The 72,089-nt window shown below is 43.8% G+C and overlaps 1 long non-coding RNA gene across 3 annotated transcripts; it reads left to right on the top strand.

The window, feature by feature from the left end:
• The first annotated feature begins 1,870 nt into the window (after positions 1-1,870).
• Positions 1,871-55,623, top strand: LOC147711294 (uncharacterized). 3 transcript variants are annotated; one of them, XR_015295915.1, is made up of 5 exons: positions 1,895-2,051; positions 2,153-2,230; positions 2,345-2,438; positions 2,889-2,999; positions 3,449-3,632. It is a non-coding gene; the product is annotated as an uncharacterized LOC147711294 (long non-coding RNA). The 3 variants fall into 3 exon arrangements; XR_015295914.1 differs by lacking the exons at positions 2,889-2,999; positions 3,449-3,632 and adding an exon at positions 53,179-55,623 and having other exon boundaries at positions 1,871-2,051; XR_015295916.1 differs by lacking the exon at positions 2,889-2,999.
• The last annotated feature ends 16,466 nt before the right edge of the window (positions 55,624-72,089 follow it).

A 72,089-nucleotide genomic window follows, 5' to 3' on the forward strand; every position in this document is an offset into this window, starting at 1 on the left:
GATATTGCAAGCTTTACACCCACGCTCCAGATGGCGATATTGAAATACTCCCCTAAATATAGGGATATGAAATGTAACGTGCTAAAGTGCTACGATTCTGACATTGTCTCCCAATTCATCCAAAAACCTCCAAACAGCTATGAATTTCTTTGTTTAACAGACCCTCCTGCCTAAGCTTCAACAAACCTCCTTGACCTTTGTATTTTGTTTACCCATTTAGGAAAAGATTGTACTTCTACAGATCTCCAATTATGGATAATTAAGGAACGAGCCACTATAGAGCAAATTGCTATATATGTTTCTTCTGCATTGGTCAAATCTGTCCTCACTTTAGAGATACCAAAAAGAGCTATTTCTGCCTCGGGGTCAATCTTCGTTTTTGATTGCTTGACTTATTGAAGAAAAGATCTTACACCAAGAAGCTTTGAGCTTTGGGCACGTAAAAAATATGTGTAGCCAGTCTCTTTCACCTTGGGTCTGACATCGAAAACATTTGTTGTCTACTTCCGCATAGCGTTTATTAAAAAAATGTCGGGGTATAATAGGCCAGTCACCTGGACAAGAAGGCCAGCCTTTTAAAGTCGCCTGCTCTTAAGGCCTTGCTTCCTACCTAGTCTATTACCTGCTGTTCCTGGTGAGAGAAGGAGCAATTAGTATCCTGGGTTACCTTACCAAGAAATTCTTCGAACATGGGGAGTGTCTTGCATTTGTTCAGTAGAGAGTACCCGTATCCTACCCCCTTTAATTTTGCTTTATATAAAGCATTAACATAATTGATTGGCGCCCCACTTGATGTTAAATTGTATTTTTTAATGAAGTTCACAATCTGCAAAAACTTCAAAAACCTGGGCTTATTTTGGTTGCCAAATCTAGTTTGGACATATTGCCAAGTAATTACTGTCTTAGCATACAAGAAATGTGTAATTTCTCCAAAACCACTGTCCTTCCATCTTTCAGTGGGTTAGAATGAATTTGGAGACCAAAGATTTTACATTCCTCTAATTTCAAAAAGGTAAACTCCTTAGAATCAGCTTGTTTAAAAAAGAGGGCAATCTATTAGAGTAATCATTAATCGGCTTATACCAAGACTTTTTTGGTTGTTTGGCTGTTTTTAAAAAAACGTGGGAGTTCAGAGCCGGATTCCCGAATCATCTTTTTCACAAAAAATATATCTGACAAACCCTTGAGTTCCAGTAGACTTGCTGTCATATCAAGCACAGCTGCCTCATAGTGGGATCGAATATTAGGTAAAGCTAGACCCCCTTGATTTATTTCCAACTAAAGAATGGACATTTTCACCCTGGAGGCCTTCTTATTCCACAGAAATTCCTTAAACAATGTGTCCATTTCTTAAAAATATTTGGAATTAATTTTCAAAGGAACATATATGAGGAGAAATAATAATAGGGAAATAATAGACATTTTTAAAAGTCCTACACAGCCAATCAAGGTTAAAGGTAAAAGGGTCCACTTGTCTAGCAGGGCTTTATTTTATTTTGCCTAGCTATATAGTTCAGACTATTTAGTTTTTCTAGTTGATTAGAAACGTAGCTACCCAGATGTCTTATCGGCTCTACTTTTCGTGCCTGAGTTTTTAAATTGCAGGGTAAAAAATAGCAATTAATATTTAGTATTAAAATTTTAGTTTTGTGCTGGTTTATTTTATATCTAGTGTGGAAAGATTATAGCTAGATGCTGATATTAGTGTAGCTCGGTTCATTACTGTCCGGTCTAGAGCACAAATCAAATTGCTCGATACATTTCTAGCTCTAAGCTTATCCAATAGCGTCCCTTAGGGAGTTTCCTCCAATTCAGGCAGCCTATCACAGTGGGGACCACATGAGAATCCGTTCTGACGCCTAACTCATGAGACACACCTGTGGTTACAACCGGAGTAGTACCCGACCTCACAATAGGTCCGTGCACGTTTCCTGATTATATTTAAGACACAACAACATCTTGCTCGGTTCATATGGTTTGAATCCAAGTTTATCCCTGGCCTGCGGCTGCCCGGCGAGAGGGTTACACGATCGAAATATACCACTTTTCAGGTAACGCGTGCGCATTTAGTTCTCCCATAACAAAAATATTGCCAAACATCAATTGACACACGAGACACGTAATCTAATATAGTTGATGTCTTCTTTAATAGGAGATTATCTTCAGCACACCGTAGTCGATTACCGAATCCATTGGTCCTGACGCCACCGCTTATACATGACCGTATTTTGTAAGTAGCCATTGTTGCCATCTAACATTGCTTAGAGTCACATATAGGACTTTCCGTTTAGGAGCTAGAACTCATTGGAAAAACCTTTTGTCTCCTATATGTTATCGACTCCAGGACCTGCTCATATCGGCATGTAATCATAGAATATTATTGTTTTCAAGTACCCGATTTATCCCTACGTCTTCAATCCGGGAGACATTTCTATTCAGTAAGTGGCTTCATTATACTTACCCTATTTTGAGAAAGAACTGTAGGACTCTTTAACCGATAAGGCAACAAGTAATCAGCATCTAATGATATTATGCAGCAACTCCTCTTATACGCACATACTCATGAACCAGTATTAGTTGAAGTTTTGTCTTCAGAGAGTTACTAAAGATACCATGTTACTTCAGCATGATACAGACAGACAGGATGCCCTGCTACCAAAGACATTGTATATAGAAACAGTTAGATCGTACGTATAAAGTAGCCAATCGATGATAGTGTACTTGCACGCATTATCCTGCATATATACGCTATCTTAGATTCAGATGTGTTAGCAAATATTCATCAGCTTCTTGTATAAAAAGTGATTGAACCGCCTTTCTGTTCTATTTTCTTATCCTGAACATGGGTCCATTTATATGAGACTAATATGAGGTTCTGTTATCCCCAGCGTTGCAATCCAATACCGCGTGCTTTTAAATACCCGTAGATCCAGTTATAAGAGTATAGACACCTTTGAAGCTACAGTACATCATCATCGATACTCAGCATAACTTACATGGTACGAGCATCCACTACCTTGTAATATCAATACCCTAGATGTCTAAAGGTGACACGTCTACTTTGAATTCTTTATAGTTAGTTTGGGGCTAAACGTATATGTGAATATGTATAAACTTTATAAAGAACTATTTATTGTTATGATGGAAATAGGACATTCCAAATTTATGTATATAATTTGTATATAAGAATATATATTTCTAATGTATATATATATATATATATTTGTCAGAATCTCAATTGAGGTTGTTTTTGTGTTTTTCATTCACTGTGAGAAGGTAAATAATATTGTAAATATGTTTATGTGACTTGGCGACTTTTCACTGTTTAGATAATTTAGATTGCAGGAAGAGATATATCAATTTCTATGTTATTGAATACCTTTAGCTTTAATTATTTAATATGTAACCACCCGAAAATGTATCATTTATATATATATTATCTTTTTAGTGCAATAGACGGCTACCTGATGAAGGCGTGTATGCTGAAACGCGCGTAGTAGACATCTAGCGCACTGCCTGCCTCAACTTTACGTCTATCGTAATGGATTTATGTACATTTATGTTGGTTGATGACATCATTTCCATGTAGTTACTATCATGAAATCTATATGCACATTTGATTTTTTGATCTACCAAACAAATCATAAATAATACACAAAATAAGAAAATAAATTTGTTTTGATACTTAACTATGTGTGTACGTATCGCCTTTAACAGGATGGTTTATCTATGAGATTATAGTATTTTATCACATAGAGAGGTATTCTTATTAAATAGGCTATGGTTTATATCAGCATCTAGCTATAATCTTTAAACACTAGTTCTATTCCCTATGTTATAGCTAGCTGTTGCTATAGGGGTCCCTTGTTTCCTAAAGAGTTAAAAGGTTTACTTTATATCCCCATATTTGTTAAAATTTACTAAACTCTTCTAGCACATGTACCAAATTTTGTTTGTCTGGGCATAAATACAAAATTATGTCAAAATGTTTAATTTGGCCACCCCTTCAATTGGGGCTTTAATTTGGGGGGGTTCCATGGATTTTTATAGCCGAGGGCTCGATAAAAAAAGTAAACAATATAGGCGACATCGGACAACCTTGTTGGATGCTACGATTTATATTAACTACCCCTATTGAATCTCCATTTACTATAACCCGAGCTTGATCGCCTTGGTAAATAATTTTCATCATAGTTATAATTTGCTCCGGAATGCCAAATTTCCCCAAACCCCCAAAAATGTATCCCAATTAACCAAGTCAAACTCCTTTTCGGCGTTGACCATTGAAATGAGGGTAGCAATTGTATTACTGTATTCCAGGGTCTGAATTAAAAACGTAGTATTAGTGGACATAGTACTCCCCGCAACTAACCTAGTCTTGTCACAGTGGATAAGGACCTGAGCAGTGGGGGTAAAGCGGTTAGCCCCAAACTTTCGTTAGTATTTTAAAATCTGCATTGAGAAGACTCATCGGCCTGCATGAGTTATTATTCTTGTTATCTTTCCCCTTTTTTACAAAGATATCCAAAATAGATTCCTTGAAACTTGGGGGAACGCTGCCTCCCTGTTTGATGTTATTGAACAATTTCACCAAGAAAGGAGTCAAATCCTTGGAGAAGGTTTTATAAAATTTGATTGGGAGCCCATCAGCTCCACAGGCTTTTGCCCCGGCAATTGATTTTACTATGTCTATAATTTCTTGTTCGGATATGTCATGCTGAAGTTGTTCCACTAATGTTCATGTGAGAGTAGGAAGGTTTACGTCCTTAAAATACTTAGAGATTTGATCAACTCCTACCTCATATCTAGTGGTGTACAACTGTCAATAGTGCTCTAAAAAACATGGGATTTACCGTCTTTATCGAATATAGAGGCTCTAGTCTTGGGATCACTAATTTCAGAGATCAGGGCCGCTTCCTGTTTGTTTTTGGTGGTACCGGCTAGCATTTTTCCAACCATTTGGCTCTCCTCATACACTTGCTGTTGATATGTTCTGGAGCTGGCTATCTCTTCAATTATAAAAAAACTCCTTCAGCTCATACTTTGCCCTTTCTAGCTGAGCTCTAACATCCCCCAATCCCACAGAATGTGTGTCTCTGCTAGGAGTTGCATTTGCTACTGCCTGTTGGACTTTATTGATTTTGTCTCGCCTTAGTTTGTTCTGGGCGGCTGAAAACACTATCATCTGCCCTCGAAGGACTGCCTTGAACCCACCACAGACTGAAAAAATGTCTGCTGTGTTCTCATTTCTGTAAAAAAACTCTGACCTGGAGGACGGGCACAGTGAAAGGGAGAAAGGTGTCCGTGGCAGAATGCGGAAAGCAGAGCTGAAATCAAAACCGCTCTGAATTGCTGACGGATGGGTGGACTTTCGGAGACAGTGACGCCTGCAGAGACTATATGCTGACATCGCGAGCACTGAGGCAGAGGCTGAATAAGATATGCTTGAGCCAGGGAGCGGATAAATCTTGCAATCAGCATGCTGCAGAGGCTTGGTGAGTGCGGAGGCTGAAAGCCGAGAGATGCAGCGCTCATCTGTTAGCAGTGCAAAGTGAAACACAAGGTAGCTCTCACCCGGACATGTAAGCTGAGACACAAGTTTGAGCAGCAAACTCCTGCTGGCAGAAAGATCTCAGCTAGTAATTGAAAGTTGGGAGAGAGTCTTGCCCTGATTAAAAGACTACTAAAGTAGGTGGCTGTGGTGTGAAGCAGCAGTAGAGGAGGAGAGGAGCAGAGAAGTGGGGACAGCAGGGTGGTGGAAAAGACGTTGTGCCTGTCGTTTAGTAATCCAGCAAATCTGGGAGAAGTGATGAATCATCAGGCAGTGCAAAGATTGGAAGATTCTTAATTTAAAAAAAGGAAAAGGTGGGGAGACACTTGAGGCAGGTTAATGCGGTAGCCAAGGTGGATACAGCGAAAGGAATGAAGGATAAAAAGTGATTAGTACAAGCAAGAGTAGCTTTATTAGCAGCAAAAGCTACATGTGATCCAAACCGGTCCGAACTTAACTCTACCTCTGAGAGCACTACAGAAGAACAGCTTGAGGTACAACCTGAGGCAGTATCAGTCCAGCCCTTAACTCACAGGTGTGACCCCACCCATGCAACCACTGAATCCTATGAGGCCACGAAGGAACTGACTAATGAATCCATGCCAGGATGTAATAGGGCAGAATCAAAGATTTGTAAGGACTTTCCTTCGTACGCCAAAAAGAGCATGCCGACACAGAGCCCTATGGTCATAAGTAAAGCTTTACCAGCAACTCCAGAGGATGATACTACAACTAATCTCCTCGAGAGGCTAGGTATTTCTCCACCTCCAGAGGATTCTCCTCTAGCTGCAACACCTGCCGCCACAATCAATCTTGAGGAGGGAAATTCTCCACCTTTCCCTGCAGATTCACGTGCCACACTTGATCCACAGCCTTGTTCTGAGCTAGTATATACTATGTCTAAGATGGAGGACATCTCAAGACAACAGTTAGAGAGTTGGCAGAAGCTTCAGGAGATATCTAGTGCTTCAACAGAGAAGTGCTTGGAACTATCAAGAAAGGGGGATAATAATCCACACGAAAAGCTTGAGGTACCCTCCGCTGGGCGTAATCTACAACAGATAGAAATGAAAACGTTGTTCAACCTAATAATGGAGGAAATCAGGGAGATGAGAAAATCCAAGGCACCGAAACAGCTACTCTTCACCTTCGACTGTAAAAGATTGAAGAATCAATTTCAGGTATACCCGCAAGGCTTAAAGAAGCAGAATCTAGGATAGCCCATTTAGAGGACCAGATGAGCTCTACTGTCCAGAAAATCAGTGAAGGGACAGCAGATAAGATTGCCATGGAGATAAAACTGGACGAATTGGAAAACCACTCATGCCGTTCGAATTTACGAATCGTGAGAGTGTCTGAGGGGAGTGAAGGCACCAACACCCTTCGTTGGGTAAAAGTATTTATCAAACAAAAGGTTCTTCTGGACTTCTCTGGTGATCTAACATTAACCAGGGCTCACTGGGTTCCGGCTCATCCTATCCCAAATTCCAAGTACCCTCGTACTATTGTAGTTAACTTCTCTGACTATAGAATAAAAGAAAGGGTGTTGACAAAAACAATCCAGCAGAGAAAGATTGACATCGACGATGGTAATAAATGCCGGATTTTCTCAGATATGTCAGTAGGGGCAGCAGGAAGACGCAAAGAATTTGTTAAACTACTTTTTTTATTTAAAGCACAAGGGGCCCAGATATCTATTGCTCAACAGTCGCAGCTAAAGGTGCTTGTAAAGGGAAAGTTTCATCTGCTCTCGTGGGTGGAGGAAGCCCAGGAGCTTCTGAGAGAGACCACTGTGTCAAGCTAAACAAATGTTGAATATGTATTGTATTGACGGTGCCGAATTGAAATATTTTAATGTTTAAATTATGTTCTCCTTTCCACTGGATGTCACTCCCTTTGGGTTGGGGGGGTTAGACCACCAAGGGAGCAGGACCAGGGCACCCTCTTAAAGTAGGTAGTGAAACGTGGCTTGCGGGCCTGTGGGCATCACCACATGTCTGGGGCAGGATCTTGGTGTGAGGGTAGAGGGAGGTGGCGGGAGTGGGGAGAGGGGAGTATAGGTGTTGCAGTAAAATGAGCAGTAGCAGGGACTCTCTGGAAAAGATTGTTAGGAGTGTGGAATTTGTTGCATATTTTGTATACCTGATAGACACTGTAAAAAAAATGCTAAACAAGTGTTGTATTATCTAAATTAATGTTAACAGGATTCTAAATAAGCAAAAGTATGGTGCATTAATTAGGTGGTTAGAGTCTTTTTCACCCCAGGTACTATTTCTGCAGGAAATGCATCTAAAAACCAATTTCCCAAAGCTATTCCTCCCTAGATCGTATTCTCATGCCTTTTTTGCCTCAGCTGGGTTGACTAAAAGAGGAGTAGCTGTCTTTCTTGGGAATTTGGCCAAATTCAGAGAGAACCCCAAGGAAGGTGGATCTGGACTGAGGCCAAATTAAATGGTACAATATTACATTTTATTAATTAGTATGGTCCAATTGTAGATGACATCACAGCCCTACTTAAAATCAGTGAGATACGTAGGGGGGGCACCGGGAAAGATAATTTTGGGTGGGGGTTTTAATTTGATTCAGGATATCAAGAAAGACACCTCCAATAAAAATAAAGAGCTGAAACTGAAAACTAAAAATGTTCTACAGGTACTAGGACAGGAACATCTTTTGATAGACCCCTGGTGTAACTCCAATCCAACTAATCAGGAATTCACGCGCTACTCTAATCAATTTTATGTGGCTTCCTGTATTGATTATTTTCTTTTATCTCAAATCCTGGTTTACACAGGTTTCAAAATAGGGATAAATCCTTTTTCCGACCACTCGCTCATTAAACTCGAAGTTGAGATCGAGGAGTGCCGGAGGCAGCGATCCAGGTGGCAGATGGATCGCCTCCTCCTGCAGGACCCTCAATGGGTGACTCATACCAATCTTATACGTTTATTATTATTTGTTTGCCAAAACTAAAATCTCCCTAAAGTCTATTTAGGTAGGCACTGTTACATGGTGACCAGCCGAAATGCTAAAATAGAGACACCAGACTTTTTAATCTTAAAAAGATGTTTATACAGCTCGGCTTTTCTAGATCACAAATGCAACTTTTCTGCCCCTTTTAAAAACCTCAATTACAGATTTTCTGCTTTCTCAGTGACTTCTCATCAAGTAAGGACATATTTTATTGATATATTTTAGTATGATATGAAAATAGATTGAAATTGTTGTAAAGTACTTTGATTGTTTTTTATTTTTAAGTATAAGACACACATAAGGTTCAGATTTCCTGAAGGAGTCCTCATAAATTAAATTGCCCTGCAATTGATGTTGAAACGTGCTGGATGATTATGTACTGAGGAGAGTACTGGAAAAATCTTTCTTGAGGCTGGATTTATCTAATAGATCAGAGAAGGTTATAACTCCCTCATTGGTGATTAATCTCCTAATTTTCGAATACTAGTCCTGTGCCAGTCAGATAAGTAAGCCCTTCCAAAGATAGCAGGGAGGTTATCATTGTTGAGAATGGGGGAGTAGTGATTAAATCTGCCTATCCCAAAGCATCTACGGATGCTTCGAAAGACCTTAAACGAGTTAAGTAAAGTCTTAAATCTCACCCGTTTGAAGTAACCAAAGGTAGTCTCTCGTAACAGGCAACCCCAGTGCTGCTCCCCAACCAAAAGTTGGAAGGGGGAGGGCAGCTCTGCAGTATAAATAGCAGGATGTTCTTTTACCAGTTCAGAGCTGTACTGCTTAGCCACGGTCCAATAATACAGAGTGATGTTGGGAAAGGACCAGCCTCCTCAGTCTTTTGGCAAGCATAGCTGTCTGAGTGCCCTCCTGGGTTGAGAGTATGCCCAAATAAATTGTGTAAATATTTGCTGGAATTTCAAAAGGTTGGCTTTACTGAATTCTGAAGGTATTGTACGGAAGAAGTATAGAAGTTTGGGAAAATAAGTCATTTTTATTGCCTTACATCTGCCAATGAGGGTTAGGTGTAGATTATTTATTTGCTTCAGTGCTTTCATGGTGTGTGTAGCGAGCGGGACTAGGTTGTCGGAAACAATTTCGTCCAGGCTAGAAGAAATAGAGACTCCTAAATATTTGGCCTTAGGAACCACCCTATGGTCATCCCAAGAGATTTGACTGTTTGTTATTATCTGGATTTGTTTTTGTTTAGGGCATAGCCAGAAAATGTCCCAAATTTGTTTGCCTCTATTTCCAAGCCCGCTATGGCTTTTGAAGGATCAGGCGAGGTAATGGCCAGGTCGTCCGCGTAGGCCAAAATTTTGGTACTACAGCCTAGGAACCTAACCGGGGGGATGTGTGATTACTTTCGATCTGCTTAATAAAAGGGTCCAAATAAAGGGCAAACAGCAAAGGGGAGCAGGGACAGGGAGATTTCAAATTGCCCGGTTAATTGACCATTTACGGAAACACAGGCCGAAGGTTTCAAATAGAGGGCTTGTACAGCCTGTATAAGCTTTGGCCCAAAGCCCATCCTGTTCATCACAGCCCACAGGTATCTCCAGGAGAACGGGTCAAAGGCCTTTTCAGCGTCCAAGAGTGTTAGTGATTTCGGGTCCCCGGCCGCCTGTGCGGCGTCAAAAAGAGTAATGGCTCGCCTGACATGTTCTGTTGTGCCTTTTTTCGGGATAAACCTGTGTTGCTACTCTGATACTAGGGATTCCACCACTGAAGAGATTCTATTTGCCAACACTTTAGAAAAGACCTTAGAGTCACAATTGATGAGTGTTATGGGTCTATATGAGCTCATTTCCAGCGGTGAATTGTCTTTTTTGGGGAATATTGCTATTCTAGCATTGGAACAGGAAGGTGGAGGCAAAATCCCCTTAAAAATAGATGTAACTACCTCACTAAAAATCGTTTTGATTTGAGGGGCAAAGATCTTATAAAATTCTACAGAGATGCCATCCAAGCCAGCGGCTTTCCCTTCGGGGAGAGAGTTGAGAGATTCCAGTATCTCTTCCCAAGTAGGAGTTAGGTCTAATAGGTCACTATTGTCGGAGGTGAGTGTTTGGAGGTTGATCTCATTTAGGTAGCTGGAGATATCTCTTTCAATTGTATCAATTGGACCTTTGTTCTCCTCAGTGTATAATTTAGAATAAAAATCCTGGAAGCCCTTACGAATCAAATCGAAATCTTTTGTCTCTTCTCCTGATTGGAGTTTGATTGTGTTTATCTCGCTGCTAGAGACCTGTTGCTGGGTCCTGACAGCCAGCTGGTGCCCTATGCAGTCGCTACATTCGTAAATTTTCTGCCGTGTGCCAGCCCATTTTGCAGCAGTTTTTTCGGAGAAAATCTGACCAGGACTACCTCCTCTTGGACTGCCTCGATGTTTAACCCTGCTTGGATAGCTTGAACTAGTTTAGTTTCAGCTGTCTTAAGCTTCTCCTGAAGATTACTTATCAGAAGCTTCTCTTTTTTTGTTTTTACAAGCTGAAAATCCAAGTTTCGCGCCCCTGATGCCTGCTTTCAATGTGTCCCAGACGACCGTTAAGGGAGCTGACCCTATATTTATTTCTAAAAATTCTTGTATCCACCCCGGCATGTGTGTCTGATATGTCAAATCCTGTAGAAGGGCTTTCTCAAAACTCCAGGTGGAGGCCGCTCTAGGTTTACCCAGCCCCTTGATACTAAGGATGAGAGGGTTGTGGTCAGACCTAAAGCATGGGGCTAACTCAATGGAGCTATTGTTGATGAGTGAGGATGAAATAAAAAAAATAGTCTAGATTTGACAAGGGTATGGTGAGGAGCAGAAAAAAGTGTAGCAGGGATGAGAAGTGTTTAGGCTAGCCCAAGAGTCTCTTAGGCCATGTGTTGCAGCTAGGTTGGTCAGGGCCTGAAAAACCAGGGGCTTTCTACCCTTATACTTCCAGTTGTTATCGGTCGCCCAGTTACCGGGTAAGTGTAGGTTAAGGTCACCACAAAGAATTATAGGAGTGGGCCAGTGCACTAGTTCCCCTGACACTAGGTTAATAACTCCAGGATCGTCCGTATTACTACCATAAATTGAGCACAGTGTAAAGGGGGGACTATTAGGGAGAAGGCATTCGGTTATCACCCATCTGCCGAGAGAGTCAGATTTGACCCAAGGAGTATTGAGAGAGAGTCTTCTTTCAGCCCGGAGGCCCACCCCCCTGGTTTTAGAGCCCTGGGTGGTTGCCCCCAGGACTTTGAGCCCCAGGGAGTCAAGTAAGTGCTTCTGTGAGCCTTCACTGTGTGTTTCCTGCAGGCAATAGATGTCCCCCCTCAAAGATCGAAGCCCCTGCGCAACACTTTTTCTTTTGGAGTGATCATTAAGCCCACAGATATTTGCACAACTTAGTGTGCCTGAGTTAGCCATTTAAAAAAGAGAGAAACAGTAGTCCGTTGTCATGAAATGTAATTTCTGATTGTGTAAGCACAATGACTAAAAAGTGAATTGCTACAATTTTCTGTGCCCGTCTTTCCAATAAGAGTGCGTGCCCCCCTCCCCCCCCTTCTTTGAGGATTCAGGTGAGCCCTGAATGATGGCAATCTCCATGAGCCCCGGCCATCTGCCACGCCAGAATAAGAGAGAAAACCCATGCTAAATTCCTTCTCTAAGTGGCAGAAGCCCTCGTGTTTTTTTTACTGTGTGTAGAGCGACAGAGGAGAAATAAAGGGATAAAGATAAAGATGCAACCGTGTGTGTGAAAATAATAAAAGAAATAAAAACAATCTAAAGAAAACACGTGGCAGAGTCAGGCAGTGTCAATTAAAGTTTGGCTCTTCTTGCTCAGGATGATCATCTCTTACTTCTTTTGGACTTTAGCTCGTCCAGGTATTCCCCTGCTTTTATTTCGGAGATGAAAATTTTAGTTGTACCGTTGAGGATGACCTTAAGCCTGGCGGGATTCATGAGGTAAACGTCCGCTCCTTGTTGCTGAAAAGGTGAGATTCGTTGTCTTAGGCGCCACCTAAGTTCAACTGTCTAATTACAGAAATCTGTCTTGGCAAAAAAAGTTATTCTGTTGGCGCCTTTTTGGGAGTTGAAATGGGCCTTGTCATAGATCATCTCTCTAAGAAGGAAATTTCTGAAATAAACCAGAAATACCCTTGGATGTCCTCCAGCCAGATTACCACTATTGTGTTGTCGCTTTAGATGGAAAGGGAAGCGATGCGCCCTCTGTACCTCGTGGTCCCAATCCCAGCCTGACTCGTCTGGAAAGGAGTCTTGAAGCAGCTTAACGATGAAGCGTCTTGGATCATCCCCCTCCTTCCCTTCAGGTATACCAAGCAGGCATAGATTATTCCGGCTATGGCAATTTTCCTGATCCTCCAGCTTTGTCATCCGGTCGATCATGCAGGCTGTATTGGACTCCCCTATTGCTTGGTAGTCAGGCATTCTGTCTCCAGGTGTTCAGTTCGTGCCTCCACCATGGTGGCACGGTCACTGATATCAGAGCAAGTTTTGTTCAGGCGCCTTAGCCCACCCTGTAGTTTCTTAGCGGCATTTTTGGCTGCACGGTTGTCTGCCCAGACTTCTTCGTGGAACTCCTTGATGGGAGCTAGTATGGAAGCTAAGGAGGGTTCAGAGGAATTGGCCTGCAGGTTCTTTAAACTTCAACACTGGGTCGAGTTGTGGTCGTCCTCGTCAGGTGGGTACGACATTTGAGAGTCAGAGTAGTCCCACTTCAGCTGACTGCGGCGCTTGCTCTTACTGCTAGGCTTTTTAGGTCGCTGAACCGTGCCATTGTCCTTGTGTGAGACCGCTGTCCCCTTCACTGGCGCCCTCAGACACATCATTGGAGGACATAGGGGTGCTGTCTGAGATGGAGTAGAAGTGTTCCAATCCTGTCTCGGGTGTCCAGGGAATTTGTGAGCTGGAGGGCACCACCAAGTTTTGAATGACATTGTTAATCCCTTCCACCTGAGTCACTGATCGCCCGTGGGTTGGGAGCGAGAGGTGAAGTCTCAGGTCAGGAGTCCTTGCGACCATCGCCCAATGCATGAGGTAAAGTAGGCTCGCTGGGCGACTGAGCTGGCAGAGAGGCCTGAGAGAGAGTATCCTTATCCCAAGTGTGCACTGTAGGTTCAACAGAAACATTGTCTGTGGTTTCTTCTGGGCTGAAGGTAGGCCCTCCACTAAAGCTCTCTTCCGTGGCACTCCCCTCTTGCTGTGAGGCTGCTTTGGACCCCCCTGTTTACGAGAGTCCGATCAGAGATGCCTGGGCTTTAGAGTTGGGATTTAGAGTGGGATTGTGGTAAGTCTTCTTAGTACCCAAAAATATTTTTGCTGGAGGGGGATGAGCTAAATCTGGGTTTTTTAAGTCTCTAGGCACAATCCCTCCCCCGGCTTACTCAATGGTTTGCCCAACAGTTTTGGCAGAGAACTAACCTCAAGTCTGTGATTAGCAGCTCCTCCCGAAGTGGCAGCACCAACAGCCGCAATGGCTGAATATTTGGAATCCTTGGAGTAATTTGAAGTTACAGGTGTCTTTATTTTGGAGCCTCTTCGCGCCCCCCCTGGCACTCATGATGATCCTGCGCTGGTCATTGAGTGATGTCCGGCTGAAGTAAATTCCGCCTGCCATTGGGAAATCAGCGGGAGTAAGAGCGGCTGGGAAGATAATTGCTGCTGCAATGAAGAGCAGGGCGACTCGTGCCTGCGGGCCAGCAAAGGTTACGGTGAGTATCAGCAAAGCCTCACGAACTGAAGGACTGGGTTCTTTGGACCCAGCGGTGCCAGGGCACAACACCTGAAACCTTCGTGGGTAACCTGCTCCGGCGTACAAATCACAGAGACACGGGACACTTCCTTCGGCGTCAAAGAGTCAAGGTTTATTTACTGCAGGGAACACAGAAGTCACAAGAAGTACATCGAGTGTAGTTCGGGGAGACTGCTTCAAATTGTATTTGTGGATCGCTCCTTTTATACAGTTTCTACCCATAGGATAACATGATACACAATAGTTTACAACCTGGTTCCCACAAGTCGCTCTCAGAGGGGTCGCTTAGATCACTTTGAAACACACAAGATCCGGAACATAAGTGCGGAAACATTTGGCGGTTCCCAACTGTAAAAACCCATCTTCCCACCATTAGCAAATTCCAATCAGCAGTAAAGTAGATCGAAATAGGAACGAAGACAGGTGCAGAGGAAGACGGAGACAGTGGGGAGATCGGAAAGGGTGTAAAAGGGGAGTGTCGAGAAGCACGAGATACAGGCATCAAAGGGACGTGCCTAATGAGATGCACAACTGAGACAATAAGCCCGTGCGGCAAGATGAGCCTCGAGCGGCGCCATCTGCCTTACAGTAGCATCCCCCTCGTCATAAAGACACTTTCAAAGAACATGTGTCTTCCGCAAATATCTTGGGAGTCCCAGGGTCGCGAAGCGGACAGCGTCCGTTCGCTGGCTACTTGAGGGCAAGAGACAAAATGGATGCCGTATCTAAGATGGAACCCGTGGGTACAGATGACAAACCCACATAACAAACGAATGGTTTAAGTTAGCACAGCGAAACTGCGCACACTTGCTAAACTCGTCATTTGCGGTTCATAGATACTAGACTCGACCATATTCGTGTGAGTCGAAAACACCACTTACAATTGTCACGGAACCTCAGACGCTCCTTTTGCCCTCATGTAGGCAAGCACTAGTCGGAATACTCGATATTCATCAGACCATCAAGATGTCGTTGTAGCATAGCTCTGTCCAACCGAGTCCCCTTGGTAACAGATGGTTGTCTCATACACGTTGTAGCACAGAGGCCACATAAGGCAGGACCACACTGCACACAAAGGCAACACGTGAACAGGAACACTACCACAACCCCGATGATCGTCAGAATCTTCCAACCCCAAGTCGATACCAGGCCCCAAAACCAACCAAGTAGCGTCCAATCCCCTACATCCACGTGTATGGATTCGGAGATCTTGTGCAACTTCGAGATGGCTTGATAGACAGTAGGAGCATTATCTGGAATGAAAATGCAACAGCTCGAATGGATCACTTTACATACCCCACCGCGATCTGCTAAGACAACATCTAAAACCATACGGTTTTGTAATGTCATAAGTCTCTCCGCCTGAAGTTCTGTGGTGATATTACCAAGGGCACTGGCAGTAATGTTAGCTGTCGATTCTACCACTCGAGTCAAATGTCTCAGGTTCCTACTATTAACCATAGGTCCCCAAAACGGGAGGAAACCCTTGAAAAAGTCTCCTGCCTCTTGACCGGCAGTATCCTCTTCACTAATTACGCCTCGTACAACTCTAGTCTTGTGGTAATCGGCATCTACAGTGAACGTCGGAGGCAACAGATTTGCAACAAAACATGAGCCCATGAAGTCTGCGGGCAACCATGTGTATGCACGATCATGACAGATGAAGTACGTACCCTTGGCAGCCAGAAGCACAGGGATCGGGGACATTGACAGAACGTAACTTTCAGTGCAAGCACTTACTCCAAGTGAGGCTTGCGAGCCACGACCCACAAGACAAAGATTACCAGTGTGGGGTACGACCCATATTGGAGACGAGCTTTTAAGCTGCTTTTCATTAGTGAACGTACTATATTCCCCTCTATCCGGTGCCCTATAGGCTTGTACCTCTGCCTTAGGGATGAGATAAGCATCATAGATCTCATCTTCCAAATCCTGTATTATCATCGATACCACCCACTGCCATGAGGTAGGACCCGGTTTGGGGGAACGTTCTGGAGAGGGGTGGAAACCTAGTGCGCTTCGAAGCATTGTTTGGTATGCTCGAGCTGACCCTTGGGAACTATACGGTAACACCAGATATGGAATTCCCTTACCCGTAGTATGTGGCATCAACCCACACACCCAACAATTAGTAGTGTTAACCACTAACTGATGCTGATGGAGGAGCTGGATAAAGGAATTGTTGCGGAATTCTACACGTCTAGCCTGTTCGTGTTCCGGTAACATATGAAAGGAATGAGGAGAAGCAGTAGAAGTAATGTTAGGGTAAGGAGTAGGAGTAGGGGTAGGAAGTAGACAATAAGACATAGTGTAATACACCCCACCCGCCAAAAATGCGGAAGCAGTTAAAAACAGTACAAACAATTGGAATGCAAAACATTTCGTACGACTAAGTTTCTGCAGCTTGACTCTATATGCCTGCGTTCCTTCCAAATCATTCAGCTTCAAAAATGCCATTTCCCTACGACCGTCCGCAACGTTTCTTGACGCACTTCGTTCTGCGCAGCAATAGTCAATTCCCAGGAGTTCCTAGGAACCGACGGCCTTTAACCTAGCGTCAAGACCTACTGTCCAGAAGGAAGTACGCGCGCGGCCCTACGGCCCTCAATACACAATATGTATTTATTTAGCACAATAATTCAGCTGTGGAAGGAAAAAGATACAAGAAAAAAATCTTAATATATATACAAAACAATTTTCAGTGATACGAATTGTTCACAGTTGATCAGGGGAAACGAAGATATTGCAGTTATCAGTTTCAGCAAAGCAAGAAAAAATTTATTTGTCCTTAGTATGAGAACGCAAAGAATATCGATGTTTCCCGGGACGTGTCTGCTCGTCAAACAAAGGATCCGTTGAGGAGACAGCGTCCTGTTGATCAGTTTGTTGATTTGGTCTTGAGTCTTTTGCTGACAATGTTCCAACAGTGGCTTTCGGCTGCGCTGAGTGTTCACCAACAAGTTGTGCGTCACTAAAAGGTACAAACGCCGGCAATGTCGCTGCTTCTGTTGACGCAATGCCTTTCCTCACCCACGGGTCTGCCGGCAAAGGAATAGGGACTCGCTTACAATGGGTAGCATGTACCCAGTTCTTCCGCCCCTCGAGACGAACGGCAGTCCTCGTGGCCAAAAGCACCTGGTGAGGTCCAACAAAGCGGGGGTCCAAATTCTTCTTGCGCGAAAAATTTCGGGTGACAACCCAATCACCAGGCTGGAGCTGGTGGCCTGGACCCTCCGTCTGCGTCGGCAAGGCGTCGTAAACCTGTTGATGAATTAACCTCAGTTTAGCAGTCAAGTCATGTAAGTAGTCAATCAACATCGGATACTCAAGATCAACGAATATACCTGGCCTAGGAACCCCCCACACATTCGCAGGACGGCCGAACACTATTTCATAGGGACTAAGCCCTATTCGGGAGTGTACAGTCGCCCTAGTTGACAGTAATGCTAGAGGCAAAGCGTCAGGCCACGAAAGTCCAGTCGTAGCCTGAATCTTCGCTAATTTTAATTTAAGGGTACCATTGTAACCTTCAACCAATCCAGCTGACTGGGGATGATTGGCGCTGTGGAATTTTTGATTAATTCCAAGGCCCTTACACACACTCTTCATCACACTTCCAACAAACTCACTTCCGTTATCTGACCACACGACTCTAGGCATTCCATACCGAGGAAAGTATTCCTTCAGTAGGATTTTCGCAGTAGACAAAGCAGTATTATCTTTGAGGGGATAGGCCTCGATCCATCGGGAGAATGCGCAAACCACAACCAAAACGTATTTCAGGTTATTGCATCGCTCCATATGGATGAAGTCCAATTGAATCACCTCAAAGGGATACGAAGGAGGAGCAAAACTGCCAGGGGGAGTTGGGGTTCCTTTGCCAGGATTGTACATTATACACACCATACAATTCTTCACCAAACGTTCAGCACACTTAGTAATTCCATCATTCTTCCACACATCAGCCAACAACTTGCAAATACCTTTCGCGCTAATATGTGCTAACCCATGTGCCATTTGCACAACGGCCAGTACATACGCATCAGGCAACATCCATCTTTTCTGATCTGACAAATCAATCCAGCAACCATTCACATCCAACCTTCCCGTACTTTCTTTCCACTTCATCTTTTCAGTGTCGGTGGCCTCATTCTGAATTGCTTTCACACTCTCTATAGTATTCTCACACATACTTGATTCTGTAGGCCACCTAACCGAATTCGTCACATACATTCGAGTGCTAAGGTTCCGGGCAGTCTCCTTAGCAATCTCATCTGCAAACGCATTACCACGACCAACATCATCCGTCACTTTACGATGCGCACTACATTTAACAATTGCAACTTGAGCAGGCAAAGTCAATGCATCCAAAAGATCGTTCACAAGCTGGCCATGCTGTATTTTCGTGCCATGTGACGTCAAGAAACCACGTTCTCGCCACAATCGTCCGAAACTATGCGCTACACCGAAAGCATACTGACTATCGGTGTACACATTCACACGTTTACCTTTTGCTAATACACATGCTCTAGTAAGAGCGATCAGCTCTGCAGCTTGGGCAGAATTCTGATTCAATCTCGCAGTCTCAACAACAGTATTCAACGTCACAACAGCATAAGCAGTAGTCACATCACCATTCGGCAATTTAAAACATGACCCATCCACATACAGGATGCCATCCGGGTCTTCCAATGGGGTGTTTTTAAGGTCCACACGACCTTTTGTTTCCTCCTCTGTCCGCAAGTAACAGTCATGTTCTGTTACTGCATCTGACTCTGCACTAATTGGTAACAAAGTTGCCGGATTTAGGACATTACAACGTTTTATCTGAATGTGGCTTGCCAAGAGCGTCAATTCGTACCCAGATAACCTCGCACTCGTCAAGTGCTGAGTTTTCGTTCGATTCAAAAGAGTATCGACTGCATGCGGAACCATCACCGTAAGCATATTATCCATGACCAATCCTGCTGATTGTCGGATGGAGACCGCAGCTGCCGCAGTTGCTCTCAAACAACTCGGCAATGCTCTAGCTACTGGGTCTAAGGTCGAGGAAAAATATGCACATGGACGTTGCTTACCACCAAAAGGTTGCGTTAAGACACTCAACGCACAACCTTCCCTCTCGTGAACATATAACGTGAACGGCTTGCTGTAATCAGGGGTACCTAACACAGGGGCCGAACACAATGAATCACGTAATTCAGAGAAACTTTTCTGACATTCTTCCGTCCATGGTAAAGGAGTCGAAACATCCTTGCACGTAAGAGCCACCAATGGTTTCGCTAGCAATGAAAAATTAGGAATCCACTGCCTGCAGTACGATGTGATACCTAGAAAGGCACGCACATCTCTTTGGGTTTGTGGCACAGCCATGCGCGCAATCGCTGCAATTCTCTCTGGGGTCAATCTCCTTCCCTCCTTTGACAATAAGTGACCTAGATAGGTTACTTCTTGACAACAATATTGGAGTTTAGAAGGTGACACCTTGTGATTTAACTCACAGAGATGTTGCAGCAACGACACTGTAGCAATTTTGCAAATGTCCTGAGTATCAGCAGCCACCAATAAGTCGTCGACGTATTGGATTAAAGCCGCACCAACCGGCAACCTAAACGCATCTAGTTGACCCTTCAAAGCTTGACTGTAAATCGATGGACTTTCACAGTAGCCCTGAGGAGCGCGTTTGAACCGGAAGCTACGTCCACCAAGAGAGAAACCGAAAAGGTCCCTGCTCTCTTCGGCAATCGGGATGCTGAAAAACGCATTTTTCAAATCAACCACCGAAAACCATGAAGCCGTAGCTGGAATCAGAGTCAGTAGCGCCGTAATGTCAGGCACAACAGGGAATTGAGGAACCACAATTTTATTCACCTCCCGTAAATCGATAACAAAACGATAAACAGGCGGTTTGGTAGGATCAGTACGTTTAAGAATGGGCAGTACAGGACTATTGCACACGTTTCCCCGAGTTTCTTCAATGACATCTTTCTCGATCAAATCATAAATGATCGCTAACAAAGCTCGTTCACCATCCAGGGAGATACGATATTGGGGAATACGTGGCAATCGCACATTCGATTTCAACTGAACAACATAAGGGGAGATATCAAGTAGGCCCACGTCATTTGGACCCGTCGCCCACAAAGGTGCAGGAAGAGAACTCAATTCCGGTGGAAGCTTATCGAGGGACAAGTACATGGGAGAGTCTACCCTCTCTCCTAACGTAAGCTTTACACCCGCAGGAGAACAATACAAAGTTGCATACAAACGTTTAAGCAAATCCAGACCCAAAAGATTTTCACCACAACCAGTGGTTAAAATCAACGGAGCTTCGAGCTCACGAGGCCCAATTTGAAGGGGCAAAGGGCGCGAAACTGGATTGCTAACGGGGGCGCCAGAGAATCCAACGGATACATTTGTTAAGCCAGACAAAGGTGCGCCAGGGAGTTTCGAATGCATGATAGAACTTTTCGCTGCACCAGTGTCCAACAGAAAAGGCTCAACGACGCCCGATGTAGCAACTGCGACGTAAGGCCCTCTCTGATCAACCGGAACTGATACCACTCCCTCTCCTTGTCTTTGGCTGTCCTAGTAATTACTATCGTCAGTTCCCTGATCGACGTAATAATCGTCTACATTGTACTGCGCAGATCGTCCTTGCGATGATCCACGTTGGTCAAAACAATTATTAGAATTTGACGAGTTATCAGAACAGTCGTTCTGAGCACCACGACCTCTACCACGTGATGCGTGCTGTGCACCACCACGACCTCCTCTAGACGAATTACCACCACTACGGTCATTTAAAGCAGGACAATTGAATTTAATGTGTCCCTCCTGTCTACAATAAGCACATTGGTTGTACCCCAACGAAGATCTCTGAAAAGATGAATCATTATGCGGCTGCGATCGATTCGATTGCGACTGTGATCTATTCTGATGAGAAGCATTCTGATTAGAACGCGGCGGATATGCTTGTTGTAACAACACTTTAGTTTTCAGCTCTTTCGTCTTTTTATCGGCACGGTCATTTTCCTCTTTTTCTCTATTTTCGTAATATTGTGCCGTAGCCAATATCTGAGCTGAGGTAGAAACGGCCCACGCACTTTCTGAATTCTTCAATTTATTGCACAAGTCGGGCAATAAGTTCGATACGAATTTATCCACAAACAGCCTTTGTCCACCCTCAGTACCCATATCCTGCCCACTATGATCGACGAATGTTTCCTCGAACCTCGTAAAGAAGTCTGAAACACTCTCATCTTTCTTCTGCTTGCAGGCTGACAACTTGTCCCAATTTACCCTCATAGCTGGCATAAGCGTTTTCATTAACGTAATGATTCGCTGGGGAAGAAGTTCAATCAACTGATCGGGTTTAGTAGCAGCCACTTGTCCAGCGTCTGCCGCTGTAATGGCAGCCCAATCACCACCTAATTCATTCGCGTGATCTTGGTGACGAATCTTGGCCCATACCGGTTGCGGTACGACATTGCCAAACAACATGTCGATATCGGCCAGATTCATTATCGTAGCGTCTACGAGCTGCGATAATTCTTTGTAATACCCCGCAGGATTTTTGCGAGGATCAGGCAAAGTTTGTTTCACCTGAAGCACTTCCGATCGTTTCCAAGGGAGGTGTATCCACACTCTCTGGAAATGTGCTGGTATTGGAGCATTAGCATTAGTATTATCAGCGGGTACCCAAACTGGCGGAACTTCTCGCATAGGATATTGGCCAAACCCATCTCGTTGTTCAATGTCCTCAACGAACAATGCATGAGGAATAGGAGCGGGACGAAGAGATAGCAACCGCTCAATAGCACGTCGGACATTAGTGTCGACTATCAGTCCAGTTGCGAACTGAAGCCGAAGATTAGACAGGGCGGTCAGCACCTCGTCAGGCGCATTGGCCGCTATCTGATCATGTAAGAACTTGCACATTTCATCAAACACATATCTCTGAGTAGGTATGTTGAATTGATCAAACGTTTCGAGGACAACACGAGGTGGATTTCTAACAGGGTTTATCATCCAACCCATCGCCATATTGTATAGCGCAACACGTTCTCTATTACCAGGAAGCTGGCTACGTCTCTGTGGACCATCAGAACCTGCAGACCCAAAAACAGGTCCGAGCGACTGAAAGAAGTTTGTCGCAATGGGAGAATCACGATTACGAGTAGAGGGAGAAGAATAAGACACAGGACTAACAAGAGAAGGAGTAGAGACGTTAGCAGCAACAGGGGTTAACAACACAGGAGCAGTAGCGTGAGCAGTAGCGGGAACAGGAGTATGTGGAAGCGGAGGAGCAGTAGGAATAGAAAGAGGCAAAGGAGCAGGAACAGTCGGAAGAGCAAGTGCAGGTTGAGGAACTGGTGGAACAGGTACGGCAGGGACCACAGGAGCTGCGGTACCCTGTACGTACGGAGGTGGCGACTTCATAAGATAGGACATTAAAGAATCCTCAACTGCCTCTTCCTTCTTATCCGACTCCGTAGACAAAACAGGGTAGCATTTGTCTATGGACATACGCTGCAATCTCTCAAACACTTCCTTATCCTTATCCTCCTTATCACGCTGAAACTGCTCAGCTTTCTTCACTATAGTAGCAACAGTATCTCGCTGACTACGTTTATTTTGTCTGATCCCTTTCTGTCGGGCTTCTTTGCGCCAGAACCGAAAGGCATCAAACATGGCCGGCCTTGATTTACGTTCGAACAACTTTATTTCCAAATTATCTAAGATCGACGCTTCGAAGCTACCATGAGGTGGCCAACGAAGATCGCCGTCTTTCTTTGTATATTTGATCCAGTAATCGTTAAAAGCAATCGGGCCTAGCCCATGTTTGCTATATAGGTCATATGTAGGAGTTCCAACCGGAGGTATCGGACACGAGTCCTCCAGCAGGGAATCCGCACCACAAGGTCTAAAGCAACTGAACAAAGTACTGCGACCAGGCATCTTGCACACTAGCCGAGTTTCACAAACTTCAAGGGTTACGGGATTTACCAAGTCCCAGCAAGAACAAAACCCTCGGTCTTTGGCGGCTGCAGTCGTCAAACAAATACAACAACAACAAAGTACGCTAGCAAAGTGTCACCGACAAAAACACTCACACAGCGTGTACAACAAAGACACCCGCTAAAGTGTCTACAACAAAAACACTCGCTAAAGTGTTTACAACAAAGACACTCGCTAAAGTGTCTACAACAAAGACACTCGCTAAAGTGTCTACAACCAAGAACTCTGGGAGCGACCCACAAATACTTAACTCAAAGATCAATGGCGTCCTCAGGAAGGCCCGTCAATCGTCTCGCTATACCAAGGTCTACGCCAGGCGCCAAAACAGGTCTACAGTCAGGGCAGCAGTCCGTCGCAGCCGTTAGGAGGCGGGAATCTTCGCGGGAAAAGTCTTCGGGCCACTTATTTCGACAACAGGATCGATGAAGCGGGGTGCACCTTCCCTCGGAGATTTCACACGAAGTTCCTCACGATCGTCAGGCTTGGACCGGTACCACTGATGCAGCCCCACGTTGGGCGCCAACTGAAGGACTGGGTTCTTTGGACCCAGCGGTGCCAGGGCACAACACCTGAAACCTTCGTGGGTAACCTGCTCCGGCGTACAAATCACAGAGACACGGGACACTTCCTTCGGCGTCAAAGAGTCAAGGTTTATTTACTGCAGGGAACACAGAAGTCACAAGAAGTACATCGAGTGTAGTTCGGGGAGACTGCTTCAAATTGTATTTGTGGATCGCTCCTTTTATACAGTTTCTACCCATAGGATAACATGATACACAATAGTTTACAACCTGGTTCCCACAAGTCGCTCTCAGAGGGGTCGCTTAGATCACTTTGAAACACACAAGATCCGGAACATAAGTGCGGAAACATTTGGCGGTTCCCAACTGTAAAAACCCATCTTCCCACCATTAGCAAATTCCAATCAGCAGTAAAGTAGATCGAAATAGGAACGAAGACAGGTGCAGAGGAAGACGGAGACAGTGGGGAGATCGGAAAGGGTGTAAAAGGGGAGTGTCGAGAAGCACGAGATACAGGCATCAAAGGGACGTGCCTAATGAGATGCACAACTGAGACAATAAGCCCGTGCGGCAAGATGAGCCTCGAGCGGCGCCATCTGCCTTACAGTAGCATCCCCCTCGTCATAAAGACACTTTCAAAGAACATGTGTCTTCCGCAAATATCTTGGGAGTCCCAGGGTCGCGAAGCGGACAGCGTCCGTTCGCTGGCTACTTGAGGGCAAGAGACAAAATGGATGCCGTATCTAAGATGGAACCCGTGGGTACAGATGACAAACCCACATAACAAACGAATGGTTTAAGTTAGCACAGCGAAACTGCGCACACTTGCTAAACTCGTCATTTGCGGTTCATAGATACTAGACTCGACCATATTCGTGTGAGTCGAAAACACCACTTACAATTGTCACGGAACCTCAGAACAAAGCGGGCGATTTCCACTCTGCCGGGTATTGATTGTAAGGCAGCCCCCACCCGGGAGGAGGGTTTCGAGGGTCCGATCGGTTTCTGATCCCGCCGAGTGAAGCCGACCAGAGTCAGCCTCTGCATCATTCTGTCATCTGCAGGAGCTGCGCAGGGCAGCTGGCCGAGCGTAACGCCTCCGGGGTGAGCAGCCAAGCAACGAGGACTCACGCAGATCCCATCTTTCTCCCGAGTTCTAAAACCCTTGCTCCCGAGTTCTAAAACATCTATTATTTACTGTGTATCCTAAGTGCAATTAAAAAAGATATCCGTATATAGTATCTATATTATCTAAGGATAATAACTAAGGCTATCTCATTGTACCTACTTTTCTGTACTAAAAGTAGCGGACAAAGAAATTGCCTTCTCTGGGGGGTATGCAGTTTGCAAAATAAAGTAAAGTGTTTGGTGCTTTGCTGTTTAAGGGCATCACAGGGGCAGGGAGGAAGTAAGGAAAACAATGTGCCTTTTGTTGGAAATGCTGCCAGAAATTGTATTGTTTTGAGATGAAACCTGGTCAGGAAAAATGCTGTCTCTCATTTAGATTTAACTGCAAATAAAGTGCAGGCTATGCTTGCAGTTGACAATATAACTCCAACCTCCCAGAAAAATTTTCTTCAAAATGAACATCTTGGAATGTTGGGAAAAAAGTTCTTTAATTCTATCAGGAGAAACATTTCTAAGGGTATCTAGGTTGGAGATATACTCTGGAGTGCCCAGCCTTCTGAAGCTACATTTTACAAATCTAAGCCAAGGTATCTCTAGGGAGTTATCTAAATTCATGCAGTCTCTCAGTACTACTCTGCAAAAATGGGCTTTCTGATTTTCCCAAATTCTTACCCATAACAACAAAGGTTGTAATTGTATATGTTCTCCTAGAAAACTTAACCCAGCTTCCTCATGACAAAAAGATACAGAGATACTTTGAGGCACTGCCAGCAGTCTCTTTATACATTTGTTTTCTATTAATTGCAACAGATTACAATAAATATATCCTTAGACACCTTCATCAAAAGAGACAATAGACAAAGATTCACATTTAAAAATCTAGAGAAATTCTTTGATTGGCTTGTGTCCTAATCTTTTAGAAAATCTAAAAACGACATCAATAGACCATTGATATTGCATTGCTCTAACATTCAATAATAACTTCCGCATCAAGACATGCCTAGACATATAAAATGGGGTTTGATCCTAATTTCTTCCCCTCCCAGCAAAAATGTCCTCGTCTTGGATTTTTTGGGGACTCACTTCATTATGAATAATTTGGTGTGATTCATTTTAAGTTCTACATAATTCATAAACTAATTAAAGGCAATTAGCAAGGTTTGAAGGCTACTTGCTGTTCTCGTTATGAGAACAGCATCGTCTGCATAAAGCAGCACAGGGATTTGACTTGAATAGGCCCCTGAGATGTCTTTCCCTGCCTTACATGGATGCTCCCGAGCCCATTAATATAAAGTAAAAAAGAGAAAATTTGAAAACCACACATCAGTGTCTAACTCCAAAAACTGGAGGGAAATTCTTCTGTTAGGTCACCATTCCTACTATAACGGGCTCTTACTGATGTTTGCTCATGAAGCTTAGTGAGCAACGTAATGAGCGCTCCTTCAATCCCTAGCTGTGCCATAAGTGCCCATCAATTTGAAAGGTCCACCATACCAAAGGAACATTTTAAATCCGTAAAGTCTAGATTGTTTCAGCCCTTTTGTGCCTTTGTATTTTTTTGAACTATTAAAGAGAGATTGAGGGACCGTTCTTCTGTTCCTAGACCTGGGCGAGACCCAAATTGAAAATCTGTCTACACTTGGGTCTCTGATGCCCAGAGTTCTAGTTTAACCAGATTAACCCTGCACAGTATTTTTACCGTACTTCCAAGCAAGGAAATAGGTCAATAACAATGGGTTTGGCTCTGATCCCCCTTGTTAAAAATTGGCACAATAATGGCCTCCTGCCAAGTCTTGACTAAGGGTCCCAATATTACATCTTCTTATACTATTTGGTTATTAGTGGGGCCCAGTATTTTGAAAGTTTTTTATAGAAATATATCAGGTATGGGGCTTATCCTGAGGGGCTACTCCCTAAAGCTAAGATGACATCCGCTATCTTGATTGATGTACTCAGGGACAAAGCTGCATTCATATCAAAAGGGGCATCTGAGACAAAATTGAGGATCTGAGGGCTATTAACAAATATTTCTGAAAAGTGCTTCACCCAGTCCATAGCTGAGACCATTGTGTCTAATTTAGGTATGTTGTCCCCCGGCAAAGTTGTAGAATTCCCAACCTACCAGACGGCTGGAGGTTCTTTGCGTGCATTTTTTAGGTCTTCTTAAGCCTTTTCCAACAGTTCCAATTTTCTTTTTCTAGGTATTTCTTTATAGGCTTTTCTAGCCTTTGTTACTCCCTCTATATCCCTTGGGTGTGAGCTTAAAGCATATTTCAGCAATCTGTGGGCCGCAGAGAAAGCACTATCAAATCATTTTGGGGCATTGGATGTTCTCCTAGCAAACTTTGTTAATTTGGCTTCTATATTTTTGTTTAGAGAAGTAAAAACCTGAACAATCTCCAACAGATTAGCTGCTATATCAATTTATGTCCGCTTATTTACTATGAGATCTCCTAAGAAGGCCTCCTATTAAATTTTCTCCCACTTGATATCTACACCCCTGTTCTTATTATACTTTACCCTATATTGTGTTTTTTTGCCTAACTGTCTCCCAGAGTTATATTTAGGGTCAGTGATAGGGGATTATGATCACTTAAGTAACTAATCAACACTTGTACACCCTTTTAAAAATAGGACCAGTTCTTTTGTGATTAATATATGATCAATTATCACATTTGAGCCTTCTCCCACACATGTTGTAGTTTGCTTATTACTCTCCATATCAAACTCCTATGCAAAGGCCAGATGTTTAGCTATGACAACTCTGTTCAGCGAATCCCCATAAGGGGTATGACTATAATGTGTGAGGGGCTGATGCACCTCATCACAGATGCTACATGAGGCCGACACATTGGGCTCACATACTTGTATATTACAATCTCCTGCCAAAATAATTTGAAGCTCCTTTATATGATCATGTTGGACCTTACATATAGCATCATCCAGCACATATATAACCTTGGTTAAAGTAAAATCAAATTAATCAACAACAAACCAAAAGACTTTTGAAAGATTGGTAAAAGAAAATGCTAAGAAGGTGTTAAAGTAATTATCTTATAGTGATGTTCTCTAGTGCTACTGAGATAAAAGCAGCCATGCCTCCTTTTGCCGAGCCTGACTTTGAAGGAATAGCTGGAACCGACTAAGTGAATGACCCATCATTATAGGCCAGGTCCATAAGCCAGGTCTCTTGGCAGCAAGCTATTGTATGTTCTTCTGCCAACATTATCCAATCTGGATTTTCTAACTTTAAACACAGTTCCTCCACGTTCCCTGAAATAGCACTTAGAGTCTTTTCCAGATTAGATCCAAAATTAGTGACAGATTGAGTACGTACAGATATTGAGGGAGATTTTTGAATGGAAGTTATACTATTTTGTAAATTATATCTAGAATACAATATGTATGTCAGATATTAATTCTTTATATGACATTGTAGCATACCACACATCTTGAATAGTGTGTAATACCTGTAATCTCACCTTAGATATTGCTATCTTATCTCTGCAATTACATGGATTGGAGAAATATTCTGATAAATGGTAACAAATCAATTATGAGAGGAAAGTTAAGAATCAATTTTGTTTCCCATGTGGAACTTAAGGATATATAATGAATAGCAGAAATTACTCAGGTTTGAAGGTGTGGTACATACATTGAGGAAGAGAGTGGCATTATGCCAAATGATGTATGGGAAAACGGAAAATAGAGAGGTGATTTAAGCAGAAAAGTTATACAATTTAGTTGTTTGCAAAAGTACAACTACACTGGTGAGAGTGGAAGGGATTCAGGTTCAGATAATAGAACCAAAGTGCAAAATTGACAGCCGTTCTCATGCAAATCATCAGAAGATATTGAAAAACATAGAAAAACTTTAAATTTGTAAACCTTAATTTGAGAGTAGGTGTTTATGGAGGTAATCTCTTTAAGTTGAGCAGTTTTGTGAAACGTACATAGTATTTTAGGGCGTGGAGGGAAATCATGCTTGAAAATAGGTATGTTTGGTGAAAAGTTTGATTTCATTTTGTTTCATGGGTGGCACATGGGCACTGTTCCGTTGCCAACCAGCAAAACATCGCAGGAGTGAAGAACGTCCCAATCCCCTACCCTCACCGTGACCCCCAACACCCACGAATAAACCGGGTGGTTGATAACACGACACCGGGAGAAGGTGGGTAAACAAAACAAGGGAACCCAAGGTCTTGGGGAACACAGCTCGTCTCCTCCAGCTTCCCAGCAGCTGACTGCTTGACCCAGACCAGACCGCTATAAAAGATAAAGGGGGACAAGATTAGACACACCCCACAGATAATACCAGTGCCAAGTACACACACGAACCACCGGCCTCCCTGCTTACCCCAGTTAACAAACGGGAGTAGCTTGATACGAAACAGGAAATACTCCACTACAATCGTATTGGTTCTTTCTTGTGTAACCCCAGACAAACCACGCCCCTTCGGGAAACACTGAGAATGTCAAAGGGGGTGGAATTAACAATGAAAAGACAAAGAAGGGGCAGGGGAAAAAAGGCGTCAAGGGAATTAGAAACACACCCAAAAAAACTCTGGACTTTATAAAGAACACGAAGGTAGCACAAAAAACGGCTGTTGTTCAGCTCCTTCGTGAAACCACCCAAAATACACACAACAAGATGGTTTGAGTACAAAATCTAGGCAGCCGCGAATCCCAATACGTCACCGAAATGCCTAATCAGGTCCCAAATAAGGGGTCAGTAAAGCCCAAAGGTATAAGAAACAGGATAAATGGAAAAAAGGGGAATCGAAATCCAGCCCGCTGGAATAGAGCTCAATGGAAAGGGAACAAGGTGGAAAAAACAAGAACAGGAAACACACGGCAAGGGACCATCCTAGAAACCAAGCACCGGTTTCCTATGGGCAAGCCCTTTTAAAGCGAGCCCGAGGGAGCGTCCATAAATTTGAATATGCACTTGGCACTTTATGCTAAAACCAGTGACCGGAAAACTAGACAGAAGGCACCTGCACCCCCTGAACCCCAACAGTACCCCCCCCAAAAGCCTTCCCACCGGCCTAGGTCTCCCAGGGTGCAGGCAATGAAACAGACGTACCAACCGGGCAGCATGCACCCTACTCGCTGGAACCCAAGAACGATCTTCCGGGGGATAACCCTTCCAATCAATGAGGTAATACAACCATCCCTTCATCCGCTTGGAATCTAATACTGTATTAACCTCATACTCCACGTTTTCATCAATCAAAACAGGAGGAGGATGTGGCATCTCTTGAGTGGTGGTGACATAAGGCTTCAACAAAGAGGTATGAAACACAGGATGAATACTATACTCGACCGGTAAAGTTAACCTCATCGCAACTGGATTCACAACCTTCTGGATAGGAAAGGGACCCACAAACCGAGGCTGTAATTTCCTTGGTTCCGGCAACCTCAGGTTTTTTGTTGCTAGCCAAACCCTATCCCCAACTGCATACAGGGGAGCTGGCCGTCTATGCCTGTCTGCCTGTACCTTCATGACCTTCTTGGACTCAAACAGCTGCTGTTGGGATTTCTTCCAAATATCAATCAAATTCCTACTAAGGGAATCCACTGCTGGTACCCTCTCAGATGGATGAATGGGAATTGTCTTAGGATGGAATCCCATCGAACAGTAAAACGGCGACATACCTAATGCTGAGTGCATACTGTTATTATAGGCAAACTCAGCCACAGGAAGGGCTTGTACCCAACTGCCCGTCAGCGACGTTAGCAAACACCGCAAATACTGCTTCATGGTTTGATTGGTGCGTTCCGTTTGCCCGTCGCGTTGTGGATGGTAAGCTGTTGACAACCGTACGTCCATCTTTAAAGACCAGCATTGGGCAGTCCAGAAATGTGATACAAACTGTGCCCCTCTATCTGAAATGATAGCAGTAGGCACCCCATGCAACCGGATCACTTGGGCCATAAATACATCAGCCAATTCTCTAGAAGTGGGTAACCTTGGCAAGGGAATGAAGTGTGCCGTTTTAGTGAATAAATCCACTATGACCAAAATGGTCGTAAACCCTGAATCAGGCGGCAAAGCGGTCACAAAATCCATACTGATCGTATGCCTGGGGGAGGGAGGCACTGGCAAAGGGTGCAACAACCTGGATGGTGACATGTGCGAGGACTTACTAACAGCACACACCGGGCATGAGGCCACACATACCTGCACATAGTAGGCCAAAGACTTCCAGCAGAACCAACGCATACACAGCTCTTTGGTCTTATTGACCCTGGGATGCCCAACCAAGGACGATGAATGACAATAAGTAAGAACCAGTGTACGAAAGTCAGGGGGCACAAACAACTTCTTTGCCTGATACAATAACCCATCCTTTAACGTAAACCCAGGTTCTGACAGCCATTGAGCCAGATCCAACTGTTTCATTTCTTCTTGCACTTTAACCAAGAAGTCATCTATAGAGGCACAACCAACGATCTTTTCACTTGGGATCATAAATCGGGTCTCCTCTACCCGCCCTCCTTGTGACGGATCCACATAAATCCGAGATAATGCATCAGACTTCCCCTGTTGAGCTGCTGGCCTATACGTGATGGTAAAATCGTATTCATTGAAAAACAGCACCCATCTCATCTGCCGGGGAGTCAAAGCCCTGGCAGACCGGAAAAACTCCAAGTTCTTATGATCCGTATAGATCGCAATGGGGTGACGAGCCCCCCAAAGATAGTGACCCCTTTCCTCAAAAGACAGCTTTATGGCCAATAGCTCCCTCTCAGCCACAGTATAATTCTGCTCAGCAGGTAGTAGTTTTTTCGAGAAACACGATTGGATGCATCAACCCAGTCTCACTATCAAGCTGAGACAACACGCCCCCAACTGCTACCTGGGACGCATGCGCCTCTACATAAAACGGAAGGGCAGGATCAGGATGCATCAACACAGGAGTAGATGTGAAATGCCCGATTAAACTTTCCAAAGCCAACTGTGCTGCAGGCGTCCAATCAAACACCACTCCCTTCTTCAACAATGAAGTCATAGGCGAAACAATATCTGAGAAATGGCTAATAAAACGCCTGTAGAAGTTGACGAATCCAAGTAGTACCTGTATATCCTTGACACACGTGGGTATGGGCCAGTTGATAATGGCTTCAATCTTCCGGAGGTCAATCTTAATACCATCCGCCAAAATCAAGAATCCCAAAAACTCAACATGTGTCACACCAAACGTGCACTTATCCAGCTTGACAAATAAACGGTGTTCCAACAACTTAGACAAAGCCTGCGAAACAAGAGCATCATGATCCTCAAAGGACTGGGAAAAAACCAAAATGTCATCGATGTAAACAATCACACTGATATCCAAAAACTCCAGCAAAACCTCATTAATAAGAAACTGTAAAGCGGCAGGGGCGTTACATAAACCAAAAGGCATAACACAATACTCAAATAAACCAAACTTAGTGCGGAACGCCGTTTTCCATTCGTCGCCCTCTTGGACACGAACGAGATGGTAAGCACCTCTTAAATCAAGCTTTGTGAACACCTTGGCATGTCGCAGCTGGTCTAACAACACCGGTAAGAGAGGTAATGGTTACTTGTTCTTTATTGTTACTTTATTCAACGCTCTGTAGTCCACGCAAGCGCGGAGATCACCCTCCTTCTTCGGTATAAAAAAGATGGAGGAGGATACAGGCGAAGAAGATGGTCGAATGAACCCATTCTTCAACATTTCATCCAAATACTGCCGTAGATGTTTCACCTCCGGCTCTGACAACGCATAAACCCTACTACAGGGCAAAATGACCTACTACAGGGCAAAATGAACCCCGGAACCAAATCGATACGGCAATCAAAAGCCCTGTGTGGTGGCAAAACACACGCCTGATCCTTATCAAATACCTCCTTGTATGCCACAAACAAAGAAGGCAAACTGTTCTGAACGCAACCACTCGCTGCACAAGACAACGGAGACACCCAATCAGTCGCCTCACAATAACAGTGAAGAGGGCAATACTCCGAATCGAGCGTGACCAACCTCCGTGCCCAGTCGATCCTGGGATTATGGGCCTGTAACCAGGGCACCCAGAGTACCACCCCAAATGCTGGTGCGGCTATCAGATCAAAACAGACTGTCTCAGAATGCCCATTATCGAATGTCATAAGCAGAGGTTCGGTCTGCCGGACGATTGACCCAGAGGACAGATCCGTGCCGTCAATGGCCCTCACGGGTTCAGGTTATCTCTTCAACACACACGGAACCATCAACTTCTCGGCCAAACCAATGTCCATAAAGTTCCCTGTGACCCCACAGTCCAGTAACACTGACAAGGATGCTCTACCACTAGATGAATATGCGAAGCAGGCTGTCACTGTGAAATGGTGCCGGACTCTTTGAACCGCCCCTAGTACATCATATGGATTACAACTACTGCTCTCAAGGACAGAAGGCCTCTCACACCCCCCTCCCACGAAAGCCATAGGCTTATTCACTGGCAACCGGGACAGTTTCACTGGACACTCTCGAGCGAAGTGCCCACCCCTCCCACAATACAAACACAACTGCAACAATCACCTCCACTCCTTTTCCTCCTTAGATAGGGGACCCCGCACCCCACCCAATGGCATAGGTTTGGGATCTGTCTTTACACCCCCGCTTTCCAGTGGTTCCCTCTTTATTACTGTTGTCCTCCGGGGTTGAAACCTGATCTTTTCTCCCTTCCTCTCACTCAATCGATGGTTGAGTTTTACAACCAAATCGATAAACTCAAGACAATCCTCGGGTCTACTACCTGTGAGACTTGGGGCCCAATGTAGGTAGCCCTTTACCGATCCGAATCGGCCGAAAATACCGATTTTCGGCCGTTTCCGATCGGTAAAGGGCTACCGAGATGTAGGGGCACATTTCGGTAATTTTACCGAATCGGTATCATTACCGAATCGGTAAATATACCGATTCGGTAATATGTACCGAATTGGTAAAATAATTACCGAATCGGTAATATTTACCGATTCGGTAAAATTACCGAAAATGCAATGTAGGTAGGCAATGTACCTTCTGCACATGGCTTACAGAATCGGTATTTTACCATGGAATACAAATCCATGGTAAAATACCGATTCCGGTGTGCATGCACTTGTGTGCATGCACACCTATGTCATGTGACAGGCAGACCTGCCCTTAGGGCAGGTATGCCTGCCACATGGCACCTGTGCCTGTTTTGGGGGTGCCAGAGGGTGTCAAAGTGATACCCCCTGCACCCTTGTGAATTCTTTAATTACCGATTCGGTAAATACCGAATCGGTAATGCCTAATCATTCCTATGGGCTTCAAAGCCCATAGGAATGAATGGGCATTACCGATTCGGTATTTACCGAATCGGTAATTAAAGAATTGTTAAGGATTCGGTAACGAATCCAGATGTTGGGACCTACATACCATTTACCGATTTTGAAATACCGAATCGGTAGGATTCGGTATTTTAAAATCGGTAAATGGCATTTACCTACATCGGGCCCTTGGTCTTTTAAGTCCTCGCACAAGCCCTGATAAAATACAGATGTTCTTTTTGCCATGGGCCATTGTGTTTCTGCTACTAAGCGGTTAAAGGTAGCCACATAAGCCAGAAGGTCCTGCTTACCCTGCCGTAGCTTTAACAATTCAGCATCGCTTGCTTACATGAACGTATGCTTAGCAAACAGACTATGCATTTGGAGCTTGAAGGCCGGAAAACTACTTAACACAGCGTCATTGTTTTCGACTAAGGGGACCGCCCAACCAGCAGCAGTACCTGAAAGATATGAAATCACAAACGCTACCTCAGTAGTGTCGTCGGGAAAAGCAGCTGGTCGACACATAAAGTGCAAATGGCACTGGTTCATAAAGATAGCACATCTTCTACTGTCCCCGGAAAATCTCTCAGTGGCTGCTAGAGGCACCGCCACTGGAGTGTTAACAGTAACAGACAAATGAGACCCACTCTGCCCCCACTCCTCTCATACTTAAATGTGGCTGGCTGAATCACTGGGGTCTTAGCCTTTACTGAGGGATCCCTCCCTCTTCTCTTGGTGTTTTCCTTCACCTCACTCAGTGTCACCCGTAACTCATGATTCTCCTGTCGAAGAAAATGGACTTCACCCTGCATAAGTGCTAAGGCCTGCATGAGTTCCTGCATCGAAGAAGCCCCTCCCGTTGCCTCCTCAACCATTCTTCACTCGGGCGGTGTATCAATTTGTGGGCTTGTTTTTTTGTTCCGTTGCCAACCAGCCAAACACCGCAGGAGTGAAGAACGTCCCAATCCCCTACTAGCGCCATTACGCCCAACACCCACTAATAAACCGGGTGGTGGAGAAAACGACACCGGGAGAAGGTGGGTAAACAAAACAAGGGAACCCAAGGTCTTGGGGAACACAGCTCGTCTCCTCCAGCTTCCCGGCAGCTGACTGCTTGACCCAGACGAGACTGCTATAAAAGATAAAGGGGGACAAGATTAGACACACCCAACAGATAATACCAGTGCCAAGTACACACACGAACCACCGGCCTCCCTGCGTACCCCAGTAAACAAACGGGAGTAGCTTGATACGAAACAGTAAATACACCACTGCAATCGTATTGGTTCTTTCTTGTGTAACCCCAGACAAACCACGCCCCCTCGGGAAACACCGAGAATGTCAAAGGGGGTGGAATTCACAATGAAAAGACAAAGAAGGGGCAGGGGAAAAAGGTGTCAAGGGAATTAGAAAGACACCCAACAAAACCCTGGACTTTAAAAAGAACACGAAGGTAGCACAAAAAACGGCCGTTGTTCAGCTCCTTCGTGAAACCACCGAAAATACACACAACAAGATGGCTTGAGTACAAAAAAGAAAAAATAACGGGACGCAAAAAACTCAAAGGAAACACAGCCGCGAATCCCAATACGTCACCGGAATATCAAATCAGGTCCCAAATAAGGGGTCAGTAAAGCCCAAAGGTATAAGAAACAGGATAAATGGAAAAAAGGGGAATCAAAATCCAGCCCTCGGAAGGACCGCTGGAATAGAGCTCAATGGAAAGGGAACAAGGTGGAAAAAACAGGAACAGGAAACACACGGCAAGGGACCACCCTAGAAACCAAGCATCGGTCTCCTACGGGCAGACCTTCTAAAGCGAGCCCAAGGGAGCGTCCATAAATTCGCATGTGCATTTGGCACTTTATGCTAAAACCAGTGACCGGGAAACTAGACAGAAGGCACCTGCCCCCCTGAACCCCAACAGGCACTTCCATGCAATTACCCTTGGTTGATGCAAAGCCCTATCTACTAACAATAGTAAACACTATTTTGCACAAGAAATTAATGCCGTTTAGAGCAGGAGTTAGAAGAGCAATGCTTTGATTTCTCCTAATGTTTCCCACTTTGCACATGTGTTGCACTGCACATCACACATTTAAAGTGGAAAAATGTTAAAGATAGTCTAAGAACAGTATTCTTTACTGGAAGGCTACCCTTTCAGTACAAAACCTGGGCTAGAATCATGCAAATGCCCTTAAACTTTGGGACAAAGATGTATGTGTGGCACTTGGGAGTCTGATTGTGCACCTGCTCTAGCGAGAAAAGAGGAGGGTGCCATATCCCTGTAGATATGGCGTTTTCTGGCTCACTCCCTGCCATGCAATGGATGCACAGCAACTTTGGGTGATGTGCTGTGTGACACGTTTGTAATCCTGGTCCTTGGCCTTTTGTACTGAGAGAAATAGTCAACTGTCAGTCTATCAGGATCTCAATCTAAAAAAAGAACTGTGTGCCATACATAGATTAAAAACATTATCTACAGCACAGAGACCCGACCCTACAGCTTTATGTGCTTTGGTCACATCACTAAAATTCCTTATTCGTGAGATCAAGTGAATAGTTATCCATGTATTCGAATTGAGCCATGTAACAATGTGGGAGCCTAATATAAAAACTTCTACTATAGTCTAGCCTACAAAAAATACAATAAACGAGCTCCTTTGAATACTTGGAATAATGTTCTTTGACAAAAAAAGGAATAATCATTTAAGACTATATCCAGATGCGAGAACCACATTTTCTTCACAGTATTTTTTTTACATCTAAGGGAATGGTGGTTCGTTAAGGTTAAGTGCATGGACTTGTGAGAAGGGGCCAGAATAGGACATTCACCCAGTGTGGGTGGCCTCTAGTAGTTACATTTTAATTTCTTATTTTTTCAATGGTTTAAACACATATGTTTTATTTAGAAAGCTGCAAATCATCCACCTGTTAAATGGCCTTGAGACAATTGTTCCTGTTGTTCCAACTACACACTTACCTGGTTCCATGCTAACAAAGAGCAAACCAGCTCAACGGTATGACCATGTTGGGCAATGGGTCCATGTAGATTTTTAAATGAATGGAGGTTAAGGAGGTCATGCTGTAAACTTGTAAACTTGTAAACTTGGGAATTTGTAGAGCGCAATTGTTGCCCGTGGGCGTCCAAGCGCTAGGGAAATCGTGAACCTACAGTGCACAGGGAAGGGGAGAAAAAAGAAAGTGGATTTAGCAAACAGATGTGAAGAGATGGGTCTTCAGTTGTTTGCGGAATATATTAAGGTTCTGGGTGGCTCTGAGATGAAGTGGTAGAGCATTCCAGGCCTTCGCTGCGTTGTACATGAACGTTCTTCCGCCGTTTCTGGATCTCTTTATTCTTGGGACAGCTGCCAAGAGGGTTTGGCTAGAACGGAGACTTCGATTTGGGATATACTGGCTGATCAGGTTACGGGTAATGATAGGACCCATGTCCCAGAAGGCTTGGTGGGCTATACATAGCGCCTTGAACAGGACCCTCTGCCGGACCGGTAACCAGTGGAGGCTTATTAGGCCGGTCCTAACTGAGTGTCTGTGTGGGATTTTAAGTAAAAGGCGAGCAGCACTGTTCTGGACAGTTTGCAGCCTTCGAAGGGTATATTCAGGTGCACCCAGGTAGAGTGCGTGGTTAAAATCGAGCCGGGAGTGGATGAGTCCTTGAATGGCTGCCTGTTTGGCTTCCAGGGGAAGGATGGGGAAGATTTTGTTTAGTACTCTCAGAATGGCAAAACATGTAGCTGAGAGTTTAGTGGCTTGGAATTAAAGGAGAGTGAGCTGTCCAGCCATACCCCAAGGCTTTTGATGGCGTTTTTTGGGGTTGGCGGCTGCCCTAAGCTGTAGGGCCATAGGGAGGGGGGAAGTGCCGGTTCTGAGGGTCCTAGGAGCATTAGCTCAGTTTTGTCTCCGTTCAGTTTCAGGGCTGGTGACGTCATCCAGCTCCTCACTTCCTCCAGGCATTCTCTGAGCCCACCTGGCGCAGATCGGGATGACTCCTGCACCAGTGAGACCACCAGCTGTGTGTCGTCCGCATATGAGATGATTTTAACTCCAAAAGGGCGGACGACACTGGCCAGTGGCCTCATGTATAGGTTGAACAAAGCCGGGCTCAGAGAGGAGCCCTGAGGAACTCCACAATTTAGGGGTCTACTGGAGGAAACTGAGTCGCCGTCAAAAACCCTGAAAGACCTGTTCCTCAGAAAGGATTCAAACCAGGCCCAGGCTCCATCCTTAATCCCCACACTAGACAGGCGGCTTAGTAAGGTGTCATGACACACTGTGTCGAAGGCCGCGCTTAGATCAAGGAGGATCACTGCCACTGATCCTCCTTGATCCAAGATTTTTCTCGCTTCCTCTACGACCATGAGGAGGGCGGTCTCTGTCCCGTGCTTGGGTCTGAAACCCGTCTGAGTGGGATCTAGTATATGGTGGTCCTCTAGATAGGACACCAGCTGTTGGTTCACATATTTTTCCAGAACCTTGCTCAGCCAAGGGAGAAGAGAAATGGGGCGATAGTTTGCCAAATCAGACGGGTCCAGATTGGGTTTCTTGATCAGAGACCTAACCATGGCCTGTTTCCACACAGATGGGACAGTGCCAGAGGAGATGGAAGAATTTAGTACCTCTCTGATGACGGGCAAGATAGTATGGGATGCTGCCAATAGGATGTCCGGAGGGGCAGGGTCGGACGGGGAACCTGATTTAACACTGAGGGCCAGTGGTTCTAAAGTGGAGAGGTCTAGTGGGGGGAAGTGAGTTAAATTGTAAGGGGTGGGAGAATGCGGTGGGCTGGAGGGGTTGTTAGGTTGAGTGAGCGGGTCAGTGTTTGGAGGAGAAAAAGCTGAATAGATTTTATTTATTTTCTGGTAGAAAAACTCGGCGATGTCATCGCACTGGGTGACCGATTTCTCGACATGCACCGCTGGGGATGGATTAGTTAGCTTTTTAATGATTTGAAAGATCTCTTTAGGTTTGGATCTAGCATTCAGGATCTTTTCGGCGAAGTACGTCGACTGTGCTGTTTTTATTTGGGATTTGTACTCGTTTATAGTTTCACAGTACCGAATTTTGTTATCCACTGATTTGTCTAAGCGCCAGCGTCTTTCCGCTCTTCTACAGAGGCGCTTTTTTTCTCTGAGGAACTGGGTGTACCATGGGGCGGTTTATTGAGGCCGCTTCAGTACAGTCTTGCTCATTGGGAGCGTGCAGTCAAGAGTTTGGGAGATATAGTTGGTATATGCCTGGTTTGCTAAAGCGGGATCATCTTGTATTTCTGGTTGTGAGCTAACTAATTTTGTGCACCACTTATCAACCTCAAGGCGCGTCCAGGCCCGCCTAAGTTTGGTGGTGGGAGCCGGAGGAGAGAGTTTAAGTGTGGTCCATTTAAAGGGAATTAAAAAATGGTCCGTCCATGGTAGGGTGATGCCTGGGTCCACTGTGATCTCAGAACAGTTTGAGAAATTTGGGTCTAATAAATGACCTTTTTCGTGAGTGGGGGAGGGGACGCGTTGAGTGAGTTGTAGAGCTGCTAGGTCATCTAGTAGGATAGCAGCTGAACGGTCTGAGTGGGAGTCGAAGTGTAGATTCAAGTCACCCAACACGGTATAGCTAGAGGAGGTGCTGACTCTACTGGCTACATTCGATGGCAGGGATAGAAGGAATTGCTTCGGAAGGCCAGGCGGACGGTAAATGAGAGTGCCTGAGAAGCAGATGTTAGGTGAGAGGTTGATGTTAAAGCCTATGCTCTCGCAGTCCGAGATGGTCTCCGGGGAGAGACGTCAGGGGAATTGCTCCTTGTGAATGATAGCTAGGCCTCCTTATCTCCCTTTTGGCCGGTCTTGCTGAGTTATTTGATAGCCGGTGGGGAGGGACTCAACTATCGCTGGATTGGATTCACTGGTAAGCCAAGTTTCCGTAAGGAAGAGCAAGTCCGGGGTGTGCTCTTCTATCAATATGGCCATTTCTGTGCTGTGTTTGGGCAGCGAGCGACAGTTTAGTAGGAGCATTTTGAATTCCTGTGTGGCTGTTGTGCGCGGGTAAGGTTTGAGAGGCGCGGAACAGGTAGGGCAGATAGAAGGAAGGACTGTGGCTTGGAGGGAGTGCCACGGGCATGAGGTAACCGGGGGCCTTAGTTGATACAGGCAATCTGGCGAGTAGCGTATAAGTGCTGGCCTCTGGGGGTAAGGGGGTGGCCCGAGGCCCGGTCTCGGCGCGGACGAGCGCAGACGAGCTTGCCTTATGTGCGCCTTCGGCGCGCAATCGTCGCGCCCGCTGCGCTCGTCCGCTGCGCTTCCTGTACATGCACATTCTTATGGTCTGAGATTACTAGGGGGCGTGGCCTCGGAGTGGGCGTGTCCTGCTCCGGGCGGGGAAAATGGGCTTTCCACAGAGAAGTACCTGAAGCCTTCCCAGCGCTCGTTTTCGGCAGGGACAGGTGCCTGCACACAGTAATCGTGTGTAGGAGTCAGGGGGGCGTGCAGTTAAAAATTACAATTTTCAAGTTTTAAAACAAAGCGTGAACACAAAATGCAGTCTCCCGGCTGTGCCTCAGGAGGAATACGAATAACCGGCGCACTAGCGACTCAGCGCGCTATTTATGCGTTCTGCTAGGGGGCGTGGCCTCGGAGTGGGCGTGTCCTGCTCCGGGCGGGGAAAATAGGCTTTCCACAGAGAAGTACCTGAAGCCTTCCCAGCGCTCGTTTTCGGCAGGGACAGGTGCCTGCACACAGTAATCGTGTGTAGGAGTCAGGGGGGTGTGCAGTTAAAAATTACAATTTTCAAGTTTTAAAGCAAAGCGTGAATACAAAATGCAGTCTCCCGGCTGTGCCTCAGGAGGAATACGAATAACCGGCACACTAGCGACTCAGCGCGCTATTTATGCGTTCTGCTGGGGGGCGTGGCCTCGGAGTGGGCGTGTCCTGCTCCGGGCGGGGAAAATGGGCTTTCCACAGAGAAGTACCTGAAGCCTTCCCAGCGCTCGTTTTCGGCAGGGACAGGTGCCTGCACACAGTAATCGTGTGTAGGAGTCAGGGGGGCGTGCAGTTAAAAATTAAAATTTTCAAGTTTTAAAACAAAGCGTGAACACAAAATGCAGTCTCCCGGCTGTGCCTCAGGAGGAATACGAATAACCGGCGCACTAGCGACTCAGCGCGCTATTTATGCGTTCTGCTAGGGGGCGTGGCCTCGGAGTGGGCGTGTCCTGCTCCGGGCGGGGAAAATAGGCTTTCCACAGAGAAGTACCTGAAGCCTTCCCAGCGCTCGTTTTCGGCAGGGACAGGTGCCTGCACACAGTAATCGTGTGTAGGAGTCAGGGGGGTGTGCAGTTAAAAATTACAATTTTCAAGTTTTAAAACAAAGCGTGAATACAAAATGCAGTCTCCCGGCTGTGCCTCAGGAGGAATACGAATAACCGGTGCACTAGCGAGTCAGCGCGCTATTTATGCGTTCTGCTAGGGGGCGTGGCCTCGGAGTGGACGTGTCCTGCTCCGGGCGGGGAAAATGGGCTTTCCACAGAGAAGTACCTGAAGCCTTCCCAGCACTCGTTTTCGGCAGGGACAGGTGCCTGCACACAGTAATTGTGTGTAGGAGTCAGGGGGGCGTGCAGTTAAAAATTACAATTTTCAAGTTTTAAAACAAAGCGTGAACACAAAATGCAGTCTCCCGGCTGTGCCTCAGGAGGAATACGAATAGGAATGCTGGACAGTTAGACTCCTAAAATAAAAAGGAGGAGAGGCTAAAAGGTTTGGTAATGGTCCTCTAAAAAATATCTAAACAAGTTCCATGCCATCCCTGGAATCTCATCCTTCATGATGTTTTAATCAAGCTTGTATAGTCAATGACTATGAATTCAACTGCTAGGTCTAATAAGGAAAACATATGGGGACACATGTATCATATTTGACACAGCGCTATGCAGCAAGACAACTTGGTAAGCTGCTCGGCGTCAAACGCAGAGGGCAGAAATGTGCCTTCTCTATCAATATATGGCACATTCCCGCTTTCTCACTGCGTTGGTGCACTCAGTGCAGCCTAGTGCCAGTGCAGGCCTCCTTGCATCATTTTTCAAGGGTGCCTGCATTGCAGGCAGGATTATTTTTGTGCAGAAATGGACACCTCCCAACACGAAATCAATTCTTAGAGGCGTTTTTCTCTTTCTAAGTGTGCTGCAGACTGCTGCTGAGTTAGAAAGAGGAAACAGCGAGGATAAATATTTCTCCTCATTGTTCCTCTATTGAGAAGGCAAACAATTTTGATTCATTACCAGTTTTACCAGTCTTGGTACATCTGGGAATATGCAAAAATCCGTGGGTGGATGCATAGTCACTCCTAAGCTCCACCCATGAGACACCTTCCTAGGGCTAAGTAATGCAAGGCAACAACTGCCATGGGCTTGCGTTACTCCATATTTACCAACTAACATAGGGCCATGCAAGGTGGCCTTGTGTGGCTTAGTAAATCTGACTCATTTAGTGTGCCCTTGCAACACCATGCATGATGCAATGGCAACACAATTCAGTGAGAAATCTGGCCCAAAACACATCCATTCGCACTGTCTTTGTCTAAGCACATTAAGGCAAATTTACTAGCATTTTGCATCATGGACCTTTTGGCACAGCCATGATGAAAAATGTTATTTGTTATTTACAAAGCAGCACAAATCAGATTTGTATGATTTTGATTGGGATTTTTCCCAAAAAGTTACTGATGGCTGCACATAGTGCCGCCATATCTTACTTTGCGTAAGGGAGGATTTCCATGGGTGAAGCTTTGGAATTCAATTTTTTTACTTCTTGAGCAACCCATCAAGTGCAAAGTGGGAAAACGCTTTGACGTGTAGGCTCCTGCTGTTTGCCAGCAGGGCTTGCCTTCGCATGGACGAGTCTCATGGTTCTCAAAGTAGCATCTGCTACTGACGCTACTGAGAAGACTAAATGGAAAGCGAGTTTTTTTACGGTGCATTTCCTCTCTCAGGAAGGCTTCCCATGCACACTAACAGGTGCTGAGGTGTCACACGTTCATCACATTGTGGTGGCACCATCCCAGTCAACTTTTGAAGACTAACATGTGGATGATACTTATCGCTGTCACCAGATGTTTCTTAGAAAATTGGCAGGCAAGGTTGAGGAAATAGAATTAAACAGATCCGATCTTTCTGGATTGCTGTGCTGCCAGGGGGGCAGAGACTACAACTTCCAGCCTGCTTTGCAGCTTCCTACACTGTCAGACACTAATGCTGCACCAGGAGGCACCTGGAAAATGGATCAGGGCTCCATCAGCAAGGGACGCCATCTTTCTGGATTGCTGTGCTGCCGGGGGGGCCTTCTGGGCCTCAGTAGTGGTGGTGGCTGCCATCCTCAAAACCTGGCTTAGAAGTGATCTAGCACTGGAGATCTTGAGTGCTCTGCACGGAAGTGGCAGGGTTGGATTACCTATTTGCATCCCTCTGACATTCAGCCTAAGGGGCCTAAACAGGACTTTGATCAGTTGGTAAAAACAAAGGTACTTTTTAGCTATTTAGCTATTTTTTGTGTTAGGTGTCGACATATTAAGTGCTAAGCAGGTATTATCGGAAATCAAAAAGCTGTGGTGGTGGGTTGGGTGATGCTTCCAAAAAGAAATCAAAAAAGAAAGTCGTAAGTTGTAGCCTGGTACCTAAGAAAGGGGTACTGGATTGCATAGACAACTTACTATCTGAATAGGAGGACCTCTTTGACACTGCTATTATGAGTAAATCCTCAAATCCAAATTCCCAACCTGACCCAAGCAGGGGAAATCAGCCAGCACCCTTGCTTGCTTCTCCTATTACCCCTAACAACGATGATAACAGTGCTCTATTGATCCTTGATCATTTCACTTGCAGTAACAGGTTTACAGGGCTCCAGGTCCAGCCTGGCACCCAGGACATCTCAAATAGACCTGGGAGCCTCATAGCTACTGAGGGCCGGAAAACTAATATTCTAAACGTTTGCCAGATGCTATATCTGGGAACTAATCTGCCCGCCTTAGGTATAGTCCCACCCACAGCATAGAAAAGCACCTTAATCCTCCAACAGAAGTCTTCACGGTTAAGGAACATCTTCATAATCCCTCAACTCCCTGATTGCGGACCTTGTCCAAGAAGTTAAAGATCTCAAAGTTCTTGTTAGCAGCCATTCTGACTCTCCATCTACAGCACTCTATGAGATTCACCATATGAAAAATCAAATGGTGAAAAAGTTTGTCTGTACTGCAGGGCACATGGGGTAGTGGATTGTTTGGGTCAGATGGGTGTGGAACCAGAGTGGAAAATCAGGCATGGCACAGAGGGTGGGGGTACACATCACTCTGCACCATGTAGTAAAAGCGGCTCCTCACTACCTACTCAATTGAGTAGTCTTGCAAACAACAGAGCAGGCTCATGATATCATCCCAATTTTAATATTGCCTTCCCACCATTGGCACTTCCCCTTAATCCTATGGTAAATTCACCCCATACCTAAAAAGTACAAATAGGGTTCCTATAAAGGAAAAATTAGTATATCTAACCAATATACCAAAGCTACCATCCAACTCAACCAGAGAAGATGAGGGCTCTTTAAAAATAAGATCATTCAATGAATTTGACACGTAAGGGGCTGTCGGTCGGTCCTAATGGAGGATGTAAAAGGGGCCAACAGATGCATCTTAAGAGGGGCCACCTTGGATACCATAGCACTTACATTCCATCATCAAGATGTGATTGAGAATCTGGTGGCATTTGATCTACCTACCCACCATTTAGCAAAATTGAATATTTGCATCAAGCATAAGCTCCCTGAAACTGCCACACTGGTTGGAGCTTTTCCCATCCTACCTTCTGTAAGTAGGTTATCGCTGCTAAGGGAAATAAATTAAAAGCTACACTCACCCTCTAGCACAATAAATCAGGCACCACTAATGGCACAGATGGAGAGTCCCACCACTCATTTAGTATGTTCAATCTTCCGCACCGAGGCAACACAGGTTATGGAAAGTAGTAGTCCGACAAGACCCATATCGGGTGCTCAGATTCTAGGGTTGGTATGCCATCTGCACTACGCTTAGCAGCACATTAAATATCCCTACTGTCATGGAGCATTGCATGGTTTAGATCCAAGCCTGCCCTGACTAAGTGGACCGCCTTTATTGAACAGCACAACATTTGCCTATTCCAGGAAACATGGTCAGCAGTCCCAGTTTTCTGTCCTGGATATTTAAATTACCACATTCCGGCAGTCCATGGTAGTAAGGGACGGTCAGCAGGGGGGCTGACCATCTGGATCAGCCAGGATACGGGCCCTCAAGATCCAGGGGGTCCTGACAAGGAACCCTGATATTATTGCCAGTCAACTGTTGAACAGTCCCCATGGTAATAGTGACATCTACAATATATATGCAAGAGGGGTTAGAGATGGGAGGAAATCAGATATCATAATGGCCCTAGGCGAGTTTTTGGACAAACGAGCAGGTGAATCCTCAGTCATATTAGCTGAAGATTTTAATGTAACATTTGAACCATTGGACTGCGATGACAGTGACCTGGCAGCTGAGGAAGACCGTTTAGAACATACCTAACTTAGAGTTATCCCCAATACAAAATGGACAGAAGCAGGGTTACAATTGAAAGCATTCTGTCTATAAAGAGGTATTAGGGTGGCCAATGGCAGCACCATCCCTTATAAAAACGAGATTAGTACTTATAACAATGGCCATCATTCTAGCCAAATTGACTATCTTCTAGTTGAACTAAAGTTATGGCACACCCTTATGGACATGGTTGTTATAGAGCGATTGGAGAGTGGCCAAACCCCACTTTGCTCAACCTTCTGCAATTAGATGAATCAACATCACCCCCTCTTTTAATGTCAACCAGAGATTTGCTAGTTAGCAATGATATGGGTATGCTTAAATCGTCTAAAATAATCGAAAATCCTGATAAACTGTCCTCTATCAACGAAGATGCAGAAGGTGCAGTAGCTGAGATGGTGGCCCTTCATTCTAGCACTCAAACAGTAGGCTTGATAACCACTTTCCACAATTCCTTATTCGGTAAAATACGGTACCACTTTCAGAGACCCTTTAGTGGCAGAGGTCCATACGCCAAACCCTGATTAAACTGGCATACCAACGAATGCAAGGCAGCTCATAAACTTCTAGGGGTAGCCATTGAATCAAAAAACTTGAACATGACAAGGAATGCCAGAAAGACATATATATTAGTCCAGGCCAAGGCAGAAAAAGAGTGGGATGAAGCTAGGTGGCAGGAATTGAAATCAGCATGTGCAAGGAGCAACCTGCCACACTTTTGGTCTCTTGTAAAATGGGGTAGGTGTGCACATCCACCTCTCCCAGAAAACCATGTTGCTTCAAATTCTAAGGTAAAAATTTTGCCGCTCAGTATAGCAATAATACTGAGGAGGAAAGAGAACCCTTAGCACTGGTCCGTTGCTATCCACCAGGCTTGGCTTTTGAGCCAGCTGACGTTCAGGCGCCCTCAATGCAATCATGTGGGGAGAGCCACGGGTATTGATAGTGTTCCTGCTGAAGTTTTCCTACACTATAAGGAGATGTGGGACAAGTACATAATGCTTTTAGCAAATGGGATCTCTCAGGGCACCCCCATTTGTGGAGGGGGTGGAGATTATACCAGTCTAGGGTGACAGATCTCTACCCAGGAACTATCGGCCTCTCAGCCTCATTGATTACATTTAAAAGGTGGTAGCTCGTCTTGTCCTAGGAAAGGTGCAAGAATGGTTAGACGATAATGATATTTTAACCCCACATTAGGCCAAGTTTTGCGAGCACATCAGCACAATAGATCAAGTTATTAGATTTATCTTAATATGTTGACGAACAGTGGTGCTTGGCAAAGGCAGCATGTATGCCACTTTTGTCAACTTAAAATCTGCTTTTGATGTAGTGTCCCCTAACAAGTTATTGTTGGTGCTCCGGGACCTAGACATGCCAATCGATCTGTTAAACCTTTTAGCCCACCTTCATGAGAATAATTTTGCTCATATACGCTGGGACAAGCAAGGGAACATCACAGACCCATTTCCGGTTGACAATGGAGTGTGCCAAGGGTGCGTTCAGTCCCAAACGCTGTTCTCTCTTTTTATTAAAAGCATTGTTAATACCCACTGATACCCCGACCCTGGCAGGTTTAAGGTCCCTATCTTAATGTTTGCTGACAACATGCTTATTATTTCAAAAACACCTAGTGGGCTTTAATGTGTTTTGACTTCATTTGAAGACTTTTGTAAGCTCAGAGGGTTAAAGATTAACACAGCCAAAACCAAACATATGATCTTTAATAAACATTGATCATTTAGGGGTAAAATTATTATGAAGTGGGTGCCTTTAGAGCAAGTGGACTCATTTACTTACTTAGGCATCACTTTGGAGAAAAAGATGAAATGGAGACCCCACATTGAAACAATGGCACTAAAACCCCATCAATTGGCACTAAGCAGAGAATTTAGAACATCTTTGACAAAACCAGTTAATCCTGTTTTGCAGATTTACAATGCAAAGGTGGTGAGCTTTGTCCTATATGGGTCAGAGCTTTGGGGGCTCCGGATGTTTGACTAAGTTAGCTTCTGCTGAAAACAGGTTTCTACAAACAATCACTAGCTTTCCCAAAAGCATTCCTTCCCTTCCTCTGCTTAATCATTCAGGAAGGAATTCCCTGGTTGACTTACCTAGGCTCCATCCCTTAATATATTGGCGTAGAATATGGAGCACCCCTGATTGTTTCATTTACGGGGTCTTGGAGACGGTATCAAGGCATACCACTTCAACAAAATACGCTGGCTCAGAGATATTAAAGGGGCTCAGACGGCTATGGGTCTTCCAAACCTGTGGGATAAACCTTCTAATATGCATTTTCTATCCAAAAAAGCTATAAAGGAAAGATATTAGGAAACGTTGGGGCAAAATACCTTCAGAACAAGCGACAATACCACACAGACTGGGAGTTTTATCTTAACTAAACCCTGTCCTCGTTTTGAACTCTACTAGGACATTATAACTAAACCCCTTGATTGCAAACTTTGGGCCTCATTTATTAAAAGTGATGCATGGCTGCGTGAAAACAGCGATGCATCACTTTTCATTGCGCCCTCCTTGCGACACTAATGATGTGTCATATTTACAGTATGACGCATCATTGTGCAAGGAGTTACAGAAGCGTCAGTATTTCTGACGTATGTGTATGGCGCAAAAGTGACGCATTGCTTGAGTGTGTCACAAAAGTCACGCAACTCCAGCAATGTTTCCTTACGCCTGCTGTGAGGCAGGCGTAAGAAATTCATGCATTTGTGTCCTAGAAGTGGCGCAGTGAAATCTTATTGATTTCACTGCATCACTTCTATGACCTTTTCTTGCGTCAAAACTTCCCCCCTGCATACATTATACCTGGTGCAGGTATAATGTAGCACAGGGGTTTACAAAGTGTCGCATCTACCTAGATGCATCACTCTGTAAATATGTTGCAAAAAGGCACATTTTTCACGCTGCTGGTGCGCATCGGCGGCGTAAAAGTGATGCAGGGCCTCATAAATGAGGCCCTTTATTTTCATTTCAGAGTGCGTATCCTGCCCCTAAAAAAACTTTACAACAAAATGTCACCACTGATAGATAACAGTTGCCCCCATTGCGCCCACATTTTTAAAGTGGATGTGGTTTATTAGATTAAAATCACTGGCTAACCCAAGCAACTAAATATGTAAAATCTAACACCACCAATTCCAACACCACTTGGGTTTGCCTGGGTTGCCAGAAGATTGTTTTTTCTTGTATACCAATTGCAATTTTCACAACATTTAACTTGTTGGTTACTACTGCACTAATGATAAGATGTGCCATCTTTATAGTCTCTGGATACGTTGAAATTCCATATATCAGTGCGTTGCTTTGATTCTCACACGGGGTACTATTCATACGCTATTGCTCATGCCGAGATTTGGTGCCGTCCATCCATCTGAAATGTTAACATCCCCTATTCTGCTGGTGTTCTAATCTATACGTTTTGATCCTAATCAGCTATATTCTATATTAAATGTTATTGACATCTGTAAGACTTATTTGCTTCAGCCCTCTGAGCTGTGGTCTTTAACCTATTGAATGTTCTTATCACGTATATCCGCTGCTTCCTAGTGGTTTAATAATAGGATTCAGTTTTTAAACCGTATTTTTGATGAATTGATCATTTTTAAAATGAATGTTCCTGTTGGATGGAAAAATGATTTTTATTGCTCACTTGTATTTTATGCTGTAAAATGCTTTATTGACGAATTTGTTAAAATAAAGCTTTTGATGAAGATGATGAATTTCTTTACATCCACCCATGAATTTTGGCTCATTCCCAGATTTACTAAAGCTAGTAAACTTGGGAATGTGTCAAAAAGTACGCCTTCCCGAAGCAGGCATAACTAGTGGAAATATCTTTATTTACTTGTCCCATGTATTTCCTTACTTCTGCAGCACACATGGAAAGAGGAACATGCCTTAAGGATTTTTTTTATGCAGGTATCCCTTCCTGTACAAAAACAATCCGCCCACAAAGTGGGCACCCTTGCTAAATGCTGCAAGGATTCCTACATTGGCGCCAGGCAGCATGCAGTGGGCCTGCGCTAGGAGACAGCGGAAATGCATTCTATCTTAGAAGATATGGTGTATTTCTGGAGTTTCCCTTTCATGCAAACCACTTTAAAAATGTACTTTAGGTTGCTTTTGACCAATCTGGCTAAAACCTGTTCTGTCAAGGATCACACTTACAGAGCACAAATACACACTCTTGGATGCGAGAGTTCACAACTCTGAGTCAGAAGACAATGCCTTGCATCTAGGCCCTCGAAAGGCAAATGGGTGTTAACTACTAACCACTTAGCAGTGATTAGCTATCTCAGTATGGACAGGAATAATTGGCAGAACAAAGGGCAGCCTTAGCACTATCTAGTTTGACTTGGTGATGCCAAGGAGGAGTTCTTCTATTGATCCACAGAGTCCTCCTAAACATTAGGTTCCAGCCAGAGTAAAAGGAAAAAACAGTAATGTCAAGGTCAGGTGTGGGAGTGGCCAAAAACATGAAGAAAGACCTTTCTAATGGCAGCTGGGTTGTACCCTTTTAAGAAAAGGTACTCCTCGCAATTTCACAGTAAGGTAAAGAAAAACACTCTTCCATTCTTGGATTAGCGCTAAGGATAAACCCCCACCACTACCTTCTTAGAGCATTCCTGGATGTGGGAATACTCCATCCGAAAAAGGCAGCCCCACTGGAAGAAAAATCCTGATTTTTGAGTCCTGGAACTGCTCTCTAAAGGACAAGTGGTTGTTCTCCAGTTTTCCTGCTTCACTGACACAAAAGGAAGACGAACTCCTGACTCCAAGATGGCCCATCTGTCTTATGAGGACTAGACTCTGAAACAAACCTGACTTGAGAGACACCTGGAACTTATAAGTTTGTCCTTTGGAGCTTTTTAGCTGCAGGAAAGACCAGATGAAGCTTCCCAGTAGTTGGACACTAAGGGCCTTATTAAAGAAAAAGTTCCTTAATATAAGTTTGGCGGCCGGCCGCCTGAGAACCATGTCTGCTTTGTGCATGCCACTGCTGTGGCAGCAATTTACTGCATGCTATATTATGAGTTGGTCTGTGGCAAATGCTGAACGTGACCGGTCTACCCGGTGGAACCTTGATGGCCTGCAATACTGTTGGTACCAGGTCGGTGGTCTACCCGTGGAGTATTCTGACTCCAAAGTCGTACTCCCGGTCTCATAGCGTTGCTCAACAAAATGTGGTTGCACAACAGTGGTAAAAGTGTTTTTTTGCCCAGGTAAGCAAAAAATATAATTTTTTAAATGTGACCATTTGATGGATTTAAAACTACACCCCTGATGTGCTTTGTCAAGTGGACATGGCTGTAAATCATATTATAAAATGCACCCCAAGTCTGACCATCATCCTTTGCTTCCAAACTGCAGCAAATCAGACAGCCTTTTGCTGCCCTTTTTAGATAAGGCACCCCTTTTTCTTCTTCACATTCATCACTCTCCACCACCTGTAAATTAATGTTTTGTACCTTTTTCCTCTATCACTTGTTTGGTCTTCATTCACATACTCACCCACATTATTGTTATTTTTCACCATGCCTGCAAAAAAAAAAGAATTGCTTCGCTGAGCAAGAGTTGACAGTCATAGTGGATGAAATTATTAGAGTAGAGCCGCACATTTTAAGGCCCATGTCCAGCAGACGCCTCAAATACAAATATTCATAAAGATTGCACAAAGATGCACGAAGAAAAGGCATACAATATGCACAACAAGAAAACACAAATGAATGTGAGAAGCTTTACTTGGCAAGTTGATGGAGTGTGAAAAACACTTTCTCCTTCTCAAAAGATCCTTCTTAGCCTTGTATACAATCTCAGGTGGTCTGTAGTATCAGATCCCATATGCGTGAGTCAGAAATTCCAAACGGATAAGAGGGAGAAAGCAGAACTCGAACATCAAAAACGAGTTCAGAAATTCAGTAGAAGTTTTTCGCTCCGAGCGGCCATCCACAATGTGATAATCTCGTCAAGCATCCAAACACGCCTCAAATAGAAATGTGGAACAGGCTAGCCAACAGAGTGGATGCTGTTGGTAACACCATGTGTTACACTTCAATAACTACACAATATCAAAATGTCCTGTGGCAATGTGTACTGTTGAATTTAAGACCACATGTAACAAACTCCAGAACATGCCACATGTTGCAATGCTGGCTGTAAGTGCATTTCCATTAATATATCTATCCAAGATCCATTATAAGTGTTAACGTGTAAATTTATGGTCCATCCTAAATGCATGTTGCCAATAGCTATGGTATACTGATCATTTGTCAAGTGTTACTAAAGTGACCTTGACGTTACTACAACTACCTTGAGGTCCTGTCACTCCAACTCCTACCAAGATTCTAGACTGCTTTTGCACCTTCTCACTTGACGGCTATCTTACCACTGTTTTACACTAGTCATGCAGCTTACCTCTTCTCAAGTGTTGCTAAAGTGAGATTGAACTGTCTACAACTACCATGAGGCCTTGTCACTTCAACTCTAACCAAGATGCTAGAATACTTTTGCCCCTTCTCACGTGTCAGCCATCTTACTACTGATCTATACTAGTTATGCAGCTTACCTTTTCTCAAGTGTTGGTAAGTAGAGATTGATAAGCTACCACTACTACCATGAGGCCTTGTCACTCCGACTCTAACCAAGTTGCAAGACTGCTTTTGCCCCTTCTCACTTGTTGGCCAGCTCACCACTGACCTACACTATGCATGCAGCTAACCTTTTCTTAAGCATTGCTAAAGTGAGATTAAACAGTCTACAACCACCATGGGGCCTTCTCACTCCAACTCTAACCAAGATGCTTGACTGATTCAGCCCTTCTAACTTGTTGGCCATCTTACCACTAATCTTCACTAGTCATGAAATATGCAATGTACAGTAAATACTCCACCCAAATATGTGTCTGACTTCTTTGCTTGATGGTGACCTGGACCCATAAACTGAATCTATTGATGGCATGACAATACTATGTCAGCCATGAAGTAAACTCAGCTCATTAGCACTGCCAGATGACCCCTAGGCATTGGAATGGAAAATAAACACATAGTATAACTATATTATGTTGGTAGTTGAGTTTTAGAAGTGACATCTCCCCTTAAGCCAAAATGCCACATAGGTTCACATCTAATGAGCGGGTGAAATCTAATACTTTGATTGAATGTCTACAAATGTCTAGTAACCAACTTCAACTTCAAGCTAATAGCTGGTAATACTAATGTATAACTATTTTGTTCCATTCTAGGTGCCCATTAACTTTGGCACAAACAAAGTGGATGTAGATCCCCACCATTAACAATGTTCTCCATTTCTTAACAGGTCAGTTCACCACTACAAAGGAACAGTGGTTGGAAACCAACCAGAATTCCTCTACTCCCCAGCAAGACTCCCTCATAGATGAAATCGCTCCTGAAGTGATGACATGGATGGTGGTCCTGGCCCATCTGGTCAGCCTGTGCAGATGCCAACAGTGGGGCTCGTGCCCACAATCACACCTTCCACCACAACTTTGACAACGCTGCCAACCACTGGCCCCTACATGTGTACCTAGCACAGTGACTACCATCCTGTACCCGCCAGTCCTAGTTTCTGATCTGGCTAGTACCACTCCAGCACTAGAGGAACCAGTACCCAGTGGGAGGTTGCAGTCGGTGTAAAGTACAGAGGGCTGGTGGGGGTAGATAATGAAGTAGGGTAAATGTGGGCCCCAAGAGAGATCCTGCTGATGACAAAGACAGCCAAGCTGCCATCACCCAAGTCCCAAATCCGGGAAATGATGAAGCTGAGGTGGGACACATACCATAAGGTTGCTGACACACTGTGATGGTGCACATTGGCCCCCAGAACAAATGGACTCTACCATAATGGTTTTATCAACCATGATTGAAGACTTTTCATTTTTGTTGTCACCATTACTTTTTTCACTTGATTTCTTGGGCTTGTTCACCGAAATAAAAATGCATGTCACCAAAGCATTGTCTCCTCTTGCAATCCTCACATATAACATTGAGAATGTTCTACCATCTGAACTTTGCAATTTTAAGATTAGGGCTTCTTTAAGCATGGATATGTTGTCTGTAAAAAAATGTAAATCAGAATCACTACCATGTCACAACAACACATTCATACAAGTGTCTTGGCTTACAACATCTTTATTCCATATTTCAAATCATAGGCTGGCATGATGTCAGCCACATAGAAAATGCGATATGTTTCAGTTATACTGGGTCAGTGATCACATATTCAGGCTCTCACAACATGGAAGGAGGGGATACATCCGACAATATCCCACACAATAGGCAACAACAAATTAGGTCTACATCATCATCTGGAGCCATTTTGACCACCTCACCAAAGGAACTCTACATCTAAGTAATAAATATACGAACACAGACCAGGATAATAGTTGCAGACCACAGTGTCATTTCATTTCAATGTTGATTGGATCTTGTGGAATGTCACAAACAAATGTCAGTGATGTGCCAAAAAGCACTTTGCACTACAATGAGAAGACATAGAAACAGCTACATCCAGTTCATAGACAATGAGGAATTAGCCAATGTGAAGGCTGGACGGCATGATTTGGGCACAACACAACATTGTGTTTAATCACATGATGGCATAAGAGCCAAGCACCATAAGGAGCAAGTCCATTGGAATCCAGATAAATTCCATTCAATAGCTAGGCAAGCTGACTTGGTACCGGCTTTGTATATCCATATTCTATTATCAACAACAAAAGAGTAACAATCAATGTGCAATGCAACTACGAGTAAGAGGATACTAATTCCTTATAGCCCATAGATTTAGAAAAGGTGCTTGTGAGAGGGACTATGACAAAAAAGGGAACCATCATCTCCCAGTTAGGCTCTGAGTGAATTTTCCAGATTAATGCCCTTATATACGTACAATTCACATTGCCCTTATATCGGCACATAAATAAATCCCTTATTTAGGCATAGCCCATGCTACCCAAATACAGGCATGGCTACTTTCACCTATACCAAACGTCACATCGATTTCTTGGAAAACCAGCTGAAGCAGTTAGGAAACTTGCCCTTGCTTGAATATTGATTTGTCCAAGTACTCAGTTACTTTACAAAGAAAAACTATTCCCTAGGGGTTCATTCCTGACGTTCATATGCCCACCTTTACGTCAAACTATTGCATTCCCAAACACCTTCAAGGTATAAATATACCTTCACTTGCTCTAGCAAGATACGGTGGTTCAGAGCAGTTCGAAGACCTACTTGCCCAACGCAACTCGCTAAAGGAGTGCAGAAGGAAGTCAGCTCTCCAACTGACGCAGTGATCAGGAAGCTGCCCTTCTCCTCCCGAGAATCCAGCCCCAGTGTTTCCGGCTCCCCTTATGGGGTATTGCGAAATCGAGTCCAGAGACAGAAATTCCAGGCCTCCTTCATTCTAACAAGATATGGAGCTGATTAGAACCTAGAGAAACCTTTGGTAGATTCTTGGCAAAAACTAAACCTATGTTACACAATACTTACTTCTTCCCACGTACTAAACTTAGGTTAGCTACATTGGGGTAGGCATATTTTAGAAGCACCAGTTGAGTATTTTAGTCAATGTTATTTATGTATGTATTTTTATATGGCTTAGAAAATATACAATGCTCTTACAGTATTATTCCATATTACTGTTTACGCTGTATGCATTATACTTTGCCGTCTGCATAACGATTGTAGCAGTTCACCTCTCTTGCATGAGAAAGAAGACTGTTCAATAAACCCTTTTTATTGAAAACGCCTGTCTCATTATTTCTCTGCATCTCTTTGAAACGAAGCATGCACGATTGACTGAGTGAAATACTTATCTACTGTTTCCACGACTCTGAGAGATATATTCTTATTCTTGGGAACAAAGTTGTCATGTTGATGGTTGTCAGAAACTAATCCCTTCTTGTGTATTCGAGAAAGTTTCTAGTGACCTCTGAGTTAGCTGGCACACTCACAATTAAGTTTAGTATATTCCATAGAGACGTAGTTGATCTCAGTCCTACTTCTAATCTATAGGATATATTATGCCAATGCGCAGAGCCTATGGGGAATATAGGAACTACACTACATGGCACCTAACGTTTGGTAAGGCACTAATTTAACCCTAGATACTAAAGTAACTCAATCGTGCTTTTCTCAGAGACCCATTTTTCCGTAATACTCCAATAGACGTCTGGAGTGGGTAAAGGATAATATCCGCCATAACTGAGTAGGAAGAAAAATCCTATGTATCAGTTTTTGGTTTTTCAACGTTGAAGGATACAGTGTTCCAAAATATTGTGCACCTTATCTTTGTTTCCTTGAAGCTTGCTCTGCAACTTTCATTAAACAATGTCGAATAATTGCGACAACGCTGCTACCGGTGGAGCGGCAGCAGATGCAGCCGTACAAGTTTTAAACTTTACAGGTTTCCAAGGGACCGACGAGGATGCTATAAGCATTCCAGAAACTTTAGGGAAAGCCATCACTATAAAACTCATATGAAATAGACTATCAACAAGAGGTGGTAGGGTAGTTTTTGTGATAGAGGCACATGAATATCATCAGACAGAGGTATTCTATTCATGAATAGTCTTCCCTGAAGCAAATCCAGGAACAAAAGTGTTTCACTTTTACAAAGAAGATGAACCACCAGAGGAATGCATTCTTTTCGAGGATATATAAATTCCATTAACATACCAATATCATGCGGTTTGGTTTAAAGGCGCCCTAAAAATATACATCACATTACCAGGCTCGGTCCACTAGGTAGACCAGTAGCAACATGGCTAGCTTTAGCCAACTACAGACCTGACCCTGACATTGAAGCAATGTTAGAATTAGTAATATTCAAAATGTAATTGAATTATATAGTTAAAGGTCTTTATTAAAAACACTCCTACTCCTCTTAAAAAGAAGTGGGAGAACACTAAACAAACTTCTTAAGAGAAGCGTTCTCAATCCCAAGGTAGGTCTCCTCAAAAGGAGCCCTCTGAAAGGAGGTATAACCTCGGGAATGGGGGTAATTTGAGAAAACCTGATAGATATCAAGGTACTGATACACGTTTCTCTCGTACCTTCAGACTTCCTCACAGAAATTGGAAAGAAGAGGACGGTCAGATAAAGACATATAAGATAAATAAGAAGACTCAATTCACCAAAAAGAAGGTAGCAGGTCTAAAATCAGACATGCCGAGGATCTTGAAGACACAACTCAAGAACGGGGAATGGGCTCAAGCAACGCTGGACAGAGCAGCAGAAGTCACCATAGCTCGCAAGAACTTGAAGGATCATCTGGAGACAATGGACTTTAATGAGTACATCCAAGTTGAAACCGCGGATACCAGGGTTAGTGTCCCACATAAGTTATTTTAAGGAACACTCAGGATGGAGGGGGACCTAACTGAAAAATAAGAGCACTCTTTTGGGAGCGGCTCTCTCAGGGTTATGATATTCTACTAGCTGAACAAGACTGGCCACCTGAATTTGTCAGGGAGTGCCCACATGTTATTTTATTTTTAATTTGTTTAATGAGGTTTTTCATAAGCAAGTTCATACATCTGTACACTTTCGTTATACACATTATTACAATTGTAATAGAAATGGGCAGTAGTCCAGGCTACTGCATTATATAAAAATCATGTAGGATTGGATGAGGATTCTCCACACCATAGAATCCAGTTAAAAAATCAACCAACTGCACAAAGGCAGTTCCCAGTTAAGCAAGAAGCTAAAATTCAGGTCAGGGGGATATTAGATAGGGAGATATTAGATCAACTTGAATACCAAGGGGTGATTGAAACTTGCACCTCATCCATGAACAATCCTTTGTTTCCTGTCTCCAAACCAGACAATACATATCGCCTAGTTTTGGATTACAGACATCTAAACTCTTGTTGCAAAACTTTTGCAGTACAAAATGCACACAGTGCAGCACTAATGAATAACATTGTGGGTTAAAAATACCAAACCATATTAGATATTTGTAACGGTTTCCTCTGTCAAAACATTGCACCAGAAAGTAGGTACTTGACCGCTTTTTGAATTATGGGGACACAGCGTCAATTATGTCGTCTCCCACAGGGATTCAAGAATAGTCCCGGGTTATTTTCAGCCACAGTAACAGAGTTACTATAAACCTATTGTGATGAGGCATTATCATATGTCGATGACATCTATCTAACAGACAATGACTTGGATAGGCACTTGAACAGGGTGAACACCATAATATTGGGCTTTGCCTCTAAAGGGTACAAATTCAATTTTAAGAAGTCACGAATTGCCCATTTAAACGTACTTTTTCTAGGATGCAAATTATCAAGTGAAGGCAAAAGCCTGGTAGCAAACTTGCTAGAAAAATGTGCGCTGCACCAACCTCCAAAAGCGCTGAAAAACATAGTCAATTATAGGTTTCCTGAATTTTGGAAGAACTTACATTCTAAACTACGCAGAAAGGGTTAAACCTCTCTACGAATTAATCAAACCTGATTTCAAAACATTTAATTGGACTCGAAAACACACAGACATTTTGCATATTAGCAACAAAACATTTACAAACACATGTAAACGTATGCAACTTAGTGATCCGAATCATTCCAGGACAATGGGGATTCACATACTTAACCTTTAATGAAGGAGAAAAAGTACCAATAGCTTACAAACCACATTTGTACACACAAGCAGAAATGAAATTCACTTCAACGGAAACAATTCTGACAGCGGTTCAAAGTGCAGTAGCAAAAGAGAGAGCCCTCGCACAGGGTAAGCACATTATGGTCGTTACACCTGTACATGCCTTAGAGGCAGTGACAAAAGCGAGCATTCCGAATGGTAAAGCTTTACATCCTAGATGGATACAATGGATTAATTCTCTTTCTGCAACAGCCGTTAAATACGTTTTTGACCCTTATTTGAAAACACAAGCATTTTTACAATATGAACAAGATTGTCCTCTGAGATTCTGCCTCTAGAGCAGTATGAACGTATAATTTAGACTGACGGATCAGAGCAACCCGCAACGGGGGGTAAAAAGCTTATAGTGCTGCGTGAGCGATTGTTGAAGGTCGCTGGCCCTTGGTAAATTCCGACCAATGGTCACTAAAACGCAATCTCTTAGAGATTGTACAGCTCAGCGAGCTGAACTACAAGCATTCAAGATGGCGCTTGAAAATACTGATAGCAAATTCCCCACACTCATAGTGTGCGATTTGTATTATTGCGTTAAATTTTACAATGAATACTTGCAAAACTGGATTCAAAACGATTACAAAGAAGCAAAAGGTGGCACATTCAAGCATAAGTTGGTTTGGGAACAAGTAGCTTACTTCTCAAGCCACACAAATCATCTCATTGTGAACAAAGAGACTTGTCATCAATGAACATCACAGCCATTACTATACCTGGTGGTATAGCTTGGGACAGAACTGAATATGACATTCTTGGTCCGGCGGAGCTGTTGAAGATTCCACACCAGTTCAAGATTTTCTTGAATGACTTTGTTTCATCTAGTACCTTTTCTGATGATTGGGACTTTGAGACTGTTAATAATATGATGTCAGACTTAGAAATGTCTGCAAAGTTTACAAATCATGAATACTTAGAAGGTTCATCAGATTATGAGCAAAAATATTGTTATAATCACTATAATCACTATGGTCATCATTTCTTGCACAAATTATCAAATCCTAAAAAGGTATTAACTTATAACCAATGGGAACACTGTCCTACACCACCAAAGGGTAGCCCAAAAACATTTTATGGCAAATTTCCATACTTTTCAGGTTTTAATGTTTCAAATCCAGAATCATTTTACTTTAAAAATTTTAATAGGACAGGAATGAAAAGTATGTTGACAAATACCAAGCAAATTTATTCTGCGGCCTTTTATGCTCAGCTGTCTTCATTAGGTTTCGAGTTTTGGAAAGACAACATTGAGGCAAAAAACTGTCTGGGGCACAAAAGACTGGAAGGTGCAGGGCTTAGAAGCTTTATTTAGAGCCTGCATAATCCCAGACCAAATAATGTTTTTGAATGACACTGTCCAACAGACATCTTGTCTTGGGTTAGCCAAGATCAAGGAGTTAAACAAACTGTCAATGCCTACACCTACACCTGATATCAATAACACTTCAGTGGAGGAGGTCGACGTATATACTATTTTGCTTCACAACAGAACAGATCCAGATTGGAAAAAATGGTTAATCTGGCCCACAGACACAAACAACTGTCAACATAGATTCCTGAATAAGACACAAGGGTTCATATTCACTAGGCCAGGTCCAAGATATGGTCAGAGGCAGCATCCAGGAATAATAACAACATACAGTGTAGGGAAACTGTGCCTTGAATATCTACACAAGTCTACACTAAAGGAAGTAAAACAACACTTATATTTACTTAAAGATGGCGCTTATCTTAGGGACTTCTTACAAGGACCTATTAAACTGCGTCATAAACGTTTTATATAAGCTGGTATCTATGCTCCTTATAATGAAGCATGGAAGAGTATGCAAGTAGAGACTGCAGAACGAATACGAGAAATTGATCGTATTAATTTGGAGAAATCTCTCTCTGTAGTTGACAATGGCTAAACGACTCTGTCGTCCAGGATATATTCTTTGAACAGCATAGTATCCTCTGCCATAGACATAATGGAACACGACTTGGTCTTGTTGCAACATGGTCAGTCGCAACTACGTTCTATAATGCTATTAGGCTGGACGTTACAAAACTTTCGTTCAGGCTATGTGCCTTGGCTTGTAATCAATACCACGTCACTGTTTTCGGAATTCAATCTCACTGATAAACAGATCAAATTGGCACAGAGGGGAGAAGACTATATGGTGCTGAGCATTGAAAAACTGGAAATATTGCCATTTACAGTGGCTGAAAAGCCAGCAATTGAATGGATAATACATGGTACAATCACTCTGCCTGTTATAATTTTCCATTTTCAGTATTGCTTAAAACATATACCAGCAGGCATATATGAAAGGTTGGGTAAAAAATACATCAAGACATCCTTGGAATTACCATACACACACAAATGTTGGAGTGGTGGAAAAGAGGTGTTTCTTAGTGGTAAAAATTGTGAAAACGCACTAAGCGGTTCTCTCCTTTGTCAGGGTATTCATTTACACGGGGCCTGCGATGATTCCTCTAACAATTTATCCTGCCACCTGCAATGTTCACCAGCTGCAGTGATTGATCCTATTTTTAGGCAACTTTCTAATGGAAGTGACATTATTTTGAATGATCACAGCTGCTGTGGCATGTTGCCAGGTTTAGTCTATCTTGGAACTGTGTCAGCCAGGGTCACCTGCTGTATGCAAGTATTGTTTCCAAAAACTAAGACAGACCAGGAGTCGCCGTTATGGCCTTCACTGAACATCTCTTCTATACGAATTGACACTTTAGACCGAATGAAAGACATTCTTTCACAGAAAACTGTGCCATTGACCTTAGCCAAAGAGGCCTAAGATCTGCAAGTCGCAAACACTTCTGCAGAGATCCACACCCACTTAACTACAAACTGCCCTGTACATTTCTCAGGAATGTTAAGTCGTATCTTAAACATGTGTGATACAAGTGATATTGTACATGCATTTAAGACAGTTCATTCGAGACTGTTAGCACATTTTGAAGCAGTCCTAGGAATATTTCCAAACGTCATGCATCTGTGTTTGGCGGATTGCCTCAAATTTTGGGACTCGCTGCAGGGATACTATTTTTGCTCCTACTGCTTCGATATGGCAAGCCAATCCACAGCAGACACCCATATCACAGTGGAAAATACTCTACTGGCGATGAAGTGTCATGAGCGCATAGTCCAAATTTTGGGATTAACTCGTTTAAGAGAATTGAATACCACATGGGTTATGTCATTCAGACCAATCTGGCAAGATTACATCTTACCTGTTCTACGATGCCTGCTATGTGGAGAAGAATGCGTTTTAGACATCTTTCTCACACTCCCATCAGTCATGTCAACGGATGTTAATACTTTGCTTGGACCAGTGACGGCTCATGCACTGTGTTGGCCCCAGCGGCTACCAATACTGATGACGGCATTCATTGAGATCTTACAGACGCAAAATGCTGACATGAGGTATGAGAGGAAAGTGGCACACAGGTACCCAATTCGAACATTGCTAATGCGACCAACGCTGATGGCGATGCTTCACATCTATATGCAATTAATCTTCTTAACGAGGTAATCCAACTTTCACCTACAATGGTAGACAAATTCTTTACAGACTTAGAAGATTTGAAGTTTTCTCCAAACAATAACACCGACTTTTGATTTGGCACGCAGTGTTCTGAGAGACTAAATTCGACCTTCATTTTTTAAAAACAAGGTTTCTAACTTTGGAACTCTATTTCTTCTATGATCAAACTTTTGTTTTTCAAAATGTTTATTTTTTCATTTTTTGGCACAAAGTAATCTGCTTAAAGTAGAACTATTCATAGAGAACTTGAATTATTTGAAAACTTCCAAGAGACAATATTTGACCTTGTCCACAATCAACCAGTTTATATAATCTGCCATGGAACGTCTCGACTTTTTTCTTCTGTGATTAACAGCCAGTTCATAAATGTATTTTCATGATTAATTCGGACAGCATTTTCAAATGTCACCTATATGCTTTGAATGAAACATTGCTTTAAATGCGTACAGCACATATGCTTTTCTTGTACCAGTACCAATGCATTTTTATGTATTTTGGGTGGGTTTTTAATACATCATGTTTAGATATGTTTTAATGTGTTTAGAACTTAGTAATGTCGTACATAAGAAAGTGGAGTCGGTGTTGTGTGGCGTTTTAAGCTCCGAGTGAATTTTCCCAATTCATGCCCTTAAATAGGGACAATTCACATTGCCCTTATATAGGCATAGAAATCAATCCCTAATTTAGGCATAGCCCATGCTACCCAAATACAGGCATGGCTATTTCCACCCGTACCAAACATCCCAACGATTTCTTGGAAAACCATCTTAAGCAGTTAGGGAACTTGCCCTTGCTTGAATATTGGTTTGTCCAAGAGCTCAATTACTTTACAAAGAACAACTATTCCCTAGGGGCTCTTTCCTGACGTTCATATGCCCGACTTTACGACAAACTATGGCATTCCTAAACACCTTCAAGGTATAAATATACCTTCACTTGCTCTAGCAAGATACGGTGGTTCGGAGCAATTCGAAGACCTACTTGACCGACTCAGCTCGCTGCAGCAAGTGCAGAAGGAAGCCGATTCTCCAGCTGACACACTGATCAGGAAGCTGCCCTTCTCCTGCCGAGAATCCAGATACAGTGTTTCCAGCTCCCCTTGCTGGGTGTTGGGGAAATCAAGTCCCAAGACAGAGATACCAGACATCCTTCATTCTAACAAGGTATGGAGCTGATTAGAACCTAGAGAAACCTTTGGTAGATTTTTGGCAAAAACTAAACCTATGCTACACAATACTTACTTATTCCCTCATACTAGACTTAGGTTAGGTACATTGGGGTAGGCGTATTTTAGAAGCACCAGTTGAGTATTTTAGTCAATGTTAATTATGTATGTATTTTTATATGGCTTGGAAACCATACAATGCTCTTACAGTATTATTTCATATTTCTGTTTACGCTATACGCATTATACTTTGCAATCTGCATAACGATTGTAGCAGTTCACATCTCTTGCATTAGAAAGAAGACTGTTCAATAAACACTTTTTATTGAAAACGCCTGTATCACCATTTCTCTGCAACTCTGTAGAAATGAAGCATGCACGATTGACTGAGTGAAATACTTATCTAGTGTTTCCACTAATCTGAGAAATATATTCTTATTCTTGGGAAACAAAGTTGTCATGTTTATGGGGTTGTCAGAAACTAATCCCTTCTTGTGTATTCGAGAACATTTCTAGTGACCTCTGAGTTAGCTGGCACATTCACAATTAACCCCTTCGCTGCGGCCGGAATTCCGCCGCAGCGCTAAGAGGCGGGGGGGCCGAGCGGCGCTCGCATGCTCGTGACGGAGCCGCTCCGTCACGAGCCGCAGTTGAGCTGTGCTCATGACAGAGCGGGTTCCATCATGGCCCGCCCGCTCAATGGAACGTCCAGCGCAGGCGCGGAATTCGCGCCGCGCAGGCGCGCCGAGCGGGCCATGACGGAACCGCTCCGTCATGAGCACAGCTCAACGGAGGCTCATGACGGAGCGGCTCCGTCATGAGCATAGAAGGGGTTAAGTTTAATATATTCGATAGAGACCTAGTTGAACTCAGTCCTACGTCTAATCTATAGGATATATTATTCCAATGCGCAGAGCCTACTGGGAATATAGGAACTACACTACAGTGACCTCGAGTAACCCCTAAGCCTTTTTAGCTGCTACGCACTAAAACTTTGATTTAATCTTTAAAAATTCATAACTCTAGTTCTACCTATTGGATTTTTGTCATTTTGGTCTTGTTTTTCTCATAATAATATGATCAATTTCTTCTAATCCTGTGTTAAGTTTTTTGTGGTGTTTTCATAGTAAAAATGTGTCTGTGTGTGGTGCACACTACCTTACACTTTGCCCCTTTAGAATAGCCTGACAGCTCTGTGCCAAGCTAGCAAAGAGTAAGCACACGTTATCTTTTAGTTTGTATCTAGCTTACCATGACTAGAGCGGTAGTTCCCTTTTGAACAGGGGGCATACTCTGACAACCAGAAACCCCAGTTCTGACAGTTACTGGTGAAAATATGACCATGCTTTCTGTCTTCTCTAGAAGGGCAACGGTAGAAGCAAGCATGTTAGCTAAGCTTGGTTAATATAAAACAATTATTCCTAGGTATTTCAAAGTACCAGATTGCAACATTTCAGTTAACACAAAAAACTGTAAGCACAGATCATTATATTCTTTCACAGAAGGATTTATTTGTTCCCAGGAATTACACTAGATCTCCATTAATGAATGGATCATGTTTAAACATTATACATTGTCTAGAGGGTCATTATCAACAAGGCTCTGTGTATTTAAAAACTCAATTTGGTCATTTTTGTCCATCTCCAAGCTTATGTTCTTCCACTGAAAACCAAGCCAAATTGGCCCGTATGAAAAGACTGGGCAAGATGGATGTATGATCAGTGTTCAAGAAGCAAAAACATCAAACTGGCTGGCTGCAAGCCTTAGAGCGGTACAAAAGGGCCAAGCCATGTCTTCCCTGGACTCTGCCACCCCAGTTCAGACATGGCTATATGCAAATCAGTCTGATCCTGTGCCTCATGGGAACAGTTCAGCCCGAACTGCGAAGCCATGTCTTCCCTGGACCGGAAACAAGCTTCTGAGGACCGGTTTCTGGCATTCAAGCCGTCTTCAGCCCGGCTTGGTTTTCAGTTGTGGAGGTTCCATAATAACTGACCCAAGGATTATGCACACACGTGTTTCAAAGCGGGGAGACAACATATACAGCTACGAATCTCTACCAAAAACACGTGCAAGAGGGTCTTTTACTTTTGTGAGACACAACAAATTGACCTGCATACCCTGGTTATGCAGGACCAGTGATCCTTCCCCATTGATAATTTGATAATCCTAGGAGACTGAACGGATCAGTACTCTACCTCCCCCATTGTGATTTTTTGTGATTTGCATATAGCCATGTCTGAACTGGGGTGGCAGAGTGGGCTAAAGAACGGTGATGGATTAAACCCAGATCTTTTGACTGGGTGTGAGTGTTTGATTGATTCAGATGCTCCGTCCATCACCACCCCCTTTTGTACAAGCCTAAGAGTCGAACCGAACTATTGAATCTTCAAAAATGGACTTGAGTAGTGACTTTTTGCAAGTTTTTGATTGTTGTTTCCGCCTCTGGTTTTACCACAGTCCAACTGACTAAGCAAAACTAGGACACCCTAGGGTACCGGTGTGCTCTACAAGTTATTAACATAATATAACAAAATATAACAGTCTTCTGCCAGGTAGGCAGAGTACAGGTCTTCTACTGACCTAGCAGGCAGGCCTCCAAGATCTAAAGGACACTCTCAGTGTTCTATTTTACGTATCACTCCAGTACCCACATATGCATACCATATCTGCTATTTAGTAATCGGAAACAGCTAAGAACAAATGCATGTTTCACACATTTAGCGATTCACAGTGGGTCGAAAGTAGACCTACCTCTTTAATATTCATGACAGAGGTCTCAGTTTGCAACCCATTGGAAATCGCTAAAATCACAGGGATGGTGGCCAGCTCTGCTCAGCAGATCACCATGTCTGTGATTGCTTTTAAATAAATCAATGATTTTTGTTTTCTATTAAATACAGCCCTTTTCGTTAAAGAAAAAATGGAATGCGTTTCAAAAAGACAAATGTATAGTTTTCTTTTCATTTTTAAAGAGTAGAGAGTGATCTTTGGGACCATTGCTTCCTCTTAAAAACATTTTTACAAACATTCACAAAGGGGAATGAGTCCCATGGGGACCCCTTCCTGTTTGCGTATGGGTTTCCACCTATGTGAAGTAGGTTATAAAATGTAATGTTTTGCGACTGCATTTCCGTCAATAAACATTTGCGCATCCCACTGCAAGTCACTATTAGGTAGGGACGCCATTAACACGCCCCTTATGAAAACCAAATCACAAACCTATTTTGCAATTCGGTAATAGGTTACTGAATTTGCAAAATATGGCTTTGTAAGTAAAAAAAATATTTTTTTTGCAGTCACCTACCACCAGATTCTGCTAATCGAGATATTTAAGAACTGAATAAAATGGCTGCGTACCTCTGGCCCTCAGTCCCTTCAAATCCAGAAGATGAATAATATTCTGCAATTGGAAGAGGCCAAGCACACATTGGTTAGGCTGGAACTGGAGAGGGCAGAGCATGCTAATAACACAATAACATTAATACATATTGCTGTTGCTCATACACAAGAATGTTTTCTAATTATTGTTTCCTACCATTTCAATTGAAAAGGTAGCTTATTAGCAGAACTTTCAACTACTTTACATCATAATTTCTTACTGAGTACTTCACCTTTGCTATTAAAGTTCAGGGATGTTATACCCTAACATTCATTGACACCAGACTCCATTTTTACCAAACAAGTTTGGTCATGCCTCTTATTCCAATATAGTCATGGCTTTGCACTCGATTTATCTCTCTGTCACAAAATCAGAATGATTATATTTTGAGTACAATTTAGCTAACCCAGTGTCTCAATATCTCAATATGGTCCTCATCTGTGCTCGATGGTAAACCTGAATCACTGCTAAAGGAAGATAATGGGTGACTCAAGATTACAGGCAATATAAAAAATATACAACAACGTCCATACTCCAACCCTAGCATGGGCATTTCAGAGGCAAAAAGCTGCTGCAATATCTAGCTGGAGACTGCCAGAAATGAGGAACAGCTTAGTAAATGAATCATTGAAACACCAATTCTTGTGGTTAATGGGGTTCGGACAGAAGAAGTGTTTTTTGCATTAGACCCTTCGTTCTTGAGATGTAATTGACTACATTAGAGTTAGAAGAGCTGCTGGTCTGACCAGCATCCTTTTTACTTTTTTAATCCCCTGCGCGAGATTTATCTGGACATTATTACAATCTCTTGGGACAGAGCTCTGTTTTTTAAATTTAGATGTGGCATTCTTCCGGTAAGGGAGTACTCCTCCCGGTGGAAACCTCCTTACCAAACTGTTTCCTTTTGTCCCTTCTGTCCTTCCAGGCCTGAATCCATCTCCCACCTACTATTTGAGTGTCCTGCCTATAAAACACCACGTGGGAGGTGGTTAAGACCCGTGTGTAAAACTTTATGCACGAGGCAGTGCTGTGTAGCCCTAAGAATCTTCCTGACAGACACTCGCCCTTTATTTGTTTGTTCTATAGCTAAGTTCTTAGGTTGGGCTTGGCGCATCCGGTCAAAGTGGCTTCTTCAAATTGTTTAATTAAGGCCTGTAGACACAGACCATTTTAGTTAATTTATTACCCCACCTACCGTAGTTGTGATCATGTTTTCTATGTACAGTGTGGGTTTTTATCCTTTTATAATTATTTGGGTATTTTGATCAATGTTTTTATGCTGTGTGCTTTTTAAGATATAAGTATATCGAAATAAAGCCTTCTTTGACTTGACTTGACTTGACTTACTTTCTTAATCCACTTCCCCCTTATCGCATTTTCCAGGAGAAGCTAGTTAGAGTCACCATTCTTACCATTTATGTTCATTTTAAGTAACGATTCTGATGAGTTTAATTCTTGTGCATTTTTTATCTTTCATCAAATGCCATGTCTTCCCTTGCAGTCATATACGTCCACTTGCAACTCCAACACTTTTGCCTTCTTGACTTTTCTAATACTGAACCTTTCCTGATCATTCAATCAGTCATTTGTAGAGAGTGCTACTCACCTGTGAGGGTCTCAAGGCGCTAAGGGGGGGGGGGAGTGACACAGCTACTGGTCAAACAACCAGGTTTTGATGAGTCTCCTGAAGGTCAGCAGGTCCTGGGCATGTCGCAGATGGATGGGGAGGGTGTTCCATGTCTTTGCAGTGAGGTGGGAGAATGACCTGCCGCCGGTGGTCATTCGGTGAATGCGTGGGACGGTGGGGCGGGCGAGGTTGGTGGAGCAAAGCTGGTGGTTCTGGGTGTAGATGGGGAGTTGTTCATTGGGGTAGGCTGGTCTGGCATTGTGGAGAGCTTTGTGCGCATGGGCGAAGAGCTTGATGGTGACCCTCTTGTTAATCAGGAGCCAGTGCAGGTCCCTCAGGTGTTCGGTGATGTGGCAGTGGCGGGGGATTCCGAAAATGAGGCGTGCGGAGGCGTTTTGTATACGGTGGAGTTGCTTCTGGAGTTTGGTGTCATGGTTCCCGCGTAGAGGGCAATGCTGTAGTCCAGCCTGCTGCTGACGAGGGATTGGGTGAAGCTCCATCTGGTTTTGGTGAGGATCCATCTGTAGATCTTGCTGAGCATGCGTAGGGTGTTGAAGCAGGTGTGGGAAACCCGTGGACTTGCTTGGTCATACAGAGCGTTGAGTCCAAGATGAACCCCAGGTTGCGTGCGTGGTTGGTGGTTGCAGGGGCCCCTCCCATTGTAGTTGGCCAACAAGAGTCGTCCCATGCACAGGGGGAGGAGCTGAAGATGAGGATCTCCGTTTTGTCAGAGTTCAGTTTCAGATGGCTGGTCTTCATCCACTCTGCGACGGCCTTCATTCCCTCGTGCAGGTTGGATTTGGCGGTGGCTGGGTCCCTGATGAGGGAGCGGATCAACTGGGTGTTGTCGATGTATGAGATGGCAATTGATGTTTATCTTATTTGTGAACTGCACCCCATAAAAAAGAGATTTCCCGCTAAGCTAGTGCTGTCAAGTGTCACTTATCTAGTTTAACACTGTCTGTGAATTTTCTCAGATTACTGCAAAAACCCAAGACATTCACACATATTAAATAATGGGGCTGACAGTGTGCCTATTTCTCACCCACACCTAAACTATTCTGAAATTTTCCTAATTGGATCTTATAGTCTGACCTGGCCCTTTTCATCCTGACACTGTAATTGGAGCATGCACTACCATGCATTTAGCTGCCTAGCTCCGAATTGAAAGCATCTCGGCCCTTTTCAAAGAAGACTCAATACAGTGTGTGACCCTTTTGACTTGTACCACGTGAGTAGAAGATGTACGCTTTTTGCATTCCCCCCCGCCCCAAGAACCGTCCTTATTTGCACTGTGAGATTTAAACCTACTGTGGGACAGCACAAGAACAGCAGAACTAAGCAGCCATGTGCTGGTCACATTGCTCATGCGGCTGTGCGAAGCAGCAAAATCCAGTTATCAAGCAGCAAAGAAATAACCCCTGGTCCTTTAAATGGCAGTGCAACACTTGCCTGCCCAATATTGATTCACCCCGGTATGCCCTGATAGCCAGCGGATTAACAGAAATAAACAAATTCATGGGAATTCCTAAGGAAGTTCACTTGAACTACGAAAGTTAAAAGGTGTCTCTATGACTGAGCATGGCCACTCACTTGTTGTGCACTGGCAGTTAATATCTTATAATCTCAGCAAAACTTTCTCCTCTGGGCAAGGCCAATCAGAATACTGTGGGTCTTATTTATGGCCTTCTGTGTAGGGCAGCGACGCAGACCTCCCCACTGCACTGCCCTACGGCAAAAGAAAGGGGCAGGAATGCACTGTATCTACATGATACAGCGCATTCCTATCCTTTTACCCTGGACCGGCTCACATTGGGCTGCCGTGAGCCAACACAGGCACCTTTGCACCATAGTGCAAGGATGCCTGCGGTTGGGGGGATGATTGATTTTGTGCAGGAAAGGACCAGTCTTGCACAAAATCGATCTATTCAGGCGCTTTCCTTTTGAGGTCTCGCCTATGCAGCACGCATGTGCTGCATAAGAGAAAGACCTAATGCCATCGGCACAGCTTTGGTGGCAAAAACGTGAACTTGTTGTATTGCTTGCAATGGTAACGTGTGCACGTCTGGCGATTTCCTTGCGGCAGCGTGCAGCGCCGTATGGTGCTGCATGCTCCCGCAATGAAATCATGCAGGCCCCCTCCCCCTGCTGGCGCGTGAGGCACGCACTTGTGCTGGTTGAAATTGACAGAGTATGTCAAACAGCTGGGAGAAGCGCACGTGGCTGCGGGTACTTGTACTTCCCGTGCGCTCTGCTGAGATGAGACAGGAAAGCGCTCTGCGTCTGGAGGTCGAGCTCCTTAAGGTGCCTGCATTGGGCTTCCGTGACAGCGGTGGACAGCGCTCTCCATGAGAGCATTTCAAACACGACATGAAGACAGGATCCAAGCAAGGCAGTGCAGCTGCAATTGTCCTCCCGAGTGCCTTGCGTTGCCTGAACATGTACTTAACACTTTAGCAAGTGGGCTGGTGTGCCTGCGAGTGAAATGTGAAGGAGATGATAGTAGCACTCAATGAATGGTAGAGTCCGCTGAGTTTTGGCTGTACTGCAAGTGTTCGACAGCCGGAGTGCTTTTGTCATTTTTTGTCGCTCTTTATGTATAGATGACCTTCACACAGAATGTTTCTTTGTTTTTGTCCTCCACGTCATTGATGGACATAAGAATATCCTCCATTTCGTTGCTCTGACTTGGTGCAAACCGCAAACCTATTGTGTATGTCACCCCTTCGCCAATCTGGGAACACATTAAAACAAACACTGCTGAGCATTGACATAGTGCATCAAAAAATCATTGTTTCATACTTGTTTCGGTGTAGTCTATGTAAACAAAAACACATTCCAAGACTATTTCTATGGACGGCGGAAATGCAATGCGTGGATCACAAATCAGTGGTTTGCACATTCTTTTTCATCAAATGAACCCGGTTAATCACTTTCAAAACGCAGAGCGTTTGTGACAGTCAATCTGAGCTCCTCATTTAAGTGCACATACTGTGAAGCCACAGTATATTGACTTAACCACCTGCTGAAATTAAACTTTTTTTATGCAGTTCAACTTTCAATGGAATTGGTCACTGTAAGTGATTTGACAGACTGAAATTATTGTTCAGAACTGCTTCTTTGCCTTTATTGAGATCACTGGGATCGAACCCAGTTATTGACTGCTCTGGCGTCAGAGCAGTGAAAGGGTGGGCCTGGAGCCCGAGCTCTCTATTTGACGAGGAATACGGGTGTGTCTTTGACTGCTGTATTTTATTTCCAAGTGCGTCGCTGCAAACCCCACACTGACAGGGAACGAAGGCCGCGCTGACAAGGAGCTAACACCGAGTTACTGTCAGTGCAGCTCTGGCAGTGCTTAATTTGTAAAGTAACAAATGCCAGGGCCCTGACCGGGAGGTCACTGCAGCTTGCACCGCCCATTGCCCATCATCGATGTGAATTACGGCACCAAAACAACTCTCGTCTTTATGTCCCCAAAACTAAAGGAATGGCTGGAGAAGTAGGTATAAGCAATTTTTGATGTAAATTGTATTCATAAACAACCGTTGTTCGGTTCCTCTCTAAAATTAGATGAGCAGCGCCACCATGTGGCAGACTGTCATATGTGTGTTGTTGGCAATTAAGTGCCGCTGCTGAGCACCGGAAACCAATAAGTGCTGGTACTTTGCTCTAAGAAAGTGGAGATACAGTTTTGGGTTGAGAGGGGGTGGAATGAGCTCAGGCTGGTGTTGGAGGGTATAAGCATGCCTGGCAGTCATTTTATGGCCTAGCTTGAAAGCACTGTTATCCCCAGATAATTAATTGAGAAAAACCAGGAGAGGGGATTTGGCTC

The sequence above is a fragment of the Lissotriton vulgaris genome, chromosome 5, assembly GCF_964263255.1.
Source record: "Lissotriton vulgaris chromosome 5, aLisVul1.2, whole genome shotgun sequence".
NCBI classification, from domain to species: Eukaryota; Metazoa; Chordata; class Amphibia; order Caudata; family Salamandridae; genus Lissotriton; species Lissotriton vulgaris.